Source organism: Euphorbia lathyris, chromosome 6 (assembly GCF_963576675.1).
Source record: "Euphorbia lathyris chromosome 6, ddEupLath1.1, whole genome shotgun sequence".
NCBI lineage: Eukaryota > Viridiplantae > Streptophyta > Magnoliopsida > Malpighiales > Euphorbiaceae > Euphorbia > Euphorbia lathyris.
This window is the reverse complement of record NC_088915.1, coordinates 33,680,161-33,752,249: the sequence shown is the minus strand read 5'-3', so window position 1 is coordinate 33,752,249 and position 72,089 is coordinate 33,680,161. Positions and strand designations below refer to the sequence as shown.

Below are 72,089 nucleotides of genomic sequence, written 5' to 3'. Positions count from 1 at the left end.
GTTCTGCAAGCAAGAAGCAAAGCAAATCTTACACTACATTTCCTATATTTGTGTAAAAGTCTAGAGTGATTATTCAATCATCTAAGGTGTCTTAGCAATCATTGTTTAGGACAAACACTTATCATTTCTAGAGATTAGAAAGGAGAGGCTGAGTACTCGGTTATAGTACTCAGCGAGAGATTAGGATTGAGTAGAGGTATAGAGGAAGGTACTCTTGTTATACTCAGTTGCTAAGATTGTAAAAGGTTTGAGGCTCTACCTTTAAAGAGCTCAGTAGAGGATTCGAAATCTCGGAACGTGTTCCGGGGACAGGACGTAGGCTTAGAAGAAGTCGAACCTGGATAAATCTGCTGAGTAACGTATTTCTTACCTTAAACTCCTTATATATATTGCTTGCTTAAATAACCAAAAACTGACCAAGTAAAGAGGTCAAGCTGAGTTGTGCGCATCGAACATCTGAGCTCAGGAATAGACTTTAAGTGCTATCTCCTGACTCAAGTCAAGAAACTGACCTAGTCACCAGTTGACTAAGCCAGTATCTTACTGATCACTCAGCGCCGCTGTTAAAACTTTTTCTCTTAAGAAAAGAAGTTTGCCCAAACTTAAGAAAAAGTTTAAATAGTTCCTAACCCCCCCCCCCCTTGGAACTATACTTGCAACGTTATAAGGGACCAACACCCAGGTCCGCCTGCCATGACATTGATGGTCCCTTTTCCTTTCTTCTTCGGGTCATCTCTGGATCTATCCCCATCTCCCTTCTTGCCATCATTTTGGATGAACCGATACAATTTGCCTCTCTCGATGAGACGCTCTATTTCCCGGGCTAACTCCCAGCATGCGTCTGTGTCATGGCCATTTTTCTTGTGATATTTACAATAATTTTTAGGATTTTTACCAGTGTTGGTGTACTCCCCCCCTTTTGGTTCGGGGTATGAAATGCTCCATTTGTGCTGGCTGTTCTCTATCCACATGAGCACTTCGCTCTTAGAGGCATTGAGAGGTGTGAAGGACGTGACAAACACCGATTTGTTCTTAGAACCCCTTCTTTGGCCTCTAGAGGAGGAGTCTTGGTGCTTCTCCTTTTCTCTATCTCGGTGGCGAGATTCGCCTTTGTCCTTTCTAGGCGGAGATAGTGATTCGCGGCGAATGTCATCCACCTCCATAAAGTCCTTGCAGCGTTCCATCAATTCTGCCATGCTGCTGGGCTTCTTTCGAATTAGATCCTCCTGTAAACTCTTACAAGTTGTGTTCTTTACCAGAGATTCCACTGCTATGGAGATATCCACATCAACAATTTGTATACACAATTTGTTGAAAGTGTTTACATACTCTCGAAGAGATTCGTTAGCCTTCTGTTTTAACTCAAAAAGCTTCCGTGACTTGACCACTGGAGGGATACAGCCGGCGAATTTAGCATAAAACTCTCTGCTTAGTTGTTCCCAACTGTCTATCGAGCCAGGAGGTAGAGATTGGAACCAATCATAAGCGGGACCTCCTAATATGGTGATAAACATTTTGCACAGCACTGGTTCCGTTGCACGGTTAAGGCGAAACAGTATTCGATATTTCCTGGCGTGGGCCTCTGGGTTGTCAGCACCCGTGTATATAGGGAGATTAGGTATTTTAAAATGCCTATCTGTTTCCTCTGCCTCGATCCAAACCGTGAAGGGCAAATCCCTATTGGCGAATGGGTTATGCCTGGCATTCTCCTCATTGATGCGGAGCACCGCAGCCCGAACTCTGTCGTCAAAATTCTCCGGACCCGCCCTTGGGCGTCCCCTCCGTGGAGATCTACTTAGAGAAGATGAAGAGCTGGATCCAGAAGACGGATCCGAGGGTGATCGTCCGCCTCCGCTTCGACATCTGCCGCCACCTCCACCTCCACCTCCTCCTCCCTGTCCACCCGGAGGAGCTGTACCGTCACCCCCTCCATGGCCTTCTGAAGGAAGGTGCCTATCATCCCCTTGGTGTGGCGGTGGTGGTGGCCTATCCGAACGCGGTATCTCTACGGGCCTTTTGCTCTGTCTCCGTCCAGTAGATGGGGGTGATCTACCCTTGCGGGAAGATCTCGGTCTCCGAGGCGAAGGTGATTCGGACCGCCTACTTTTCTCTTTTCTACGCTTTTTGTGCCTTCGCCCTTCTGATCCACCCAAGGAGAGAGTCGACCGTGGCCGCCTTGGGACACTTGATCCGCCTAGGTTTATCCTCTGGCTTACAGACCCGCCAGGAAGAGTTTGATCGTTCCTTTGACTTCCTCCTGCGCCAGCAGGGAATAGTTCCCGATTGAGCGGTAGATCCCCAAGCGCTACCGTGGAAGTTATCATGGATTCTGTATTATGAGCTTGGAGAAATGAAGAATTGAGGGCGTTTGATCCTATAGTCGCCTGGGGCCATGAAGATATCGTAGACGTGGGCGTCATGCTCCAGAACGGAGGAATGATCATGAATGATCGTAGGCGATTACCTACCTCAGGACCAAACTCCCTACCTATTGCCTCAAGACACATGTTGATGAATGCATCTGGTGGGACACTACCTTCAGCTTGCGTTGTGGGAGCACTTGAATCAGCGCGACCAGCACTAGTTACAGGTTGGCTTGATGGTGTTACTCATGGTGTTTCTTCCCCCGATGTGGGGTTCGGTTCTCCAGTTGCCATGTCTTTTTAAAATGAACAAAAAACCCTTTATTTGGTTAAGGATTCCACGCTCACCGCACCAATTGATGACTTGTGGAGAAGTTCTGATCAGCTTCCGTCCCTGTGGGGGTGTTGTTGGGTTCGACGGGGGGAAGCTCCGATGCCAAAGTCAGTAAGGATGAACAAGAGTGCAAACTGAATTGACAAAGGGTAAAGATGAATGTGTACCTTGATAGCCTGAGACACAGGCTATATATAGCTATGAAGTTGTAACTTCCAGTAACTAGAAAATCTCCATTAATGCCTCATTAATGGCGGTTACAAGTTACCCTTAAGTTGGCGGTTAGCTAATTGATAGCTCATTAAGGGTCTTTATTGTCGGATCGGCCCAGCCGTTCGAATGCCGGACTGAGAGCCTATGGAGATTCGCCTCACAGGTTCGTCCGCGGCTCTCTCTTGGCGAGTCTTAGGTGATCCGCCCGTCGGATCTCTTTACTCTGATACGCCGCGGAATTCTTGTATCAGGCGACCTACACGTGGCGTTCTTTAAGCGAATATCCTTTTTGATCCTTGGGATAATATCACAATGTTATCACAGATGGTGATATAATTTATGATCAAGGAAAATGAAAACCAATTGATAGCCATTTGCTTGAACTTAGAGATGAATTAAAGAAGTGTCGTTTGCTTGAACTTAGAAATGAATTAAAGAAGTGGTAAATAACGAAAGGTCTTTGTCAACCAAAAGGGCACACTTTTCTTCCAACTAAATTTTCTAGAATTCAAATTAATTTTCAAACACAATGGTTAGATAGTTATCAGTGTTTAAAGTACATTATATCCAAAAATGTTGAATCATGTTTATACTTATCCTGTTAGATGATCTTGTACTTTAATCTCAACTCCATATTATAACTTCCCTGAATTGTTCACATATTCCTTTGTCAAAATCCTTTCCTAGTCACATCATATTTTTCCATCTAATACATAAGATGCAAGCATATATGATTTTTTATATTGTGAAATTCAGGTGGGGGGCATCCTATCATCATTCATACAACAAAACATACATATATGGGGTGAAACAACTCAACAACACAAGTGAAGAACAAAATGCCATCTTTATTTTTTTTTTGGTAGAAACAAAATGCCATCTTTATTAATTTTGTTAAAAATTACGTGAACATTATAGAAATAAATAAAACATAAAAAATGTTCATGTCTCCTTAGCTGTGGGAGCAGAAGCGTCACCAACCGAAATTTAACGAAGAAGGGGCAATGTCTTCAACTTGAGCTTGGATACTCAGGCGAAGAGCGTCCTTCAAGGCCGCCCTCATAATGCTTTTCATATGGGTGGATATCCTTTCAATCGAATTTATCACCCACTCCAAGCTTTCATCCTCTTCCCGCCGAATGTTTGGAGGGCTTGAGGGATGACCAACAACACTTTCAACAAGTTCAATTGGTTGGAGAGGAGACAAGTTGAAAAGGAAGGAAAATCTAGAATGAGAATAGAAGCAACATAATAAGAAAACACGATAAAGACAAAAATTACCCTAGATGGCCCAATAAGGTCCTAGGCAGACGACTTGACAACGACCCCTATTGGGAGGAGAAGATACAAATAGCCGGCAAATGACATGGTCCATAGATCGCTTTTTTTTCCCACAACTCGATAGAAAGAAAAAATAAGAACCATCTTTCCTCTCTCTAGATTTGACACACCAAATGGAATTATAGAGATAAATATTAGGCAAGGGTCGGTGAAAGATAGGAATCTCAACTTGATAGATCATCTAAATAATTGACTTTTAGTGATTTAAAAGTGATTAATACATATAATCTCCAACAATACTCCTTATATTCACTCTCTATTTATTATTTTATCATTCAAGTTATTAAGTATTATTATATTAACCAATAGTGAAAGGAGAGACTCTTCAATAATAAATTATTAATAAAAAATAAAATAAGTAGGCACTAAGAGGTGGAGAGAGGCTCTGTATTAATAGAGAGGATGAGAAGGCTCTTAGTGATTTGAGGAGCCGCTAAGAGGCTGTTGGAGTTGATTTTTGACTCTCCCTCCTCAAATTTTGACTTAAAAGCCAAGTTAAGAGGTTGTTGGAGATGCTCTAAGCAACCAAGGAACAGTTGGAGAGGTAGGGTCTCAAGATCTGAAAGCAAGTCTAAAGACCTTTCGGCAACTCTGTCGGCCATATTACGCACCCTAATTCCTTAAGCGTGACAACGTCAGGTACTCGTCGAATATTTTTCCTGTCCCAAGTAATGGAAAGTCTAGAATAAAAATAGAGATTAACAGTAAGCACTTCTTCCAAGATTCGGGGGGAGAATGGCCATGATCTGATGACCAGAGATAAGAAAAAAGGCGGTATGACCCTCCCTAAAGTAGTAGAAGTGACGGTAAAAATGTTAAAAGATAATAGGAGTAAAAGAATATTTTATGCTTTTAAAAAATAATATAGACACACCAGATCTATCCAAGACATCAGATGTATTTAGGCTGACGACATCTGAATTTCCCTTTTAGTATCAAGGTTAGGGAACTTATGAGGGATAAGAAAACCCCATGCAGACATGGTCCACATAAATGGTAAACGAGTTAGAGAATACATCTCGCTCCTACAATGATTGAAGTTTATGACAAATAGCCAAGGAAATTGAGGGAGTAATTGAAAAAAAATATAATTAAAGAGAATAAAGACTAAGAGCAAATACATTAAGATGAGGAATTTCCCCCAAGAATAATCAAGGCTTTCCTTTGTCCAATTTCTTCTAGGGAAACAAAATCCCAATCAAAAGATTCTCCATGATGGAGGATGAGCCATGAATCTTCATTGAACTTTGAGCCTCCATTGTGAAAGTAGGAGAAATGATGGAATAAAAACGCAAGAGGAACAAGTAAGGAAAGCAAAAATGAAGAAATAAGCAAAGTAGATGAAAAGGTGCAACGACAGACATGGAATTAAGTTTTATAGGAAAGAAGAACAATTAGAAAGATACTTAAACATTCCTCATCATGAGCATACATTTGTCATGATGGTTTATGCAGTCGAGAACCACGCATATTTTTAAGACAAAACCACGATGAATCGGGCAAACAAACAATCTCTTAGCCTTAAAAGGCATTTTTACCTACAGAGGCTTGCTAGGTAGCCACGTCTCCCATTGTGAATGCAACAAAGGAGAGGTTTTTACACGTAATGACTTGCTATTAGAAGGTCGAGGTGCTCTAATAAAGGGTTGACACGTAAAAATATGCTAACAGAAAATGATTATATAGGAGGCCTAACAACCTATAAATAGAGGATTTTGCATAATCTTCAGGTATACCGAAAATCCTAGCCTCCATTTCTAATTTACTCTTTGTACTGACTTGAACGTTTATGTATTTTCGTCAGCGAGCTGACAACTTCTCTATTTTGCAGATTCTGTCAAAGCTTGAAAGGAGAGTTTGAGACTGTTTATATTCAAAATTTCCTCAATATATCACTTGGTTCCAAGTTTTTGCTTTAGTAACGCATACATACCATAATTTGACTCTTGATATTGTTCCAACTTCACAATTATCAATTATATATCCTAACTATTATTCCTCCAAATAGATATTAGAATGACAACAAGATTATTATATGTGTTCATTGATTAAAGCTATACTTCAACTTTATCCTAGAAAAAAGAAACATAATATATCTTCCATTCCATGAAAATGTAATTTTCGGATGACATACAAACAATTAATTAATTAATTACAAGAAAAAAACAAAGAAGAATAGAACATATAAATGTTGAACACGTGTGGAATTGTTTTATATTATTATATGATTGAAAGAATACAAACTCTCTTTTGCAAAATAAGATAATAATAAGAAGAATAAAAGAAAAGCAAAAAAGAAGAGCATTGTCAATTCCATTAATGAAGGGAAGAAAATATCAGCAATATTACGTATCTGCTGCAAGAACACATTTGTTTCGAAAAGCAGTTAAAAAGGAAGAAGGATCGATATTAAAAGGGTTAGGTTGAATAGGGTTTTTAAGGTTATCAAGAACAGGGAACCTGAAATCTTGATCAAGTGGCTGTGAAGTGATAGGTGAAAGAAGAGGGATTGGAATATGAGAATTAGAAGGAGGCCTCATCAATGGAAGTGAAGATGGTGCTTTTTTTTGCAGCCTTGTTGGTGGTTTACCTATTTTTGTTTTTTGCTTTGCTTCTTTTATTTGCACTCCTTCAAATATATTATCATCAATTTCCCCCATTCCTTTTTAAATATCAAACTTGTTTCTTTTTCTTTTTCTTTTTCTTTTTCTTACAACAGGAGGTGGGTGGATTAATTAATATGATTTTTGAATTTTTTCCCACAACAACAGATAAGAGCATTAGCAGTTAATTAACTGCAATTTACCATAAAAATACTTGGTGGTTTTTTCTTCTTGCTGTGTTTGTATATATAGAAAGTCAAACTATCTATTTTTTTGTTACAAATTTTTAGGCTATTTCTTATTTATTATTTCATTTTGTTTTAGAAATTTGGTAAATAATTCTATCCATTAACTGACTAAACACCTGTTTCTTTGGATTTTGTTTCATTTTTTTAGTCGAAACAAATATATTTTTATGTTCCAGGTTTTATGTGGATTTACTCAACGGAATTAGAATATTAAAATACCATATTATAATTAGCCAAATTTCACATGTGGTTGACATTAATAACAACTAACAGATAATTTTTTTTTTCTTAATATCATTTGCTACTTTTAGAGTAAATTGATACTCCTTCCATTCCATTATATAAGTCATTCTAGGGTATTTTACACAAATTAAGAAATATATTGGTTAACTAAAAAAAATTCTCTCTCATGTCACTATTGGGCAATAAGCATTGGAATATTAAAAAACACATGTACCAATACAAAAAATAATTCTCTCTCATGTCACTATTGGGCAATAAGCATTGGAATCCTAGAATGACTTATATTTAGGGAAAAAACTAATTTGCTAGAATGACCTATATAATGGAATGGAGGGAGTAAAATATTTCCATGTTGCTTTATCTCAACATGAATTTACATGACAGAAGTTATTTGAAAATTTGCAACTGCGGGTTTAAATTCCAAAACCATAATCTATAAATTATAAAAATATATAAATGGTTGTATTTAGTTTTTAAATTTGTGCATATTATGCTAGGTGGTCATTTGATTTCCAAAAGTATCATAGTTGTTAAAATCGAACTAGTCTGGCCGGATCAACCAGAATTGGTGATTATTCCTATGCGGTTGAGGTTAGAAATTTAGACATTTGAAAATCGACCAAACTTGCTCTACCGGCCAATTGCAAGCTATTTGACTCAGTTCTAGTTGGACCGCTTGATTTAGTCACCTCTTGTACTATTATATATATATATATCAATTATCCCACAATATAATTATATACTAATTACCCTTTATATAATTATATTCAATATAATTATAACTTCCATTTGAAATTTTATTTTAACAATTAAAATAAACTTTCTACATGTCCAACCTGTACTAACCGAGTTTTAATACACAAATTTTTTTCCGCTTAAAATTTGTATATAACTATTATGTACGTATTTCAAGCTTCCTTAATGATTTAGTTAAATGTGAATTAATCTAACCAAACTTTTTTTTTTTTTTTTGTGTGCGATCCTGTAGATTCATCTAATGTTGGCAATGAGCCCTAAACTAGCTTTCGGTCATAAACGGACTCTAGCAAGACATTGCGACTATCCAAATTAGATCAATGTGATGTATAAGTCAACATATGCCTATTGTAATCTTACATAATCCTTTACTTTCTAATATCTGGTCCAACATGAGGCATGGTACATTCACCCTTATTTAGTGCTCGGACCTTCATTGATCTCTCAGTGAACTGATTAGTTCAAATGAGTAATAACTCTTATTATCTTATTAAGTGTGGCCGCACATTCTTAGTCTCACTAATCAAGTGGCCGATGATATCTGTTATCCTTTAAGGAGTGTAGCAATTCCCTCCCCGACTTCACTTATAGTCCTCAACATGATTCATAGTATACCCAACTATACCCATACTTGGCACCCTTTTACGGGCTCTTTAGGCGTAGTAATTTCAGGTCTAAAGATTCACATATAAGCATTACATGAAATACACGTATGACCTATGACCATGTAGTGTCCTCATTAATGGATCGATCCAATACTCCATAACCTTTATGAGTTACATATGCCCTTGATTGACATCATATGTCCATGATCGGTAAAACACCATCATCTCCCAAGGCATATACTAGTGTTTAGTTCACCGTCATTGCCAAGACGATAATTGACTAAGGATGTTGAGAATAGTGTTTTCATACGCTCAAGGTTTTACTGCCGAAATCATGCATCCGACAAACATGAGCAAACACCTATTCTTGGAGAATCTACTAAGTTGATTTGCACAAGTAAATAACAGAATAACTTATTGCCTTTTATTAATTGATAAAATTTCAAAAACAATGTCTCGGGACTTGGAAATACACTAACACTCCGACCGTAAACTGGGCATTTCTCACTGAAACTTTGTAAGTACTTGATAAGATTCGAAGACACGAGTTGTAACCCTTATGAACATTAAAGACTTGTCACTAGAAGCAGATTGATGGTTCAAACTAGGGGTGCGACTCTTAGTCTTTAAAGAAGTAAATGATGCAAGATTCTCTGTAGAAGTATAAATACGTACTTACATGAAGAAACCAATTGGTACTTATTGTATGTGTGTAATTTTTTGTAAGCTTAATAAAGCATGCTACCCTTTATCTAAAATAAACTAGTTAGTTGGCCAAACACCAGATCGTCAAACCTTGTCTTTTTTTTTTATTGCATAGTATGGTATCATCAAATACCCATGCATCCAAATTAAAAAACAAAATTTGTTACACATGAAAAAACCTTTTGTTATAGAGTAATGCCTCTCAGGCTTAGGAATGATTAAGAAACATACCAACAAATGGTTGACAAAATGTCTGAGAAATATATAAGGACTTCATATTGATTATATGATGGTCAAATACTCAAGACAAAGACCATCATGAAAATATAAAAACGCTTTTTATATCTTTCAATCATATTGCATGAAGCTTATTCCCGAGAAATGTATCTTTGCGATTTTATCGGCTAAATTCTTGATTTTTGTAGTCTACAGTAAGGAATTGAACCCAATCTAGATAAAGTCGTTGCTACCTGAAAGGCATTTCACAAAGTTGAAAATCTTAATGGAAACTTTCAAAGACTTTAGTACTTATAGAGAAATTTGTTCATACTTTACATCATGCATGCTACAACACGACTTCGTCCTTAATTTTAAGCATATACTGTTATTATGCAAACCAAGCTTCCAACTAAAAAGGATCAATGCAAAGGTCAGAAGTCCGACATAAAGTTTTAACCTCGTTCAGTCGTTAAAACTCATATGCTCTCAAGTTTTATTATCGAGTTCATAACAACTGATGTGGAGTCCTCGAACAAAACTTATTATCACCGAAGTGGAATATAAGTATGGATATCATTAAGAGGGCCAAATTAGTTTCACCTCAACTACGCCATTCTACTTAATTTTTTACTACCAATAGTCAGATAGAATATGAGATTATGTTTGCAGTGCTATGACGAGCATTGGAAGTAATGTGAACCATCAATGATATATAATGACAATAAGTGAGTAGTCATTCATATGGATGGTGAATTGTTTGTACATCATGACGATACGCCATTTGTAAAGGAGCATTATACCACAAGTCCATTAGTCATCCAGGGTTAAAATGTGTTTCTAAAGAAGAAGAAGAACAATGCCTGCGAGAATTTCATGCTAACTCGTATAACATGGATGTAGAAATCTTAAAAGATATTATCTCCTCTTGGACTTTTGCTTTAGGGAGAATTGGTATCCTTATCCCTTTCCCTCGAGCTTCAAATCAAAGAAAATTGGTTATTGTGTCCATTCATTACTTTGCAAACGTGGATGGAGGTCGAGGTAGTTGCAACCATAAAGGCATGCAAACACTACAAGAAAATAATGGTTTACTGAAGGAAATTTCCGTCAGGAAACATCTAATTCTCGTCAGGAAATTTCCGTCTGGAAACATCTATTTCTCGTCACCCTTTAGAAAATTATCTGCAGATTGGAGAATTCAACAACGTTTCACATCTGTTGCAAATCCATAAACAAGTGGCCTCTCAAAGGTGAAAAACAGAACGATCTTCAGAGGGAATAAAAGTGTTTACAAGATACTCAAGGTGTGTGGGTTGAACAACATAACTCGGTATTATGGGTCTTATCAAACAACATCACCTTCAACTAAAGGTTAAAAACCATTTTGCAAATCTTATGGAGTTGAATCTATACCTCTATTGAAGGCCATCTTACAATCTCCTTGAGTGCTCCCATATAAATAGCATGAAAACATAAATTTTTTAAAAGATGCCAATAATCTCTTTGAGGAAACTCGTTCGCAGATGTTGATAACCATGTCACAACATTATAATAAGCAAGTTTGTCTTTAACAAACTCCATCAAGGAGATCTCATTCTTTGAGATGCGATGGCTCCCAATCTTTTTTAGGAAAAGGAAACCTTAACCAAAATTAGGAAGACCTTTATGATTATCGCAAAAATATTAGCAGGGACTTACAAAATTGGTTGGCATACCCCACTTTGATCCATGTAATATACAAAACCTATGAAAGTTTTATCAATAAAATAAGCATGAACAACTTGCTTTGAAAATCCATTTCTCTCGAAGGAGAATGGTATTTGGGTATGTCCTTGCGGATGTGAGCACCTACTTTAAAACCCACTTATTGAAGGAGTACTTGGAAATGTCCCGTGAAGGCGAGCAACTTTACGTTGAAATCCACTTCTTGAAGGATAATGATATTTGGACGTGTCCTCGTGAATGCGAGCACCTACTTAGAAACCCATTTCTTGAAGGAGAATGGTATTGTTGGTTTTTTTTTTTTTTTTTTTATGTGTATGGAGTAAATGAAAGAAACAAAAATTATATGGTGCACAAAACACACATATTATTCATATTCATGACTCTTTAAATAAAGATACACTAAAACACTAATTACTCTCCTTAATTTTAGGATACTAACCACATCCTAAAAGCTAGGTAAAATTTCTTCAAAAAAAAAATAAAAGCTAGGTAAAATAACGTAAAAATCAAATTCAAATAAAAACAGAAATATAAAAGAGATTTGCAGCCTAAGACACGTTTCAACAGGTACTTAGACGTGTTCCCACGAATTCGAGCACCTACTTCAAAATCCATTTCTCGAAGGAGAAGGATATCTTAATAAATTAATGTAAGTAAAATGATGTTGTACATGCTCTCTAAACACGAACTCATATGGTTTTGAGAGCACCCCCTTAGGTAACATCACTCGAAAATCAATGTTGCAACATCAGACTGGATAATCTATCTTTGTTGGAATGGGGGAGCATTTTGGCACGACCAATGAGCTCAGTTACGACTTGGAACATGGTCATTGGGAAGCATCCAACATGTCCTTAATTCCTCTAAAGCTATTTGTGCGTCTTCTCACCATTTCTGTCTTGTCTTTTTCTCTCTAATGAAATTGAGCTGCTTCTTGGCAAATTGGCATAACAATTGGATTTATTTCCAATAGCCGAGATATCAAATTTTGTAGGTAGTCAAATAATACAATTCGGTAAACTTGCATAATAATCTGATTCAGCCTCCAACTATGTCTTCCTTTGACAATTTATCATAGGCTTCAATAGCCTCCACAAGGTATCCTTAGCATTCTCGACTCCGTTTTCCTTGGCATCCTTCTCACTTTGAAGTTTGTTAGAGTCTTGTGACCTCTCAAAGTAGTAACTTCCAGCTCGATCTATGTCTTTTCCACTCTTCAAGAGCTGTATTCTTACCACTGCTGAGCTGGTTTCTCAAATTCTTTTTATCACGTTGCATCCTTTGATTCGATCCTTTTAACATAGTCTTCTTACGAGATTTTCTAAATCCTTGGTCGTGCCGTTGGACAAAAGTTTTTTAGCCTCCAACATGTTAAAACACCATCGTTTTAATGTCTTCGCTAACACATTAAAAAGTGACGTGAATTGAATCTAAGACCTCTTAAATATGAACATTCATTTTTAACCATATCATCTACTTTTAAATATTAAAATAATATTACATAAAATTTATATACATTAATATTAGAGGGGAGCTACAAATAAAAAATGACCGGTACTCAAGAGTGGAGCCAGTGGCCGGGAGGACTCCGGCCCCCTAGGCCCAAGGCTGGCTCCGCCCATGCCTATTTCTGTTTAGTTTCAAATTTAGAAACTCTATCTACTTTCTTGACATTTCTTCGAATCTTTTATTCTTCCACATCCGTCTACTTAAAATTCTTTAGCTTCTTCTTGATAGAATTACCATAGTTCTTGGGGCCTTTTTTTACATTTCTTTTGAGAAAGAGCGCCAGTACGCTAGTCTACCTATTCCTCATCATGAGCTATGTTATCAACCTCATCGAATCTTAAGGTCTCACTTAGGTGTCATCAACTTCTTCATCCCAAGTGATTGCATTACTAATATGATTGTCCAAATGGATAAATAGGTGGATCCATATGAGTTGACACAATTCAACCAATTTAATAAATGAGTTGGATGACCGATTTAATAAATAGATGGATATGACACAATCCATGCATTAAACGAGTTATACAGATTGACTCGTTTAACACGATTAATTAAATCTAAATAAAATCTGATTTTTAAATACAATTAAAATTAAAACTCAACATATTACATTAAAAATTCAACGTATTCATTAAATGGGTTGACTCATTTAACCGATTAACTAAATAATAAAAAATATAAAAACAGAAAAAACATTTAAAAATGGAAAATGTGAAAATATGAAAAAGGCGTAACCAATGGTATCATCTATGGTTCCTAATAACCGGGGGTGTTGGCATCCCGTACCTTCTGCCACTATCTCTAAACTCAAGTTCTTACAAATTTTTATGTTATAGATACATCTACATTTCAAAAAATTCATTAAATGCAAATTTAAACCTAATAAGTTATTGATATTAAAAAGGAAAAATTACAAAATTGGATCAAATGGGAGACTCATTTACATATTTAACCCATTTACTCAATCTACTGCATATCTAGACTATTTTTGTGTGACTTTCCCAGAATACCCTCAATATGTTTGTAATTTTACGGCACGACCATCTCCCTCCCGTCTGACTTCGCGAAACGATGATTTCGCGACGTATGCGAAGCTAATGTTTGGTTTAGTTGATGATTTTAATCCGCATATGCAAAATCTGGACGTGTTTTTAAGAGTATTCGTGAAGTGGTATATAACAAAAAAGGCCAAACAACAAGAGATTCTAACATTAAAATCATAACATTATCAAAATTTACAACAAGATTGCCACAATAATTCAACATTAAAATCATAAACATTATCAAAATGTACGACAAGATTGCCAACATAAACTCTTTACAAATCATTTCAAAGTAAACGTGACGAATCTAGATGGAAATTTCTCTCTTTATCGGAAGTCCAAACTTTTTGGGATGATAAATGGAAGTCCAGACTTTTTGGGACGTTTCCTATGGTGCACACCAAGATTGGCACAATCTCTCCTAACGAATCATTTTAAAGTGAATGTGCCAATCTTGAGGGAAATGTCTCCATATATAGGAAGGAAAGTCATCTCCCCTGCAGCCTAGTACGGCGCCTTCCAGAAAAGGATGTTATGTATTCAACCACCTTCAAAAAAAATTAATCGTGTTAGGCAGAAAAAGGACGGATTGGCTTCGCGAAATGAGGATTAGCGAAGCATGCGAATGTAAATGTGCAGGAAAGATGATGATTTTACTTAGCGAATCGATGATTTCGCGAAGTCTGCGAGGTCTGAAATGTGACGATCTACGTCGTATATCGATTCTTTCGCGAAGCCTGCGAGTGAAATCATGAACTTTTCTACTCGCAGACTTCGCAAAATAATCGATTCGCTAAGTAGATCGTCACATTTCAGACTCTTTCTCATCGCAGATCTTCGCGAAATCATCGACCACGCGAAGTGATTTTCTGGAAAAACGCATAGAAAACAGTAGATACTTACATTTTTCGCGCCTTTCACCCTTAAATTCGACAATAACAATATGATAAATTGGGAAAAATGATAAAAATAACGTAGAATAACCATTTCTTCGATGGTCACAAGAAGAAAGAAACCAAGGAACAAGCAGGAACATGAAGATGAAGAACTATGGCTTCGTTTTCTATGATTAGGAAGATGAAGAATCAAGAGATGAAGAGAGGAAGAAGAGAAATACACTGTGATGTGGAGAAATGGTGTAGATTTTGCGCAATTTAAAGGAAGAGAGGAAGATCAAAGGTCTGGAAATCATTTGAGGAAGAGCAGCGGGTTCGCGTAACCGGAAAGGAGAAGGGGGGGAAGATGAAAGGTTGTGGTATTTTGAGAAAGTCACACAAAAATAGTCTATATATGTAGTAGGTTGAGTAAATGGGTTAAATATGTAAATGAGTCTTCTATTTTGGCAAATTATTAGAAGCATCCGGTTCTTCACGTCAAATTGAGGACCTCCCAAATATATTTTGACACGTGTAACATGGACCCACATATATTATAAAAGACCCCATTATTTTAATTACTACGTAGGGTCACACTACACGTATCCAAATGTGAATTGGAGATCCTCCGAGTGACATTGAAAACCATGTGCTTAATATAAGAACTCCTCCCATTTAACTCAATTTTGTAATTTTCCATATTTTTAAATAAAAAAAATCATTAGAGGTACATCTACAATTCTGCGATTTGCTTTTAAATCTGAGTATAAGTTATTGAATTTTTTTAGTTTTATTATTGTTTTACTTTGGTTAATTCCAATTAATGGGTTTCTTGTTGTAATGTTAAATAAAATTTTATTATATTTCATTTGATTTAGTGAATTTTTATGTTGAATTAAATAGTGTACATTGTATGGTGCCTTCTATGGTACGGTGCTTTCTATGGTTTTTTTGACAAAGTAAAGCTTACTTTGTTTTTTTCACAATTGGATGATGATGGACTTTAACAAAGTAAGTCACCCAATTGTGGTAAAAACAAAGTAAGGCTTACTTTATCAAAAACAAAGTAAGCATAGCCTAATCCTGTATTTGTACAGTACCGTTGTTGTGTTATATATAGAATAAATTGTAATTAGTAATATAAATTACACAATTTCTATTCATTTTTGACATGACTGAACCGAATTAAACCGAATTAAATACATTAAGTTTTAACTAATTATTTTAGTTTTTTAGATTTTTTTTGTTTATTTTGCACGTTTTTCCATTTTTTCTTAATTTTCTATATTCTTTTTTCATTTTTCAAGATTTATTATTTTTCCACAAATTATTAAATGAGTTAATGGTTCAATCCAACAAACTCGTGACCCAACTCATTTATTATATGGATTAGGTGAGTCGACTCATTTATGAGTCAACTCATAATTGGGTCATCCCTGATTTATTTAATTGCGAGTTAGATGGATCGTTAAATGGATCATGACCCATCTTGACACCTCTAATTACTAACGAGATAACGATTTTGTTTAGAAAATTGTTTCTTGGGCTCAACATGTACAATTTGTCTTTCCACATCTAACTCCTTGAGCTCTACAGTGTCGACTACTGGCTCAACTCAATGATGTCACTAGTCTTCTTTTGCTTTTTTTTTTGTTTCTTAAGCTTTCCTGCACAAGTTAAAAGAATGCTAATAAGAAATACTGTTAGAACAGACTTAAAGTTAAATAATTAAAGATCCTCAAGGAAAATCCTTCTTCGAGTTCCTTTTATAAGGATTCCACAACTTCCGCAAGAAGAACTCCCATAGTAAAAGGCCTAAAATATCCTTCAATATCCTTAGGAACCTAATATGCTTCAGTAGAAGGTGGCACTATAAGGCTATTAGTACCCATAAAACCATAAGGCTATTAATACCCATAAACCCACTCAGACTGCTCGCAAAGACTTGATGGTTGTTACCATCATTCTCTTTAGGCAAGGTCAAATTTTGATTAAGTCGAGGTCCAAATACCAATCCTCTTTTCTTCCGAATTTATGGTATCTCTAAAAAGGTAAACACAAAAGAGGTTAAAAATGAGAACTAAATCAAATTTTCGAGAAAAACAACAAAAATAGCCGTACTCCACTGCTCGAGAGTAAATCTCTTAATAACCAATCTTGACTTGCTCTAGCAGTTTCACCCTCTCAAGAGAAAAACCACGCCTCTCAAGCACATCCTTCACATGTTTTCGGTTTAAGTTACGCACTTCAAGAAATCTTCACTCTCTCTATATCCATTAACATTCACTTTTGAACTTTTTTAACATTACTCTCACTAACTGTGTGGGAGGGCAAGGTTTCCTTATCATATCACTAGGAGAAAAATTCCCTTTACTGACGCTTTATTAGCGATGGTTCTATAAACAACCGATGTTAAAGGTCATTGGGGTCGATTGTTTCAAATAACCGACTCCAATAATGCCTTGTTGGCGAAGATTTTTACTAATCATCAACGCTAAAGACTATCATTTGGAGCACGTGTTGAATTGAGAGTCATTTTCGTTGGTTGATTCAAAAAAATCGACGCTAATGACACTACGCCATTTTTCTTTTCACATGACATAAACTATATGACAGACATTTGTTTTCTTGTCGTCTGAATCTTTTTTACGACACTATATTAAAGTTATGTCATATGAATGCTTATATGGAAAGAACCTCAAAGCACATGTGGTTTACAATGACACACGTTTGTCATCTAAGGAAAACACCCTTTTAATTGAAAAGTTACGTAACCATCAGATGACACTTGTTCTAGATGACTGTCATGGTTGTCTGAAAATAAAAAAAAAACAGCACATGAAATACATTACGTGGCCAACCAAAACGCATCTCAAATTTAAGGCGCTCAAAACGTTTGACTAATATTTCAGCTCATATATAAACCAAAACCTGGAGAGTAAATTAGGTTTCTTCTCCAGCTCGATGATTCAGGCTTCAGCTCTCCCATTCCTCTCTTTGGCTATCTTCGTGATAGTTTTCTACATGCAAATCTCTGTTTCTGAGATCGAAATACGAAAATCATTACGCAAACTGTCATCACAGTTATCAATATACCAATTTCTGATTCGAACCCACGAGGAACGGTGCCTCGAAAACCCAACAACTAGATTTGATCCCCAAGAAAGCTAACGAATCAGGGTCGAATAGAAAAAAACCTTTGTAAAACGGAGTTGCAAAGACCCAATCCCAATCTCCAACAACCAAGAATAAAATCCGAATGATAAATTGAGACGGAAGAAAACCCCTGCAAAACGGAGTTGCAAAGACCCAATTCCTAGTCTAACTAACAAGGATTCAATTCCGAATTGTTCAATTGTAGTGCCCCAAAGAACACAAGAGAAACCCTCACTTGAATCTCAAGAGAAGAAATTATCAATCTTTTATTGAAAAATTAACTGCCGCAAAATACAACCTAGAATAAACTTAAACTAATAAAATAAATCGAACTGATCATGTCCTTACAAGCCACCAATTACAATTAGAAGAATTAAGGACAAAAGAGTAAGTTTAGCTAATTAAAATAATTCTAAAAAAAAAACAAATGTTAAATGATGGCATAAGATGTAATTAAATATGCCAAATAAACAATGTTCCCGTGAATCCAAATTTGGTGTGCAAAAAGAAGCAGATGGCAAAGTTTGCTAAGCCGTGCCCACGTCAATTCCACGCCACTTTTTTTATAGAGAAACAGAAGCCAAAATCTGTTAAGCCGTGCCCACGCCTTAGGAAAACTTCTGAAATTGTTATTAAATCCTTGAGAAGAAAGCCAATCAATCTTAAACATTCTCATGTGAATCCGAATTGTAACATCCCCAAAACTTTAACATATTAGTCTTCCCACATTCATATATGTTTTCATGATTGAATACATACATTTTAGTTTCATCTCATTATCAGTAGAAGTTTTGTATGCATAATGCGATTATCGTGCGATTAGTAGGCGATTAGTGTGTCGTTAAGATGTAACGATTGGTTAATTGAGTTATGACTTAAATGAATGAATGAATTAATTCATATGTCCTAAATTGATTAACTTACACTTTAGGAGGGCTGAATTTGAGGTTTGTGAGTAAGCACGAGGTGTCACCCCAATATTAAGACAAAATACACCTCTTCATTTTACAAAGGATGTGCACAACTCAATCATTATGATATTCAGCCACAATTTCGACCAAAGCTTCAGCAAACCTTCCTTTTTCATGTCCTAACACCCTCCAAAGAAAACTCTTCCAATTTCTTCCATTTTCAAGCCAAACAAGTCAAGTTAGGAAGCATACTAGGTGATAGACACAAGTTGAAGGTTAGTATGTTGTTTTAGCTTGTTTTCTATGAGTTGAAGATTCTGAAATACCTAAGTATGATCATAGTATTTGTTGTGAATGAGTTGTGATTGAGTTTGTTGAGTTTTGGTTTTGTTTAAAGTGGTTATAGGCTGTCCAAATGAAAGATATGTATCAAGTGCCCTAAACAGAAATCTAGGGTACTGCTTTCAGTCATTTTGGAGCATGTTTTTCATATTGATATTGTTCGAATTTGAAGATACATAAAGAATAAACTATGTTCCTATATGTGTTATGAAACCCTCTGTAAAATATGGGACTTTAATTCCATATATAGAGGAAGAAAACCTAGATGGATCATGACTGCCTCGAAATTGAATGTCATATGAGGCAGCCATGTTGATGTAGAATTTTGAGGACCTTAGAGTCATAATTTAGGAAAGTTTATTTATAAAAACGTGTTCCTAACTACTTGAAGTATATGTCTGTAAAAGGATTTGATAATCCATTGTGTTTAGTGTGAGCTAGGTTGAGTGAATTATGGTAGATGCAAATCTGGGTAGTCTGTTTCTTGGCTGGAAACAGGACATAATCATTTTGCATGCCATATATTGTGTAGAAGTGATATTAATTTGAATTATGGATATGTTATACCCATATATGTCTAGTTTTAGTAGGTTCAAGAAACAGGACATTTGAATTCATATAGAGAAAGTTATGGCAGAATGTGTGCAAGTAGGTCATGTGATGATCTAAGACAAAAGGATTAGATTGCATGAACTTTGTGGAGTTAGTGTCTGGTAAATCATATAGCATTCATTAGTTTATATTTTCATTAAGTTTATGTTAAGGCTAATTGTACAAATGTTATGTGACATTAGGAGGACAAGGTGCAAGTGAACGCACACCCGATCGTGTTGAATAGATCGAACCAAGTGCGACGGTAAGCATATTGCTTATATATGTGTATGAATGTATGGTTCTTTGTGACTTGTTGAGTGTGAGATGTGGTTGAATCTGATGTGAATGATGTGGATAATGGTTGAGTGTTTGTGATACGTCATGATTGATAAGAAAGTGATATGATTGAGTATGTTGCAGTGTTATGAGTAAATACGGCATGTTGAGCCTTGTGCACATACTGGAACTGAATAATGGTTGGATTATAAATGAATATGAGCTTGCTTAGATGGATATGTGAAATGGTCCAAGTTGAGAGTGCTATCCGAATATTGTGAGCCGGAAGCACATGTGTTGAGATATATGAGTACGTGAGTTGAGTGTAACTCCTCCGTAGCACAGATGATTGTATTCCGAATTTAGTGAGCCGGAATACAGATTGGGCCCAAGGACCATTTTATATATATTGTCTAAGTACATGAAGGCCTTTCTAAAATAAGTATTACTATAATAAGTGAAACAAATGAATAAATTCTAACTTGGTACTGATGATATATTTTGATTTGTGCTCTTTACATTACTTTTGTATATACATATATGCGTTATATGTTTATTGAGTAGGTAGCTCACCCCTTGCCAACAAATTTTACAGGTTAGGTGGAGTTCTTCTTGCTTAAGGTCGCACCAGCAGTGTCAGTCCATTCTTATCTAGGCATTTTGGAGTCTTGTGATGTACTTTTGTTTTGTAAATCCTCTATGCAGGATAATGACTTAAACGTGTATTGTAAATTGTAAATGCTTTCTCTTATGTATAATATGTAAAGTTTATATGATTGAGAATTGAAAGCATGTCTATAACTGATATTGTGTGAGATATCATGTGATCCAAGTGAGGGGGTTACACGAATGCTCCAATTGACCTCCGTATTCACATCCCATGCAACTTGAAAGAGATACGACGATTAATGGACCATTAATTTCAGAAACTCCGTTTTTATCCGCGACGTCCATCACTTGGACCATATATGTTTGAAGCTCCTCTTCAAACTGCTTGGCTCTTGTTCGGGTAATGGGTCCATCGGGAAGCTTTAATTGAGTGTTGTGAGATTCCAAGTTTGAACTCTGATTTCCATTCTCATCATTCCCTCCCTCCTCAAGAGGATTTGTCCACGAATCACTATCTGCATCATAGAAGGATAGATCAGAAACATTAAAAGTAGCAGAAAGGTAGGTCTATTTTGTAGGCATTATCATTCACTCGCTCCAAAACTCGAAATGGTCCATCGCCTCGAGGTTGAAGCTTATTTTTATGGAGTCCAGGTAATCGCTCCTTTCGAAAATGCACCCACACTAAATCACCGGGAGCAAACACAACTCGTTTACGATGTCGATTCACTTTTGAAGCAACCCGTCGATTCTTCTCTTCAATATGCTTGCGAACCTTCTCATGAATGGATTTCACTAACTCAGCCTTTTCAACGCCATCGGTACTAGACCTTGCATCCACAGGTAAAGGTAACAAATCCATAGGAGTAAGAGGGTTAAGTCCGTAAACAATCTCAAATGGAGAAAACAAAGTAGATGAATGAATGCTATGATTATATGCAAATTCAACCATAGGCAAACACTCTTCCCAACTCTTAAGATTTTTACCGACTACCGTACGCAATATTTGACCAACGGTTCGATTAACGACCTCAGTCTATCCATCCGTTTGGGGATGAAAAGTAGTAGAGTATAAAAGCTTAGTACCCAGTCGACTCCATAAAACACGCCAAAAATGACTCAAAAACTTGGCATCTCGATCGGATACTATAGTCTTAGGGACTCCATGTAACTTAACAACCTCGCGAAAGAAAAGATCGGCAACATTAGTAGCATCATCGGTTTTATGACAAGGAATGAAATGTGCCATCTTACTAAACCTATCAACTACGACAAAGATAGAATCGTGACCTTTCTTTGTCCTAGGTAACCCTACAATAAAATCCATGGAAATATCTACCCAGGGTTCCTTGGGTATAGGTAATGGTGTGTAAAGACCTTGAGACAAAACCTTAGACTTGGCCCTTTTACAAGTGATGCACCTAGAATAAAACCTATTGACATCCCTGCGCATTTTTGGCCAAAAGAAATGTTCATGCAGAATATCTAAAGTTTTTCTAACCCAAAAATGCCCCATTAAACCACCACTGTGAGCTTCCCTAACAAGTAATTCTCTATATGAACATTGTGGGACACAAAGTCTATTCTCACGAAACAAAAATCCATCAAGTATATAGAACTTGTCCACAGCAGACTTACCACACAAAGAGTAAATGTCACCAAAATCAACATCACCATGATACAACTCTTTAAGATGTTCAAATCCTAAGACCTTGGTAGTTAATGAAGTTAAGAGAACATACCTACGTGATAGTGCATCAGCCACCACATTTTCCTTACCTTGCTTATACTGTATGGTATAAGGAAAAGTCTCAATGAATTCCATCCACCGGGCATGCTACCTGTTTAATTTCCCTTGCCCTTTGAGATGCTTCAGGGACTCATGGTCAGAATGAATGACAAAATCTTTGGGCCAGAGGTAGTGTTGCCATGTCTCCAATGCCCTCACTAGAGCATATAGCTCTTTGTCATATGTGGGGTAATTAAGTGCAGCCCCACTCAGCTTTTCACTAAAGAAAGCGATCGGTCGTTTATCCTGCATCAAAACAGCACCAATACCTATGCTAGAGGCATCACATTCAATCTCAAATGCTTTCTCAAAGTTAGGTAATGCAAGGACAGGAGCAGAACATAATTTATCTTTCAGAATACTAAAAGCATTCTCCTGTGCTACCCCCTATGAAAATCCAATTGTTTTTTTAATCACCTCTGTGAGGGGAGCAGCTAAAGTGCTAAAGTCCCTCACAAATCGTCTGTAAAATGATGCTAAGCCATGAAAACTTCAGACCTCAGACACATTACTAGGTGTAAGCCAATCACGAGTTGCCCTTACATTTTCCTCATCTACTTCAATTCCCTTAGCAGTCACAATATAACCAAGAAAAACAATTCGATCCGTGCAAAAAGAACACTTAGACATGTTAGCATACAATTTTTCCTTTCTAAGCACATCAAAGACACTTTTCAAGTGACCTATATGCTCTTCTAAAGACTTACTATACAATAATATGTCATCGAAGTAAACTACCACAAACTTCCCTATAAATGCACGCAACACATGATTCATTAAGCGCATAAAAGTTGATGGTGCATTAGTTAGACCAAAAGGCATAACGAGCCATTCATACAAACCGTGTTTAGTTTTAAAAGCAGTTTTCCATTCATCCCCTTCTCTCATTCTAATCTGATGGTATCCGCTTTTTAAATCTATCTTACTAAACACTACAGCTCCATGTAATTCATCCAATATATCATCTAACCTAGGGATAGGGTGACGATACTTTACCATTATGTTGTTGACAGCTCGACAATCAACACACATTCTCCAGCTCCCGTCTTTCTTAGGCACAAGAAGCACAGGAATAGCACATGGACTCATCGACTCTCTCACGTATCCCTTAGCAAGCAACTCTTCCACTTGGCGTTGTAATTCCTTAGTCTCCTCAGGGTTACACCGGTAAGCTGGACGGTTAGGGATAACTGCTCCAGGTACTAAGTCGATCTGGTGTTCGATGCCTCAAATGGGAGGTAACCCTTCAAACAAGTCTTTAGGCATCACATCTTGATACTCCTGCAAAAGAGAAACACAAGAACTAGGCAGGACATTGTCAGCTTGATTTACATACGCGTCTTTATAAATAAGTAATAACACAGGCTTATTTATAGAAAGAGCATACTTAACCTCACTGGATTTTGCAAAGAAATTGACCTTACTCTGCCCCACACTATTATTCTCTATTGACTCTCCTTTTGCATGTGGCCCCTCTCCTTTTATACTCTCAGAACTATTTTTACCTCGACTCTCTCGCTCCTTGGCCACATCAATATCAATTATCTCTTTTTTTTCAGATTTGGCTTTTCTCTCCCCAAGTCCCCCTTACCATCACTCTTCTGATCATGCTTTTCTCTCAAATCTCTCTGTTTATCAATGGACCCATGTGCATTGCTAGAAACAGCCCCACTGCGGTCTCTAAGCTTAATTTGGTCCTCATAGACCTCTTCTGGTGTCAAAGGAGCTAGAATAATTTTCCTTCCATCATGCATAAAACTATATTGATTTTTTCTCCCTAAATGCATAGCATTTTTATCAAACTGCCATGGTCTACCCAGCAAAATATGACCGTCTTGCATAGGAACGACATCACAAAGCAAATCATCTTGGTATTGTCCAATCTTGAGCGACACTAAAACTTGCTATTAACCCTTATTTCCCCACAATCATTTAACCATTGCAATTTATAAGGATGTGGATGCTTTGTTACTAGCAATCCTAATTTCTCTACCAAAGTAGTACTAGCTACATTAGCACAACTACCACTATCAATAATCACACTACATACCTTGCTTTGCACGAGACATCGAATGTGGAAAATATTTTCCCGTTGTTTCTTATCCTCGGCAATCTTCATTTGAGCACTCAATAGTCGTAAGATGACTAGTGATTCTCCCCTCTCGGCTTTAGTGTAGCTGTCTGCCTCATCAGAATCAAACTCCCCTTCATCTTCATCTACCTCACACTCACTCTCACTATCAGTGACCACTGCACCTCCTCTCATCACCATAGCTCTTCTATTCGTGCAATCAGAGGCTATGTGCCCGAAGCCTAAGCATTTGAAACATTGAATTTTACTTGCTCTCAGCTTTTCCTCTACCTTCTGCTTGTTCTTGTCAGTGGAGTTTGTCTTAGGTGTGGGTTTATCAAACTTGGATGGATTTCTGCTTCCCCTCTCTTGACTTCCCCATCGGTTCTTCCAATTAGAGTTGGTAGATGAGGAACGCCCATTGTAGGTTCTAGCTTCTTTCCTCTCCTTAAGTTGGCGTTCTGCTGTCTTTGATGCATGTACCATGTCTTCCAAATCCACACAATGCTGAAATTCGACAATATTGGCTATGTCCTGATTAAGGCCAGTAAAAAATCGAGACTTGGTAGCTCTCCGATCTTCCACTACATCGGCTCTCAACATTGCCATTTCCATCTCATTGTAGTAAGCATCTACGCTCTTAGAGCCTTGTCGAAGGGATTGCAATTTTCTGTATAAGCCATCATAGTAATCATTAGGAACAAAACGCTTCCTCATAAAGGCTTTCATCTCACCCCACGTGTCAATTTGTGGCTCCCTACTTCTATATCTAGAAGTGACAAGCTGATCCCACCAAACTAGTGCATAGTCTGTGAACTCAATCACTGCTGCCCTCACTTTCTTCTCCTTGAAATAATTATGACAGTCAAATAGGAGTTCAATTCTTTTCTCCCATTCTAGATAAGATTCAGGATCATCCTTACCATTGAATGAAGGAATCTTCAGCTTCACATTCCCAAGACCTCTGTCTTCTCTGCCTTGTCCCTCATGTTGCCAAACTCGTATATCCCGGTTATCACGTCGATTTTGTTCTTCGGCGTTGCGTGCTTCTACAACAACTCTATGATTCTCCTCAATCACATCCATACGCTCCATCAACCGGTTTAACAAGGTTAATACTTGTTCCTCCGCCATTTTTTTTTTCTCTACACAGAAAAAGAAACACAACCAAACAGATAACGTTGAACAAACACAAGAAAAATTAATCCAAGCTCACAATCCTCTCGGTGTTTCACTCAATTCTTTAGCTTTTCACTCTGATACGCTCACCACTCGTTGCCTTTTACCGCTTGTAGACACCGAGTCGGAGGACCTGTGACGAAAACCTGAAAATAAGACGGTGGAAGCGATTGATTTCGGAAGTTTCGAAAAAAAATAATAAAATAAATAAGTTACGGTGGGTCGTTGTTGTTGATTGGATGGCTCGCGAATGCTTAGCGGCATGGTGCGAGTACTTAGCGGCGGTCGGCGCGCGTTCGACGACAGTCGGACACGCGCTCGACGTCCGAGCAATGCACGGGCTTGGCAGCGCGAGGCGCGCGCTCGTTGGTCACGGGGCGTGTGCGCCCGGCAGCGCGGAACACACGTTCGGCGGTCACGACGCGTGGACGCCCGACGGCGCGGAACGTGAGCTCGACGGCCGCAGGGGGCGTGCACGCCCGGCGGCGCGAGATGCGCCCCGGCGGCCGTTGGGCGAGCGCCCAACCGCATCGGGCGGACGCCCAACCTCGCGTTGGGCGCTCGCCCAATGCTGTTGGGCGACCGCCCAACAATTGTTGGGCGGCCGCCCAAGGCGGTAGCCCAACGCAAGGTTGGGCGGCCGCCCAACATGCTTTGGGCGGCCGCCCAACCCCCTTGGGCGACGCCCGATTTTACTCAGGCGTCGCCCATTTGTCCGGGGACCCGTTTGCCTATAAAAGGCACGGATCCCCATGCATTTAAGAGGGGGATTCTTTGGAGCTTTCTCACTCTAAACATTTTTAGAGAGAGAAAGTCAATTTTTTAGAGAAAATATTTTTTTCCCAAGAAAATCCAAATTTTCCCAAAGTTAAATTTTTACTAAAAAAACACAAAAACCAGAAAATCACGACTCGTGGAATCAATCGGCTTCGACTGTCAGATACCGAATTTAAGGTATTATCCGAGGACTAGACTCTTTTATTTTATTTAATTTATTTCCTTCTTCTATTTATCTTTATGTTATAGTTTTTATTTATTTAGTTATTCATTTATTTTATCACGTTTTATTTAATTTAGCGTATTTATTTAATTTTTGTCTCGTGTTGAATAAAATTTGGTTTGGTTTTAAAATAAAAAACCTCGTTTTGATATCCCAATACGAACCGTGATCCGATAAAAAGGTAGTTCGGGTATTAAAGACGTTGTAATTATAAGTTTTTAATTTAAAGAAATCTCCAAATAATGTTTTAAAATAAAAACGTCGTTTTAGGAACTTCCATTATTGACTATGACCCATTTTGGGTAGTTCGGAAATCCAAAACGATTGAATTAGACTTAATTTAAAGTTTTTGAATAAATCTGGAAACAATTGGAGTGCTGCTGTAATTTTCCGTTTCTGTCACTAATTGCTGTTTACTGACGGATTTTCCGTCGGTAAATCTGCTGGAATGTAAAAAATACTGTTTTGGTCCCTGTTTCTTAACTTTTAAGCTTTTGGTCCTTGTATATATATGTATATTTATGTAATATATATTTTCAAACTATTTTTAGACATTTGGTATATATAATTATTTGGGATGTTTATATATCATTTTTTTTATTAAATATAAGTATTTGTATATATCTTTTCTTTTCTTTTTCCTTTACTTAAATGGTAAGGAATTTCATTTTAAAAGAATATTTACTTGGGTGTTTTGGGAGTGATTAATTAGTGGATGAATAGATATTATTTTGACATTTAAAATTACATTAGTTATGTATATATATAGTTTTGGGATATTTGGGTTATATTAGTTATTATTAAATAAAACTATTTTGGGGGATAAATGTTATTTTCTTATCTAGGAGTTTTATTTACTATTCTTACATATTTGAAGCAAAAATGTATTATATTTAGTATTTTCATATAAGTATAATATAATCTTTCTTCATTTATTTGCATTTTATGTTTCTTTTTTTTGGATTAAAATGTATATATATATGCTTATATTATTTTCTTTATTCTTTTGGGCCATTTAGGGGTCCATGTTTCAAATGGGCTTTATTTGGGAGTAAATTTTGGTTTAAATATGTTCATTATTGTAATTATGACAAGTAGAGAATCCATTAAGGAAGAAAGGGAAAATTAAATCACAAAAATAGTTTTTAATTTAATCATTTAAACTAATGGTTTTTTAGAAATTCCTAATGTAAATAAATAGTGTTTTCTTGACATTTCAACTCATTTCTCAAACCAACACATTTTAAAACCTTAGTCCGTTCCAACGACGGATTAAGCGAATCTTGTAATTAAAATCGCTTCCATTGTGAATAATGAAGTTTTTGAATCGTTTTCTTAAATGATTTATACAAAATAAATTGACTTGTATGTTTAACCATGCTTTCTTACTAAAGGTTTTTACCTTAACGTTTTCAAACACTTGAGTCGTTCCAACGGCGATTCGGGTGAACTTCATCAAGCGGGGTTTTGAAACGTACCAAAATCGTTCCAACGACGATTAAGGTACGAACCATGTAAATAAATTCGTTTTGGGGGGAATAAGTTAGTATAGAATTAACACGCAACACGACATGTAAATCACGTTGTAAATAAATCACTTCTTTCTCCCCCCTCTCTTTGTATGTATATCGAACTGATGTAAATGGGTGATTCTTTACTAAAGTGGCTTTTCCATAATATATGCTCAAAACGGTTTCCAAAACGAGAAAGAAAAGGTTTCAAATGAATTTTAAACTTAAAGAAGTATACGATTAGTCCGTTATCGCCTAACATGCTGAGTAGGAGGCCGGTGGTTCATAACCGGGCGATGTCGGGGTGCCTAGTAGCCTTTCTCCGGAAAGGAGCTAGCCTTCTCGGCTCGTACCTAAGTTTCCCGAACCCACACCGGTCTCCCGCAAGGGATCGGTGTTCATTTTCCCATTCGTGGGTGGCGACTCTTCCATATCTCCGAGCTCCGGTCCTACCGAGCAGCTTGATTCCACGATTGGTTGCTTTCGGCGCCAATCACCGCTTACGTCGCCATGAGGTGTCCACCCCCCGGTCCGTCCGGGAGATTAGGCCACGTCACCTCGTCTAACAAGTGGCGACTCTACTGGGGAAGCGAGAAATTTGATTCCGGAAGGCGTGTATTAAGCTCTTAACGGGGACGGATCGTATTATTTCTTTTCGTATGCATTCATGTGCATTATTGCAAACCTTTTGGGTAATTTCCGCGAAACCTCTAGCGAGAGTCCATTCGTCGCTCGAAAGAGGCTAGTGTAAGTTCCCCCTTATAGTAAGGCGCCAAAGGGTCCCCATCCATTCGTTAAGGGCGAATTTGTGCGGTCCTGTGAGGTCCCGCGATCAGCCGTGTCAACATATAGTAGCCTTAGAAGTTTCCGTAGGATTACCCGTTACTATTTTTGATGTGATAAATGAATCAGTTCGTGTTTTCAAATCGCCATGATACGTGTCTAAATCCTAAAGTATGTAAAGAAAATGAAATGATGCGTTAATATATACTCTTGAGTCGACATACTAATTACCCTAAAACATCGAAACGATTTAAACTAAAGACGACTTAGTCATCTCGTATGAATGAACATGTGCGGCCCGCCTTGTCCCTTTCAGGAAATGCGTTACGACGTAAGCACGTATTAGTATGAATCGGTTTGGTGTTGAGGATAGTTATACTTCGATTCAAAAGACTATATTAACAGTAGCCGTTATTCACATTCTTTAAATGAATTGGGATAAAACGAGATCATAACGAAATGAAAATGAAGAACATTTCTGTTTCGAACGACCCTATCGTAACGTGAAAAGTTTCGCACGAGTAGCCCGTCCCTTCCGAATAAAAGACGAGCTTTTACGTTATACCCCGTGTCGTTCTTAAAGAGAAATGGACGTGTCCGCAAAAATGACTAAGAAAAGAAAAGAGAAAAATGAACTAAACGACCAAAATCATTCCGAATTTACGATATATGTCAATCCCGAGCGTAGTTAAAGAAAATAAACCAATGCCGTTGAATACGTGCCTCGAACGAGTGTATACCCCGTTTAAAATCTCGAAGCCGAATTAAGCCAAACCAGATAATTGCGCCATATGGACGAGACTGCGGGCTTTGACTAACGACTCGATCATTTCGACCGTTACCAAAACTGCAAGAAATATGGCTCGATGTACGTGTTTGCTTAAGTCGTGCCTAAAGGAAAGAGAACGGTGATATCCTCTCTTTGAATAGCCATACGATTCAACGAAATGTCGATTTTCTATAACCACACTAAGATGATATATCCCGTGGATTGGGAAGAACGACGAACTGTTGCTAGCCGAAAGGTTACCGTGCGCTCAAAATAAGGCTCGCCATCTTTTCACGTAGCTAAAATGAGCAAACGGATCCTCAACGCTAAGAACAAACGCGTTACGCGATGAGTCCGTTCCCTAAAATAAAATCCAAAAGTGATTCCATCACTAAATAAACATGTGGTTACGTCTCTCGATAGATCCAAAAGATCCTGTTGTAATCCAAAAATCGAGATATGAACCCACGCGAACAAAAGGGAACGAGTCATTGACAATAACGAACGATTGGACTAGAAGAATAACTCGTACCACGTCTAAAAACTGAGATGCGCTCAAAGGGAGTCAAAACCCGAACTAATGCGTCTCACAGACGAGTTATTCCGAAAGGACAATCCAACTTGGTCGATTTCTTAGTCACTGAACGCTGATACGTCAAAACGAACTGTATTGTCTGATGAATGATCTACTTTTCCGCAATAATCGACGGCATCACGCGTCCCCTGGACCGCAATGTGAGCCCCAAACCAAAATCCTAGGAAAGAGACTTGGACCATCGATTGTGTGGAGGAATAAGGGTGGAAGAGAGATGTTGTGATACGTGTAATTAGACTAACGTTTGTTCTTCTTATCTTATATATCCGTAAATAAATAAACGCACACACCACGAATCATGCATATAAAATCATGCATACATACTAATGGATACCGTTCGCGCAGACGTCATCATTAAGCGATTATGGTACCGAGATAGCAGTCGGCTAGTTAGGCAGTTTGACCAGTTATAGATTGACAGTTCTGAATCGGCAGTTGTGGCTTCGGAATCATCTGCGACCGACGAAAAAGTGGCCGGATTGGAAAACTCTATGAACAACATTAATGAGCAGTTAGCGGTGATAGCGGCCCAGTTAGCTAAGCTGGCCATGAGAGATGATAAAAATGGCAGTAAACACGCTGAGAATGAGGTGAATGATGGACCTCGCTTTAGGAATGAGGATGACTATCAAGATTATATCCGGAAGCAGCTTGAGAAAGAGAAAGCTAAGGAAGAGGAGTGGAAACAACACATCACGCAGGAGGTGCAGGATCTACGTGGGGGAAGTTCTGGGAGTCAGGACTTTTATAACTTGAAGAATTGTTTATTGGCAACGGCTTTGCCTTTGAAATTCTGGCTCCCTGACATGAAAAAGTTCGATGGAACTGGGGATCCCACTGCCCACATGAATCAGTATGTCGCTGTAATGAAGCACACGATCCTGACTGAGGATCAAGTCCTGGGGCTGTTTAACACCTATCTTGAGGGGGCTTCCCTCACATGGTTTCATGCATTGCCTATGATGACGAAGAGGGATTGGAAGGAGTTAGCGAAGTCATTCATCGCTCAGTATAGCTTCAACACCATGCTTGAGGTCACTTTGAAGGAACTTGAGAGCACTAAGCAACAGGCTGGGGAATCTTTTTCCGATTTTGTGAAAAGATGGAGGGCTAAGGCCGCGGTCATGAAACAGAAGCTGCTTGAGCAAGATCAGATTCGAATGGTAGTCGGCAACACATTGCCGTATATTAAGAATGAGTTGCGGTATATGCCTTTTACCGATTTCAATCAGATGTATAGCTGTGCCTTGACCGTTGAGGGGGATGGAGAGCCGAAGAAAGCATATACCAAGTGGACGAAGTCTGGATATAGTGCCGGGGGGCCGAGTGCGAGTGCAGAATCTGCAGCAGTGAAAGTGCTTGATCTTAATGCTATCGAAAAGAGGCGGTTCGCCAAATTTGACCAGACTTACGCAAAGGTTTTCGAACGTTTGCAGAAGAAAGGACTATTGAAAGCCCTTACCCCTTATAACAAGACACCGCCTCCTCCGCAGATACAAGCTAGGGGGTATTGCGAGTTCCACAACAGTTATGGGCATACTATTGAGAACTGTGAGAGGTTGAAGCGTGAGATCCAAGATTTGATCGAGGAAAAGAAGATAGCTGATCCTTCGTCAGCGAACCCTTCCACTAGGTGTAATTCATTGCCTAATCATAGGGTGAGCATGATCGGATTCGGTCTGAAAGAAAATGTAGTGATGGAATCCTTCGAGGAAAATGAAGAGGAGTTGTTGGACTCCGATGAGAAAAGGAATGTGGGGAATGGTTCATACGTGTCTGTTTTGGAGGAAGAGCCAACGGAAGAGGTGTTGGACGATAGAACTAAAACTGAGGAAACCGAGGAAGTATCATCTCGGAGGATCATGCCTGTGTTGAAATTGTTTAGTGGGATAGAAGACCCCGAAGCTCATTTGTATGGATACGTGTGTGCTATGTTTGGGGAGCCATACAAAGTGGAAAAAGTCGCTCCATGGTTCTATCTTTCGCTGGTGGGCGAACCTTTGAGGTGGTTTTAATCGCTACCTGACTCGACTAAGCATGATTGGTCACTGATGTCAAGCTTGTTTTTGATGAAGTATCGAAGAGACAAAACACAGGCAGGGGAATATAGCGCGATGCAAATTGGGCCTATCAAATGTCCGTTTCCGACTGTCAGCAAGTATAATGAAGGGAAGGACCCCATGGAGCACTTGCATTTTTATCTGTCGGCTATGGGTCCACTAGGTTTCAAAGAGGGGGAGATCACGAGCTTGTTTTGCAACTCACTGGCAGGAGAGTCACTAGTGTGGTACATGTCTCTTCCAATGTGTTAGAAATAGGGCTAAGGTATAGCAGCGGAAATATAAAAATTTTAGCCTACTTCCTTTTAACCATAGGATCCGTTAATCGTTATTTCATATAAAGAGGGATAAGAAGATATACCTTTCGATGTCAATCTACCGTTGCAAACGATGTGCTCACAACTTCAAAGGAGATGTAAACTATTTACCAATCTGCCCCTATTCTAAATAGACCTTCCAGACCTCCGAACGACGATCCCTTCGGTGGAAACGTGGAAGCATGTGTCTAGAAGCTACTGTCCAAATATCGCGACGATCCGACGGTTCAATCTCCGGGAATCCTCGAAATAGTGAACTGACCTGATGTAGGCGAAGAAAAACGAATTTCTCCCTTTTGATTGTTTTTCTTCTTTCGTGAACACGGTGAGGTTAAATTAGAATCAACCCTTATGAGATGTAACCAAAATAGATTACCTCTAATTAACCAACACAAGATCAAGGAGAAAGAGGGATGAATTAGATTAATCAATCGATGGAATGCCGAATGAATTCTTGTCCACGAACTTGGGGATGAAATTCACTTTCTCTCTCTAGCTAGTAGATTTCGAAAATCACAAGGGGTGGGGCTAGAGTGTGTGTCGAAATTCACTAGGTAAGGGGTATATATATTATCTTGTCTCTAAACCCTAGTTAGATAGGATTAGGTTACTTAATAGCAATCCAATTCGGAATAGGATTTCTAATTATTATCTTACTATATATCTAATATAATTAGGATAATAATAAGTAACCTAGTTAGATAATAATAGGAGGATATTAATCCAATTAATAACTCCTAACTTGATTATCTCTTAATTAATTTAATTTCACAATCCTAATCCAATTAGGAAGAGTGGAATAAATTAATTCCCTTCCTTTAATACATATAATTTCGACCCCCCTTATCCATGGGCTTACTGGGCTCAACTGGGCTTCCATCTATTAATCAGATCCATCTCTCTTTTGTTTCCAAGTCTTATGTGTGATCCATTAGGTCCTTACTACTTCTGGCCGTATGCAACTATTAAATTAATTTCTCCAAGAATTATATTTAATCCTTGCATAACGGAATGATGAACAGAGCATGTTATCGGCATGTCCGTAATCATTCCCCCAGAGTCCGTTAAGAAGACAGGTTGATTCTGCCGTTAACCCTTCCGTATTAGTTACAGTATAATTCGATCCTTTATCAACTACATCCTTGAACTGAATCTTATGACTATGGATGATGTCAAGTCATATATAGCGAGACGTTCGTTTTACTTGTACAGGCCGAGTCAACTCAAATAGATAAGTTAAGTGAAATCTGTATTTCTACTCTTAAGCTATCACCTTGCAAGGATTTAGAGTCGAGTCTTCCACAAGCGATCCTTGGACGTATCTCCCATTCGTCGGGAGTGATAAATGCTCAATCCAATGTATAACTACCCTGACATTACCTCCTGTGACACCCAACCTTTGCAGTTCACACCCCAGAGTCATCTCCGTTAAGGATCGTGGGACCACGCGATCAAAGTCTCACATTCAGTAATTCAAGATGACCAATTAACATTCCTTTGATTCTGAGGATTATTTATACCTATTAATACCAATGAGATGAACAGGTGACAAGGACGAATCTACCCATCCTGTTATCTCAAATCGGATCCCCAATCCTAATGAACGACGTTTCATCGGATCTATGTAACTGTCCAGATATCTATATATGTGAAGCTTGTGAGATCAGCTTTCTGTCGGACAGAAGACATTGTTACATACAAGTCTCAACAATGATATGTCAATCCTAAACATCTCACTTGACTTGGGGTGGTTTTAAGTTTATTAGTTTATTATAAAGTCTTGTCTCACTTCATGCTTGTATGAACACTTTATAATCACTTTAAACAAACTTACGGATTTCCTTTTATTAGACTTTATTTAGTGCTGTAAAAGGGTTTGCCTTTATATAGTTATCAAACATATATCTTATTAAAACAAATGATATAAAGAACAATTCATTTACAATAAGTTTGCATCCTACAACCATTGTCTTTAGGACACTAAACCCCAACACAATGCACGTTAAAGCAGATTGGGCAAAAATGACTAAGCGATTCATCAAGAAATACGCCGCGCGGGAATGTCCAGAGGAAATGCCTGTATTACCCGAAGTGGAGACACCGGAAGTAGTAACAGCCATGTCTAAGTATAAGGGAAATGAGAATCCCATTGATCACATAAACTGTTTCCGTGCCTACATGTTTGACGCGGGACTCTACCGAAGTGAGTTAGTCCAGCATTTTCCAAAGACACTCATAGGAGAAGCTTTGATGTGGCACCGAATGCTCTCGGCAAAGACAAAAGGGGACTGGGGATCCCTCATGGAGGCCTTTGTGCAGAGGTATGAGATGTACATTCCGTGGACATGGTCGTTGGAAGATTTAGAAAGGATCAGGCAATTCCCCGAGGAACCATTTGTGGATTATGCTAGAAGATGGAGGTTCAAGTATGCCTCGTGTCGGGTCACCTTGAGTGATCAGGAGCAACTCATGTGCATCCGGAAGGGTGCTATTCCACTCGTGGCTAGAAGAATGAATGGAGTGTTCCTCGAAGAACTGATAGGCTGGGCTCGGTATGGATCGTCGGACCCTTCCTACATAAATCCGAATGTCCCTCACATAATGGATCTGATGGTCGTGGACGTTTGGGGAAGTCCCTCCGACGAGGAAGGTATCAATCAGAGGGTTCCGATCAACATCTGGGATGAGTCTGATGATGAGTCGGAAGTGGCTGTTAGCGCCGAAGGAAAGATTCTGCCAGGATTTGAGATCTTTGATGATGTTGCCGACTGGGGCAGTGGAAAAGCGAGCTGCTTTGTCGATGAGATCATGATGTTAGACTTGAATGCCGAGGAGCAAGTCATCACCATTGAAGCAACTGCGGGAGCGGTGGACAAGCCTAGTACCTCCAAAGTTTATGAGAAACCCGAGAACCTGGATGATGAAAATTGTATTACTACTTTATTTGAATCAGATGATGTACTCGCCAATACTATCAATGAAATGAATTCTGATTTTGCTTACTTGCTTAATGTTGATCGTGATCATTCCATGCATTCTCATTCATATAACATGCCTACATTTGAAATCAATACAATAGAAATGTCAACTTTCAATCTTGGCACGGATGAAAATCCTAAACTTATACAAATTGCTCAAGAATTAACTACTGAAGAGAGGAAAGAATTCGAGAGAATAATTAAAAAATACGAAATAGTGTTTGCTTGGACATACGAAGACATGACTGGAATTGATCAATCAATCGTAACTCACCGTATTCCAACATATCCCGAGGCGAGGCCCGTAAAGCAGAAGCTCCGATGCATGAGACCGGAATGGGCAGATAAGATCAGAGAGGAAGTGAAGAAGCAGTTAGAAGCAGGGTTCATCGAAGTAATCGACTATCCCCCTTGGGTCGCAAATGTGGTGCCCATCGCAAAGAAGGACGGCAAAGTAAGAATGTGCATCGATTATCGAGACCTTAACAAGGCATGCCCCAAGGATGAATTCGCGTTGCCTCATATTGACGTGTTGATCGACAGTGCAGCATCGAGCGTCTTACACACGAATGTGGACGGTTTCATGGGATACATGCAAGTTCAGATGGCCGAAAAACACAAAGCAAAAACCTCGTTCACAACTGAGTGGGGAACATACTGCTACAGGGTAATGCCGTTTGGTTTGAAGAATGCCGGGGCAACTTACCAGCGAATGGCTACAGCACTGTTCCATGATATGATACACAAGGAGGTGGAAGTTTATGTGGATGACATGATGGTCAAATCAGAGACGAGAGAGGGGCACTTTACTGCACTCGAGAAGTTTTTGGCCCGAATTGCAGAATTCAAACTAAGGTTAAACCCGAAGAAGTGCTTCTTCGGCGTTTCATCGGGGAAAATCTTAGGCTATATAATCGGAAACAAGGGAATTGAGGTAGATCCCGACAAAGTGAAGGCCATACGAGAAATGCCGGCACCAAAGAATGAGAAAGAAGTGAGAGGGTTTCTGGGGCAGGTTCAGTATATCAGCTGGTTCATAGCAAGACTCACCGCAATCTGCAAACCAATCTTTAAGTTGTTAAGGAAAGACCAACCCACAATCTGGAATGATAAGTGTCAGCAAGCTTTGGAGAGCGTCCGGAACTATTTGTCTAATCCGCCAGTGCTGAGACCGCCTAAACTAGGAAAGCCGCTTCTCCTCTACGTAGCGATTGAAGAGCGATCTATTGGGGCAATGCTGGCCCAAGAGGGGGGACACCGGTGTGGAGCATGCGGTGTATTATCTGAGTAAGAAGTTCCTGGAGTACGAGCTCAAGTACAATATGATCGAAAAGACGTGTGTGGCAGTAGTATGGCTAACGAAGAAACTACGGCACTATTTTCAATCATATAAAGTGATTATTATTTCTCGGATGGACCCCGTAAAGTATCTGTACCGAACTCCGTCTTTGACAGGGAAACTAGCCCGATGGTTACTACTTCTATCCGAGTTTGACATTGAATATGTAACGAAGAAGGTTATCAAAGGGAGGGCCGTGGCAGAGTTCCTGGCCAACCAACCTCTGAATATAGAAGAGGAAGAGATAAGCTATGATTTCCCCGATGAACACTTGAACGCAATAGAAGTTATACCTTGGAAAATGTTCTTTGATGGAGCAGTTAATTCGAATGGAGCCGGAGTAGGGGTATTACTTATCTCACCAGAGGGAGAAAGGATCCCGATGGCCAAGAAGTTGTCATTCCCTCTTACCAATAATATGGCCGAATATGAAGCGTGCATTTATGGTTTAGAGTCTTTAGCGGCACTAGGAGCATCGTACGTCGAAATTTGGGGTGACTCAAAGTTGATCATCGAACAGGAACAAGGAAACTGGGAAGTAAGGGAAGAAAGGCTACGTCCATATCTAGATCAGCTAGAAGGGTTGGCACAAAGATTCAAGGAGTGTCGTTTCTATCACATTCCTCGAGCGCAGAACCAGGCGGCGGATGCTTTGGCCACTTTGGTGTCAGTTTGGGACAACCCCCGGAACCTTACCTCGAAACCGTTGGTATTGAGGAGATATCACAAACCATGCTACGAAGACGTAATGCTGTTAGGGGCAGATGAAAAACCGTGGTATTTCGACATCATGAACTTCATGAAGAGTAGAACATATCCGGCAGAATCAGAACCTATGGATCAAGCTGTGATTAGAAGGTTAGCCCGACAGTTCGTCATCCACAACGATTTGCTTGGATGCGGAAGAAGCCCGCGAAGCAATGGAATCAGTACACTCGGGAATTTGCGGGGCCCATATGGGAGGAGCAGTGTTAGCCAAGAAAATCATCAGACAAGGCTTCTATTGGCTCACCATGGAAAGAGATTGTAGCGAGTATGCGAAGAAATGCCATGATTGTCAAATCCACGGCGATTGTAGTCATCTTCCAGCCATGGAATTACATGTGTTAGCACCTATTTGGCCATTCGCGGCTTGGGGCATTGACATCATTGGTGAGGTAAGGCCTAATGCTTCAAACGGGCACAAGTTTATTGCAGTCACCATCGATTACTTCACCAAATGGGTAGAGGCAGAGTCGTTTAGCAAATTGGGATCCAAGCAGATGAGAAAGTTCATTGAGAAACACTTGATCACCAGGTTCGGAGTGCCTCATCACATGATCACGGATAATGGGGTCCAGTTTCAGGGGGAAGTAAGAAGTCTCTTCCGAGAATACGGCATTGAACATCATAGATCTTCTCCGTACCGTCCATAAGCTAATGGGGCAGTAGAAGCAGCTAATAAGAATCTTAAGAGGATTCTCGTAAAAACGGTGGAATCACATCAGAATTGGCATGAGCAGCTCCCACTCGCATTATGGGCTTATCGCACGACAGTCAGAACCTCGACTGGGGCAACGCCATTCTTCTTGGTATACGGAACAGAAGCAGTCCTGCCGATTGAGATCGAAAAGCGATCATTGAGAATCGCAATGGAAGCAGAAATCCCCGAGACGGAATGGGTGAAGAAGCGATATGAGCAGTTGGCTTTGGTTGACGAGAAAAGGATGGAAGCCCTTTACCATGTACAGTTATATCAAAGAAGGATGGCTCGAGCTTTCAATAAAAAGGTCAAGACCAGTCCTATCAAAGAAGGAGATTTGGTGCTGAAACAGATTCGTGTGACGCACACCGACCCTAGGGGCAAGTTTAAACCTAACTGGGAAGGGCCATTCGTCGTGAAGAAGATACTAAGCAAAGGAGCGGTGAAGTTAACTACCATGGACGGCATGGAATTCTCGGAACCTACCAATCTGGATAGGCTTAAGAAATACTTTTCGTAAAAAAAAAGAGAAAAAGAAAGAAAAATCCCCGATAGGTTGAAAACCCGCAAGGGCGACCTATGCAACAATAAGGGAAATCCCAATGGGTGAAAACCCGAAAGGGCACTCATTTAAAAATTCCGAGATAGTAAAAGGAGAGGAGAAAAATCGCCGGGATCCGAAAACCGAAAGGCGGGTCCTGGTAACAATAGTTATAACTTGAGCAGTTACAAAAACAATGTATAAGAGGCTAAGTATTTCTGTTGTTTGTAAATAAATAAAGGCATGAATATATTTGACGAGAATGATTGGAATCATCACAATCTACTGAATGTATGGTAATATGAATCATGAGTTATACATTTCCTATCTTACTGTTCACAAAAAAAACCTACCTACTATCCACCCCACTCCCTATACATCAGTTATACATCGGGGTAACTCTAATGAAAACTACAAAGCAATACATAATAAGCCTAATATGGAGGGAAGTCCCAGTAGGCCTCAAACCCCCTCAAATGCGATGCCCGCTCCGCAGATAAGGTCTCCTCGGTAACTCGGAGCCTCTCCTCAGCAACTCGTGCTCTCTCCTCGGCAGCGAGGCGTCCTGTGGTCTCAACATGCACCCTCTCCTCGGCAGCGAGGCGTCCAATCGTCTCATCACGCGCCCTCTCCTCAACGACAAGACGTCCAGCAGTCTCCCTCCGCATCACCTCCGACCAGTGGTCGTTCCGCTCTTGGTACACCTGGCCAACCCTGGCATCGGCCTCCCGCACCGACTCACTCCGTCTCCGCTCATGGGCATGAAGATCGCTCTAAAAAAAAGAAAAACAAATGGAAAAATAAATAAGAAGCAGCATAGGCAAGAACAGAAATCATACATACATGCATGCATTCCACTACACTGAAATAAAATAAAGATACATACCAGGTGATCGGCGCAACGCAAGCTGAGGTGGTCTCGGAGGTAACCGGACAGTCCCACATAATCTGTACAGGTCTCTCTCGTAGTCAGAGAAGCGTCTGAAGGATCAAATGGGACCCTCGAGGTAAAGATAGAAGGAGCCGCCTCGACCCCCGCATAAGCTGCCCCGGACTCATCGTAACAAACCGTGGCAAAGTCTCTCCCGTAGTCCGGTACGGGCACGCCTAGGGAAGACCTCTCCGGTCGGGCGACACTGGAGGACTCGCCGGCATAATAGGGTGGCTCGTCTACGGATGTCTGAGCTCGAGTACCATCAAAGAAGTCCGACAAATGAGCACTCCTCCAGGACCCCTCCTGCAAATAAAAACACAATAAATACCGCTAACCATCTCATGAATAAAAGGTAAAAAGCGGAATCACTTACCGGGACCTCCTCCTGACCAAAGACTACCGCGACAGCCTCCCTCGAAAATACGTCTGCCACCGGATCCACCTCCATCGCTACCGCCGGGGCATCCCTCGCGCTCAACAGAGTCGATAGGTAGGGATCACGGCCCCCGGCATGAACCCACACCTCTCTACCGATAAACCGACGGGTCAAGTCCTGACGGATGACCGACAGGGGCATGGTCCGCACCGCGAACATGGAAATGGGAATCTCGCCCGGTGTCCAGTGTGCGTCACTAACCCCGGTGATGCCTCGGTCCCCTAAATACCATGCCCGCACGCAGGGGCCGGTGAGCACGCACTGCTGCTCCTGGATCACAGATACATACATGTAATCGGGACCGAAGTCGAGGTCGTCCCACCTGAACTTAATCTAAAAAAAAACACAAAGAGAAAGTCAGAACAGTTCAAACAAGAATCTAGCACGACTAGACGTCATCTACCTGTCCCAGGGTCCGCGAGTCAATCCAATCTAGGAGCTGCGCCACCGTCCGTCTCCTCTCAGCGCCTAGGTCAAAATCTCTCCATCAGGTCATGAGAGGGAGCCTCGGTACTCGTGGCCGAGGCCGAGACTGACTGGGAAGAATCCGCCTTTCATACGCCCAAACCTGCGGTAAAAACAAAGATTATAAGTGTGAAAAGCGCGAAGAAGATAAAATGGGCGAGTCAAGGGCGCGTCACGTACCAGCAGGGCAAAGGTGTAACCACCGAAGTCCTTGCGCTTCCAGCAAGTCAGATCCAAAAATTTATATAGAAAGGCTAGACCTGCCCCCGCCCAATCATAGGAAGCCGCCGTATCCAAATCACTGAGTGCCTGAATAAGACCCGCGTGTACCTTTCTGCCCTTGGTACGGAAAATCGTCTCGCTCAGAGTATACACTAAGAAACTACGAACTGCCAAGTCAGTATCGTCCGTCTCGCAAAAATCCTGGCGACTCAAAAGGCTCGCAGTAGAAACAAACTTCGCCGGGGTAGATCTGGCGCCTGGACAAACTCCCGGCCCAATCAAAGCAGCAAGCCTAGCGAGGTCAACCCGCGGTCGCATCAGGTCAAAATGAAAGGGAACTGGAGTGCTGCTCCCCTGCAGCCCCGTCAACAAAGAGAAATCTCTGGGCGAGATGGTCATCTCCCCAAAGGAAAGATGGAAGGTGTGGGTCGAGTGAACCCACCGCTCACATAAGGCACGTAGGCCAAAACGATCACACACCCCGTTGGTGCGGGGCAGCGCTGAAATAAAGGGCTCGAAGCCCAACTCGCGCACACGGGCTCTCGCCGCGGCGCCTAGCCTAGCATACCACGAATGAATCTCGGCCGTAGTCCCAGAAATCTCGATGAACTAGAAAGAACAAGACAGGAAAATTTCAATACGATTCCTAAAGCGTACGATTGATGAAAACGCGTTAAGACTAGGTATTCTTTCATTATCTAACCTAGAGACATCTGGTCAATTAGGGCCAACTTTCTATAAAAGTCTCTCCTTTAGGGTCGCTCATGTAAGGTTTAGTTAATTCTTTAATCCACTCCCGTCCGCATTGACAAGGAGCATAGGTTAAGTTTACTATTCACGTGCATTAGTTAAGTTTTCACTATTCACGTTTTTTACTATTCACATGCATTAGTTAAGTTTTCACTATTCACGTGCATTAGTTAAGTTGTCACTATTCACGTTTTTACTATTCACGTGCACTATTCACGTTTTTTTCTATTCACATTATTTTTACTGTTAGCATGCAGGAATTCGCAGGGTTACTACTCACATGCATATAACGCGCGTTCGTACACAGAAACAAACAAGTGTTACTTGTAAGTGAAGAAATTCATGTTTTCTAGCTAAAGTCCTCTAAGGCAATCTAAAAGTTAGCATGCAAATCATGTTCGGATAGGAATACTAAAGCCTAGCATTTGAATCAAACAAAAGTGAGAAATCACTTACCTCGTTGCAGCGTGTCCGGCTCAGATGCGTCTCAGGGTCGTGGAAAGGGTCCACTCTATCCAGGTTCACGTAAACCTCATCCATGCCTCTCGTGCCATCGCATTCATCCAAATCCATCCCGAGGATAATCCAAATCAAAGTCTAGAGAGAGAAAGAAGAGAGAGAAGGTGTGGGGTTGAAATGAAACCCCACCACCTTATATAGGAAGAGGGAATGGCATTCCCGTAAATACCGAAAAGGTACGATGTGACATAAAGGTAAAAAGTAAATAATTATTTACCAGGTGCACAGACCTCCGATTTGCAGTCCGTTTCAGCCCGCATTTCTCCCAGACAGCAACCAATACTGTCAAGATATGAACTCCAGATGACAACCAATTTTTACAGAACAGTGACACCAGTCAAAATACAGACAACAGTCAACAGAAAAATAATCATTAGTCTATATCATTCCAGACCAAAACACGTTCCCATTAAACCTCCGAAACACTAGCTCCAGACAATGGTGTTTTAAAAGAATTCAGAATCGTTAGAAAGAACTTTTCTGCCCTTGAGCCATCTTACCTACGGTTCACGACCGAGGTAGCTTTTTAGCCATCTTACCTACGGTTCACGACCGAGGTAGCTCTTTAGCCATCTTACCTACGGTTCACGACTAAGGTAGCTTTTTAGCCATCTTACTTACGGTTCACAACCGAGGTAGCTTTTTAGCCATCTTACCTACGGTTCACAACCGAGGTAGCTTTTTAGCCATCTTACCTACGGTTCACGACTGAGGTAGCTCTTTAGCCATCTTACCTACGGTTCACGACCGAGGTAGCTTTTTAGCCATCTTACCTACGGTTCACGACCGAGGTAGCTTTTTAGCCATCTTACCTACGGTCCACGACCGAGGTTGCTTTTGAGCCATTCTTACCCATAGTCAACGTACGCTAGATTTCGAGAGAAAAACATCCACCGACGGCCGATTCAGAGGCAAGGCTGGAAAGAATCGACAAACAACACCGGAGCGCGCAGCGCGAAGGTCAGGTATTCTCCCTCCTACTCTTTACGTGTCTTTTACTTTTTATATGTTTTACATTGCATGTGTGCGTTAGCAAAAAAACGTTTTCAAAACACACACATCACTGTCAAAATAGCAAAGTAGGGGCAACTGTAGACACCGAGTCGGAGGACCTGTGACGAAAACCTGAAAACAAGACGGTGGAAGCGATTGATTCCGGAAGTTTCGAAAAAAAATAATAAAATAAATAAGTTACGGTGGGTCGCTGTTGTTGATTGGATGGCTCGCGAATGCTTAGCGGTATGGTGCGAGTACTTAGCGGCGGCCGGCGCGCGTTCGACGACAGTCGGAAACGCGCTCGACGTCCGAGCAATGCACGAGCTTGGCAGCGCGAGGCGCGCGCTCGTTGGCCACGGGGCGTGTGCGCCCGGCAGCGTGGAACACACGTTCGGCGGTCACGACGCGTGGACGCCCGACGGCGCGGAACGTGAGCTCGACAGCCGCAGGGGGTGTGCACGCCCGGCGGCGCGAGACGCGCCCCGGCGGCCGTTGGGCGAGCGCCCAACCGCGTTGGGCGCTCGCCCAACGCTGTTGGGCGATCGCTTAACTATTATTGGGCGGCCGCCCAACAATGTTGGGCGGTAGCCCAACGCAAGGTTGGGCGGCCGCGCAACATGCTTTGGGCGGCCGCCCAACCCCCTTGGGCGACGCCCGATTTTACTCGGGCGTCGCCCATTTGTCCGGGGACCCGTTTGCCTATAAAAGGCACAGATCCCCATGCATTTAAGAGGGGGATTCTTTGGAGCTTTCTCACTCTAAACATTTTTAGAGAGAGAAAGTCAATTTTTTGGAGAAAATATTTTTTTTCCCAAAAAAATCTAAATTTTCCCAAAGTTAAATCTTTACTAAAAAAACATAAAAACCGGAAAATCACGACTCGTGGAATCAATCGGCTTCGACTGTCAGATACCGAATTTAAGGTATTATCCGAGGACTAGACTCTTTTATTTTATTTAATTTATTTCCTTCTTCTATTTATTTTTATGTTATAGTTTTTATTTATTTAGTTATTCATTTATTTTATCACGTTTTATTTAATTTAGCGTATTTATTTAATTTTTGTCTCGTGTTGAATAAAATTTGGTTTGGTTTTAAAATAAAAAACCTCGTTTTGATATCCCAATACGAACCGTGATCCGATAAAAAGGTAGTTCGGGTATTAAAGACGTTGTAATTATAAGTTTTTAATTTAAAGAAATCTCCAAATAATGTTTTAAAATAAAAACGTCATTTTAGGAACTTCCGTTATTGACTATGACCCATTTTGGGTAGTTCGAAAATCCAAAACGATTGAATTAGACTTAATTTAAAGTTTTTGAATAAATCTGGAAACAATTGGAGTGCTGCTGTAATTTTCCGTTTCTGTCACTAATTGCTGTTTACTGACGGATTTTCCGTCGGTAAATCTGCTGGAATGTAAAAAATGCTGTTTTGGTCCCTGTTTCTTTACTTTTAAGCTTTTGGTCCTTTGTATATATATGTATATTTATGTAATATATATTTTCAAACTATTTTTAGACATTTGGTATATATAATTATTTGGGATGTTTATATATCATTTTTTATTAAATATAAGTATATGTATATATATCTTTTCTTTTCTTTTTCTTTTACTTAAATGGTAAGGAATTTCATTTTAAAAGAATATTTACTTGGGTGTTTTGGGAGTGATTAATTAGTGGATGAATAGATATTATTTTGACATTTAAAATTACATTAGTTATGTATATATATAGTTTTGGGATATTTGGGCTATATTAGTTATTATTAAATAAAACTATTTTGGGGGATAAATGTTATTTTCTTATCTAGGAGTTTTATTTACTATTCTTACATATTTGAAGCAAAAATGTATTATATTTAGTATTTTCATATAAGTATAATATAATCTCTCTTCATTTATTTGCATTTTATGTTTCTTTTTTTGGATTAAAATGTATATATATATATGCTTATATTATTTTCTTTATTCTTTTGGGCCATTTAGGGGTCCATGTTTCAAATGGGCTTTATTTGGGAGTAAATTTTGGTTTAAATATGTCCATTATTGTAATTATGACAAGTAGAGAATCCATTAAGGAAGAAAGGGAAAATTAAATCACAAAAAGAGTTTTTAATTTAATCATTTAAACTAATGGTTTTTTAGAAATTCCTAATGTAAATAAATAGTGTTTTCTTGACATTTCAACTCATTTCTCAAACCAACACGTTTTAAAACCTTAGTCCGTTCCAACGACGGATTAAGCGAATCTTGTAATTAAAATCGCTTCCATTGTGAATAATGAAGTTTTTGAATCGTTTTCTTAAATGATTTATACAAAATAAATTGACTTGTATGTTTAACCATGCTTTCTTACTAAAGGTTTTTACCTTAACGTTTTCAAACACTTGAGTCGTTCCAACGGCGATTCGGGTGAACTTCATCAAGCGGGGTTTTGAAACGTACCAAAATCGTTCCAACGACGATTAAGGTACGAACCATGTAAATAAATTCGTTTTGGGGGGAATAAGTTAGTATAGAATTAACACGCAACACGACATGTAAATCACGTTGTAAATAAATCACTTCTTTCTCCCCCCTCTCTTTGTATGTATATCGAACTGATGTAAATGGGTGATTCTTTACTAAAGTGGCTTTTCCATAATATATGCTCAAAACGGTTTCCAAAACGAGAAAGAAAAGGTTTCAAATGAATTTTAAACTTAAAGAAGTATACGATTAGTCCGTTATCGCCTAACATGCTGAGTAGGAGGCCGGTGGTTCATAACCGGACGATGTCGGGGTGCCTAGTAGCCTTTTTCCGGAAAGGAGCTAGCCTTCTCGGCTCGTACCTAAGTTTCCCGAACCCACCCCGGTCTCCCGCAAGGGATCGGTGTTCATTTTCCCATTCGTGGGTGGCGACTCTTCCATATCTCCGAGCTCCGGTCCTGCCGAGCAGCTTGATTCCACGATTGGTTGCTTTCGGCGCCAATCACCGCTTACGTCGCCATGAGGTGTCCACCCCCCGGTCCGCCCGGGAGATTAGGCCGCGGCACCTCGTCTAACACCGCTCGATTTCTCTTATTGTGCTCTTTAAAGCACTCAATAGAATAAAATTCAGTTTCAAAACCCTGAAAGTCCAAACCGGAATTAAATCCTACAACCTAAGAAGCAAAACGGTAAACAAGAACGGATCGCAGAATAGCAAGTCGATGACCAAAAATAATGTGACGATATGGAAGTATAACACGAGACAATGATAATCAAAATACGAATGACACTGTTCAAAATTTATTATGCAATGTCTTCTTTTCACTCTAATGTTGAAAGCACCTAAATTTGTGCTGTAATTTGAATTGAAAATATCTTTCTTTCTTCTTGACATTTTTTTTCGATTTTTTTTTTATAATTCTTAAATTGAATTGAATAGGATATCAATTTTGGGAAGGGTTCTGTGAAGAATAATGGATTACAAACAAAACAAGGACACTACCATGTGTATTCATGAACCTTTTTTATTAGGTTGTAACCTACTTTCCAATTTGACAATTCGAAAGAAGAAGAAAAATAAAGAATAATAAAAAAAAACAGAATAAGAATAATCAAAGAAAACTACGGATAGAATAAACTTGAAGAGTTAGAGCTCGGTTCTGATACCAAACTGATGCGAACCCACGAGGAACGGTGCCTTGAAAACCCAACAACTAGATTTGATCCCCGAGAAAGCTAACGAATCAGGGTCGGATAGAAAAGAACCTTTGTAAAACGGAGTTGCAAAGACCCAATCCCAATCTTCAACAACCAAGAATAAAATCCGAATGATAAATTGAGACGGAAGAAAACCCCTGCAAAACGGAGTTGCAAACAATTCCTAGTCTAACTAATAAGGATTCGATTTCGAATTGTTCAATTGTAGTGCTCCAAAGAACACAAAGAGAAACCCTCACTTGAATCTCAAGAGAAGAAATTATCAAACTTTTATTGAAAAATTAACTGCCGCAAAATACAACCTAGAATAAAGTTTAAATACTTAAACTAATAAAATAAATCGAACTGATCATGTCCTTACAAGCCACCAATTACAATTAGAAGAATTAAGGACAAAAGAGTAAGTTTAGCTAATTAAAATAATTCTAAAAAAAAAACAAATGTTAAATGATGGCATAAGATGTAATTAAATATGCCAAATAAACAATGTTCCCGTGAATCCAAATTTGGTGCAAAAAGAAGCAGATGGCAAAGTCTACTAAATCGTGCCCACGTCAATTCCACGCCACTTTTGTTATAGAGAAACAGAAGCCAAAATCTGTTAAGCCATGCCCACGCCTTAGGAAAACTTCTGAAATTGTTATTAAATTCTTGAGAAGAAAGCCAATCAATCTTAAACATTCTCATGTGAATCTGAATGCTCCAATTGACCTCCGTATTCACATCCCATGCAACTTGAAAGAGATATGATGATTAATGGACCATTAATATCAGAAACTCCGTTTTTATCCGCGACGACCATCACTTGGACCATATATGTTTGAAGCTCCTCTTCAAACTGCTTGGCTCTTGCTCGGGTAATGGGTCCATCGGGAAGCTTTAATTGAGTGTTGTGAGATTCCAAGTTTGAACTCTGATTTCCATTCTCATCATTCCTATAAATTTCTTGACATTTTTAATTATTAGGCTGTCATTCAAGGGTAATATAGGTGACGGTAATAATAAATAAGCCGTCATCGAAATACGCATAAGATGACATCCTACTACTAGACTGATGTCATGTGAGGTTGATTCAAATGACAGAACACAACCGTCTTCTGAAGGACCATCAGACGGCAGCGAGTCCCGTGACAGTTTTATTTTCTTCCGAACGACGGTTTCAAACCGTCATCTGAAGGGCTTATCGGCGTACTCAAGAGCCCAATAATTAGGGTCGGTTAAAGAAAAACCGACGCTAATAAGTAACCATTGACCTTGGTCATTCACGAACCGACCCTAAAGACCTAAATTAGGGTCTTTAGCGTTGGTTAGTTAAGTGACCGAACCCAATACCTAACACCTAAACACTCTCTTCTTTCGTCTTTCTACTCCAGTTGTGCGATCATTAAACCTAACACCTAAACACTCTCTTCTTTCCTCTTCCTATAATTCGTGACGTTAACATATTTAGACTCATTACAACAACTCTTACCAAACTAGACGCTTTCAAAGTTAACTTGATGATGGCATCCGTTCCCCAAAGGCGAACCCGGAGCTAAAGGACGAGACCCGTGGAAAGCCAACCGAAGAACATGAGGGAAAGGGCGAACAGGGGAGCACGCGGGGCGTACCTGTTAGGACGCAGGGCGTGAAGAGTATAAATTCGGTAGGACAGCCTAACAAGTCACACACGCGGGGCGTGTCCTCCAAGGCACGGGGCGTGGAACCTGCCTTCGACGAGAATACGGTTCAAGAGGTAAAGAACGCGGGGCGTGCTGCTGGAGACGCCACGCGTGTGAATACCCAACGAGAGCCACCAGACCCAGAGACACAACCACGCTGGGCGTGAGAAGGGGACGCAGGGCGTACCTGGGCTGAGGAATACTTCCTCCCCAAGTTCTTCTTGTTAGGGACAATATCTGCCACCTCTTATTTACTGTTTTGCCACTCAACTAATTACCACTTTGCCATTTACATTATTTACTCTTTTATTTATCTTTATGTAATGTCTACTTTACCCCTATGGTTCCTTAGTTGTTGGAAACCCTAAGGGGGGCCTTTTAGTCTTTCTTTGTTATTTGGGAGGAGTATATAATCTCCTTATTTTGTAATGTTAGCAACTTTTTGATGAATATTATATTTTGAAGCCTCCATTGAAGCAAGGATTCAGTCCTTTGGGTTTATTCAACCTTCAAGTTAAGCTTGAGAAGTTTGTAATCTTTGTTGGTTTAAGATTAAAACCTTCAGATCGATTTAATCTACATCATAACTTTCCTGAAATACCCTTAGTATATATTTTATCACTTAACATATTTTATGCGGAACATAATTTGTGCGAAGACAACTAAAGAGCGATTTTGTGGGATTTTGGGGTTTTATTTTTCTAGTGATTTAAGACCTTATTGGGGTTAAAGATACGTTAAAACGTATTAGAAACTTATTAGAAACTTATTTGTGATGTATGTTTGAATGTTAGAAATCATCTTATTTCACTAGAAATATAATTTTGCAGTCATGAAAGCCTTCGTAGTTTTGTCATCTGTTTCACAGTTGTTTCAACTGTAATGTATTTTAAGCTTATTTTATTTCGCAGTACGAAGTAGTTTTGTTTTTATTTTTTCTCTTATACCTTTTTTCCGACATTTGCCATTAAATCACCGCAAAAATCTTGAGATTATCTAAAAAAACTATTAACTATAAGACGGATGTTGATTCCTATAAGACCTCGATCTAGGAAAGAGCAAATGTTTGAATCCCACTTATTGTTCCAGCCCCTCATCCATTAAACTTATAGAGTTTCACTTGAATCTCTCCTAAGAGGCCATTTGTGGCATAAAAGATGAAGAGCTATCTTTTTTCTAGGATAATGCACGAGAAGGTGGTAGTTACATAAAAAAAACGTAGCAAAAATCGCCTCAAAATCATTTCGCAGTTGTCTCTGTACAAATTATGTTTCGTAGAAAATATGTTAAGTAATAATATATATACTAATAGTATTTAGGAAATGTTAACTTTGAAAATATCTAACTTAATAAGAAGTGTTTTCACAGTTGAGCAGGATTTGTAATTTATCCGATTAATAATGATGAAACTTGAGTGAAATTCATGTATCTATCAAAATTAGTATATATGGAACTCGTACGAAACTCTATCAAAATTAGTAGGAATGAAACTTGAGTGAAAGTCGATCAAAATTAGTAGTGAAATGATTGTTTATATATGATTATTTTAGTTAGTAAATTGCAGAATTTGAAGATGCGTGTTAGTTTAATTTATTGAGAAAGGTTGTATCTTCAATTCATGGTTCAAAAATGATAAGGGTGGAGATTATTCATTCCGACATAAAAGAAACAAAGCATTTAAAAAAGTAAACGGGTGAATTGCAATGAACCACACAAACAAAATAGTACAATAGAAGAGGATAATGGAAGGCGGGAACACTTACAACTGATCAATCCATGGCTGTGATTGCCATCACTTGTGCTCCTTCTTTCAGAGTCTCTCAATCTCACCCTCTTCCATTTCAACGACTCAATTGCTCTCCTTTCTTCTGTACCCTCAATCACCCGAATGTGGTATCATCACCATCTTCTTCTCATTTCAGCCCCGTCTTTCCTTTGTCGTCAAAGCAGACATCCATCACCCGCCGTCATCTGAGATTCAATGTAATTCTCACCAAACCACACTTTTATTTTATTTTATTTTATTTCTTACTTTTAAGGCCAAATAAAGCTATTGTCTTGATTCTGGATTTTCTACTGGTTAGATTGAGTATTCTGCTGGAAAGGAAGCAGAGCCGCCAGTACCTGACACCACACAGCAGGAGGCCTTTGCTTGGTCTTCTGTGATCTTGCCGTGAGTTTTTATAATGATTGTTTTTTCTGCTACTTTTGCTGTTTGTTAGTTTTAAATTTGAATTGGGTGTGGGGATGGATGGTTGGTTTTAAATTAATTAGAAAATCTAATTAATGAATGTGATCTCCAATTTCCCATATTGTGGTTTATGCTTCTGAAACAAGTTTGCTCCGTGGGATCTTCTTAGGTTTCTCTTCCCAGCTTTGGGGGGATTGCTATTTGGATATGACATTGGTGCAACATCTGGTGCTACCTTATCATTGCAGGTGCTTCCATATTTTAGTGCTAATTTCAGCAAATCATTTGAGCTTACCTGCCATCAATAAATTTGATATATTTGTTAAATCTAATTTCTTTCTTCATGAATTTACTATTAGTCACCTGAGCTCAGTGGAACAACATGGTTTAACCTTTCATCAGTTCAGCTTGGCCTTGTGGTATGGTTCATATGTACTAGTGCCAACATTCTAACTTTTTCTCTGCTTTTACTTAATGCATCAGAATTTTCTTATGTTATTATGCCTTGGATGCAGGTTAGTGGATCTCTATATGGAGCTCTTTTTGGTTCTCTCCTTGTCTATCCAATTGCTGATTTTCTAGGTATTTGCAATTAGGATCACCATAATGCTTAAAACTCTGGAAGTTCTTACCTAATTGTTTGAATTTGTATATCAAGGAAGGAGACGGGAACTTATCATAGCAGCTTTTCTATATCTTTTCGGTGGTTCAGTCACTGCTTTTGCTCCAGATCTTGGTGTTCTTTTAGTCGGACGTCTTCTGTATGGTCTAGGCATTGGCTTGGTTATCTTCTTAAACTTAATATGGATTGTGTTTGGTGGAGTTCGTTGACATTATGCTTTCCATGACCTATTCTAATCTTCTCATGCGACAGGCTATGCATGGTGCTCCTCTCTATATTGCAGAAACTTGTCCTTCAAAGATTCGAGGAACTCTAATATCTCTAAAGGAACTCTTTATAGTTTTGGGAATTTTGGTACTTCAACTTTTAATTGATAATCTTATTCATCTTCTCCGGGAAAGTAGTTATGACACCCATTAATTTTTTTGGGAGGGCAGTTGGGGTATTTGGTAGGAAGCTTCCAAATTGATGCAGTTGGGGGATGGCGATACATGTATGGACTTAGTGTCCCTGTTGCTATACTTATGGGACTAGGCATGTGGAGTCTCCCACCCTCTCCACGTTGGTTGCTTCTCAGGGCAGTTCAAGGTAAAGGAGCTTTACAAGACTACAAAGAGAAAGCCATTTATGCCTTGAGCAAACTACGGGGCCGGCCTTCTGGTGATAAAGAATCTGAGAACCAGATAGAAGATGCCCTTGTTTCACTGAAGTCTACCTATTTAGAGGAGAAATCTGAAGGTAGCATCTTAGAGGTTTTTCAAGGAGCAAGTTTGAAAGCCTTCATTATTGGTGGAGGTTTGGTCCTTTTCCAGCAGGTTCTTCTTCCTTCCTTTCCACTCTATATGAGCTTCTTAAAGAGAGATAATGTTATAAACTATCATGTTTTTTAGCTGATTTTTTCTTCTTCCTGATTATGGCAGATAACTGGCCAACCAAGTGTTCTATATTATGCAGGCCCAATTCTTCAGGTACTTCATAATTTAAGCCAAGCCTTTTTGTTTGTGTAATGGATGTTTCCCATTACATTGCTTTACCCCAGCATAATTTGATTGTTATGTTACTGAAGAGTGCTGGCTTCTCTGCGGCTGCTGATGCCACCCGGGTTTCTGTTGTTATTGGTTTTTTCAAGGTATCTTTCCTATTTGAAAGTCCTTAAATTTTTTTATAGAGATTGCTCAGACTCTCTCTATCTCTCCTCCCCCTACCAAGTTTAATCCTATTGCTTATTGCTGTTTTGCTTTTTTGTCCATTGGTTCACTGCAGTTGGCTATGACATCCATAGCTGTCCTTAAAGTTGATGATCTTGGAAGAAGGCCTTTGCTGATTGGAGGTGTTTCTGGAATTGTATGTATTCCTTTTGCTCTCTTGAATATTCAATTATAATCCTTTTTTTAAGAGCTAAAGATGTGTTCTGCTTTTCCTGTATGTCACAGGCTCTTTCCTTATTTTTGCTTTCTGCTTATTACAAATTCCTTGGAGGCTTTCCTTTTGTTGCTGTTGCTGCTCTGCTTCTCTACGTTGGTTGTTATCAGGCAAGTGTATTGTCTTGTCCTGCATAACTATTCTTTTTTCTAATCAATTATGGGCTAATCATGTGTGTAATTCTTTTTATTCAAAAACACTAAAATGCATACTGGGCTAGCTGTAGGCATCATAAATGAGTTGCTGAAAAAATATAATATTTTCCCTTCTCCCCAAGTGCAACTGACTTTGGGTGAAAAGGTATCTCTTCTAACATTCATCGTCTAAATAGCAAGATCCGTTCTTTACATGAAATTTCAGATATCATTTGGGCCTATTAGCTGGCTCATGGTGTCAGAGATTTTCCCACTTCGTACTAGAGGAAAGGGAATAAGTCTTGCAGTTCTTACCAACTTTGGTTCCAATGCCATTGTTACCTTTGCATTCTATCCATTAAAGGTATTAGTTTTAGTCCAAACACTCCTTTTGAAATATATTTGGCCCCAATATTTTTTAATAGAATGGCATCATCTGTTCATTCTGCAGGAGTTTCTTGGAGCTGAAAACCTTTTCCTTCTTTTTGGAGCTATAGCTTTGTTGTCACTGTTGTTCACTATATTTGTTGTCCCAGAAACTAAGGGGCTGAGCTTGGAAGAAATTGAATCTAAAATCTTGAAGTGAAAGCTCAAAATTGGCAGAACTCTTTCTTTTGTCTTCAGTAGAGAAATTTATGGTTAGTCTGTCTGCATACCTTGGTCATTTAATGAAGATGATATCATTGCAACCTCAACAGAGCATGTGTGAATAATGTCAGGAAATTATGTATCCTGTGAGCTGGTTAGCAATTTTTTTCTGTGGTGTAGTTTGGATACTATGGATCCTTTGTAAGTCAATACATATTGGTCACAACAATATTATCTGGAGCTCCTTCTGTGTGTGTATGTCTGTCTTATGAGTAGAATAAAGTTAGGCAACTATAACATCTTGATCATGACAATGATGAATTTATATTGCTATCACATCTCTTTCGCATGGACAGAATAAATTGAAAGAAGAGAGGTAGGTCTATGGCTCTGAGATTATAAAAATCAAATTACTCTTTAGAGCTTATTTCTATATGGCAATGTTTGCTTTTCTGCTTGAGAAAATCATCCATTGGTATTTTCAACCAAGATTGATTGTCAGAAATTCGGTCCGTTTAAGTGTAGTGTTCAAAAGAACACTACAGTTTATTTTATTGTTTTAGAAAGCAGCTTCATCCAGCTTCCTCATGTCGTGGAGAAGCACATTATGACATGCCTGTCCAGGAACAAGGTGGATGTGAAGCGAGTTCAAGTGGAAGACATGAACTTCAGCAGATCCTGCTATTGGAGATGCAATGCCATTGAATCAGGAACTTTCTTGATTATCATCCCTATCCTTTAAAATTATGATCAGAGATATCAAGTTGGTGGGACTTGCATGATCTCTTAGGCTTACAGGCTGCAGAAAAAGCGACCAATGAGTGGGTGTGTATTCCCAAGTGGGCTTTTGACCACTCTCCATGACAAACTTACTCACTATATCTGGCCTGGTAGGTAATATGCTTATTATACACTTCCTGGATGTGAGAAAATTATGGATATTGATGTTTACTATTATAAGTTTTCTTGATGATGTATCCTAATCAATCATACATAATGTTATAAGTTTTCTTTGGGATGACCACTAATTTTTTCTTAATTGACAGTTTTATTATTTGATGCTGTCAATTGTTACCTTATATTTTCCTGAGGTTGGTTCTGCATTGTCTTTATAATTAGTTATACATTTGAAAGTTGCTATGCTTGTACCCTGTAAAATGGTCTGCCTTTTAGTATGTGTCAACTATCTAAGTAAACAGGGTACATGTCGGAATCTTCTTCACCTACAGAAGTAACATGCAAATAGATTACTCAAGCTGCTATATGAGGATACGCTGCATCTTGATTCTGACGACAGGTGTAATCAAGGTGAAACTAATATCTTCAGTTTGCCACTCAAACTTGTTGACTAAAAACTGTATGCTTATAAATTGATTGAGCTTTGCAAAACTTTCATTTTTTATGCTCAGATTCAACTTTATTGCGCTCTATATACTTGAGTTTGAATTAGTGCTGTTTTCATATATTGAGTGCAAAATGGCAAGTGTTTACATGTTAGGTACTCGTATTGCGTAATTCTAGAATCGACCAATTATGGACAATCTAAACGGTGATCCTGTGATTTTCGACATTCTTAAGCTTACAAAAGGACATTCTTTTTGTACACCAGAACTGTTCAATAGATGTGTTTTAGAAACTTAGGTAACAGGGACTGTGTACATTACATTTCTTCAAAAGATTCTTCCGCACTTCTCTCCATAATGATTTAGCTTGAAGTTTTTGCATGCTAGTGTGGTGATCTTTTTGAAAAGTTTGAGGATATATTGCACCCATTTTATGATATATTACTGATTCACCAACCGCTGGTGAGGATTGAGTCTACACTAGAGAAGGAACAGCCAGATCCATTCCCAACAGAGGAAGGAGATGACATTGCAAAATCAGGAGCTTCATTACTTGTCGTGAATGTAACAATTGCAGAACTTTCTACTGGTATTTCTGGCAAAGTTGCATCACCATCCAATTACTGCATCACTTGCTTCATACAAGGCGTCATAGTTGGTACAGAGTGAGAACAGAATACACCTAGTTTTAGGACCAATTCCATTTCCTCCCAAATTAGGATCACTGGCATCAAGAATAGCTCCTATTTTCCAGTGTTCAATGACCCAGTCCACCAAAATTAACTCTTCAGGAAGTCCTAGAAGGTTTATAGGCCTCCTTCCGCAAGCCATCTCGAGCAGAAAAGCCCCGAAAGAAAACATATCTGTGCAAGTGATTGCCTTTCTGTGTCTAGCAAGATCTGGAGCTACATAACCCACCTTCCTGACCACATGCGTGGTTTGTGGATTCGAACCGTGATTGCATAGTCTAGCAAGGCCAAAGTCTCCAAGTCTTCCATTTAAGTCGACATCTAATATAACGTTACTAGCTTTTAAATCTCTATGCAGAACTACTTGTTCTCACTCCTCAGTGGAGTTAAAGAAGGCCTCATGCTACTCCTTTGAGGATTCTAAATCTTTGGGACCATTTAAGAAGAGGTTTTTCGTTTGTAAATAGGAACTTGTCTAGACTTCCATTAGGCATGTAATCGTAGATCAAGAGGAGCTTTCCCTGTCGTCTGCAGTAGCCAAGAAGCTGAACTAAGTTCCTATGTCTCCGCCTTCCCATGCTGACAATCTCAGCCACAAATTCTTTCATTCCTTGTTTTGAATCATGTGTGTCGTTGAACCAATTGAACTAAAAGCTTAAGCTCATAGTTAAAGGTCCACTTCATATTTATATCTGACACAGCCCCAAGTGAATGCCCACTGGGCTTGAAGTGTGCACAACACATGCCCATATTACCATGTCCTACGATTTAATCAATAAATGGGGTTTCCAGGAATCGAACCCTTGACTACTTGGTCAAAGAGGCTCTGTTGATACCATGTTATGGAATCAATTGAATTGAAAGTTTAAGCTCATAGTTAAAGGTCCACTTCATATTAATATCTGACAATAACAAACTTTCTTCACTGCAACTTGAAGATTGGAAGAAGGGAGTACACCTTTATAAACCTTGCCGAAGCCTCCTGCTCCAAGAAGCTCTCTATCTTCGAAGCCTTTGGTGGCTTTGTAGAGAATCTTATAGGAGAATCTATGAGGACCGTATTCCCTTTCCCAATCTTCGTGTATTTCTTCATATTTCTTCTTCTTTATACTGTAAGTTCCTACACCTATTGTTATTAGTAAAGCTATTACTACTGCAATTATAATTATGAATATCACAAGTGCTGGTTTCTTTCCTTTCATATGCAGTGGAAGTGAAGGAAGTTTTGAAATATCAAGATTTTGTGCATTTCCTACTTTGAAGGTGTTGGTTACACAAATTAAGATTACAACATATGAGTTAGCAGAAGCTAGTAAAAAATCAAAAGTTCAACGACAAGGCAGAGTTTTGAGCATACCTGTAAGATTCCCTTAAACCCTCTATTTATAGGTTGTTGTGGCTCATGCTAGAGTTTCTATTTCCAAAGATTCATTAGTTGCCATAGGGTTGAGAGAGAAGACAGATTCAGCTTCATTCGAAGAGACCGGAAGTAACAGCGGTGGTGGCGAAAGAAGCCAAAATAGAAGGATTGCCTAGCTTGAGTGTTTGGAATAAATAATTCTGTCTTATCAATTCTTAAACATAGATACAAGTATATAAAAGAGGCTAAGTAGAGTCCTGGTAAAGTAAGGAGGATAAAAAGTGTTATCCAACTAAGAGAAGTATAATCACATAGATTAGAATTGAAATAATTTGAGTCCTAGAGAAACCGAACTATAGAAGTTCAGCTATTGCGGTAACAATTCTTTCTTGTGGCGGCCCATCCCAACGACTCACTATTTTAAGCGGATTGCTCTCTTTAGTAGCTTTTATTCCTCCCTCTCTCTACAATCATTAGAGTTGGCTCTAATTCATGCCAAAATACCAATAAATGAGTTGTGTTTACTTGGAACAAGTTTGATATTTTTTTTCCAGTAAACAACCTTTGTTAACTGAATTGAACCCTTTAATTCGTTGTGTTTACTTGGAACAAGTTTGATAATTTTGTCCAGTAAACAACCTTTGTTAACTGAATTTAACCCTTTAATTCGTTTTTCAGCCGGTTGTTCATGTCAGTTTAGTAAGATCTATACTTCCCTGATTTCCCTGTTAAGAACTAAGAATGTCAAACCAAAATAAAAAAGGTATTTGAAACACTAAAGAATTATAAAATCAAATATTACTATCATCATATATACAAGCAAAGGAACAAAGCAAAATTATGTGAAATAACACATATACACAAATTAAGATTACAACATATGAGTTAGCAGAAGCTAGTAAAAAAGCAAAAGTTCAACGACCGCAGCTGAGGATAGAATCGGTGATCGACAAGGCAGAGTAGTCAGTAATTGTAGTAAGTGACAAGTTATATTCAACTCTGTCTCTCACCAAATCAACACTTGGTATTTCTGGTAACACAGCTTTTCTATCTAGATATTGCACAACCTGCCTCATATTAGGCCTGCATGCCGGTGTACTCTGAGTACACAACAAACCTAATTTCAACACCAATTCCATTTCCTCCACCATAAATTTACCCTCCAATCTTGGGTCACTTATCTCAAGTATTGCACCTTTTTTCCAGCAATCAAGCACCCAGTCCACCAATATCATCTCCTGTGGTGTCCTTCCAGGCTCTACAGGCCTCCGTCCGCACGCCACTTCAAGCATCAATACACCAAAAGCAAACACATCACTGCTTGTTGTCACTCGTCCTGTTCTTGACACCTCTGGTGCTAAATATCCTACTGTTCCAACTACACAAGTTGTTTGAGGTATTGATCCGTGATCGTGGACTTTCGCTAGCCCGAAATCGCCTAATCTTGCATTAAGTTCTGCGTCCAGCATAACATTGCTTGCTTTCACATCTCTATGAAGAACAACTTGTTCCCATTCTTCATGAAGGTAAAGTAGAGCAGATGCAACTCCTTTCAGGATCTTAAATCGCCGAAACCAATTCATTTTTACCTCATTGTTGAATAGAAACTTGTCAAGACTTCCATTAGGCATGTAATCATATACTAAAAGAAGCTCTCCTTTTCTCCTGCAATAGCCTAACAGTTGAACTAAGTTTCTGTGCCTAAGCCTTCCCATACTCGCGATTTCTGCCACGAATTCCTTCATTCCTTGTTGTGATTCATGAGAGAATTTCTTGACTGCTATTTGTGTGTTAGAAGAAGGTATTACTCCTCTGTAAACCTTTCCAAACCCTCCAAATCCGAGCAACTCTTTTTCTTTGAATCCCTTGGTTGCTTTGTAAAGATCCTTGTAAGAAAATCTATGAGGACCGTATTCTGTTTCCCAATCTTCCCGCAACTCGTCAAATTTCTTTCTTCTGAATATATAGAAAGCTCCTGATACTAATAACAACACAACACTTGCTGTTATCAATGTGAACTTAATTGTGAAATCCGGTTTCTTTTCTGATTTTCTTGGAGATGAAACTGAAGGAAGATTTGAAATGTCAAGATTTTCTGCTGGACCACTTGTGTTGAAGCTCCATCCGAGGACATAATGGTGGCTTGCCATTGATCCTGTAGATGAAGAGAAACCAACATACATGGAATCCAAAAATACTGAAGAAAGATCTATCGTCGTCGAAAGAAGAGGCCTTTCGGGTTTCTTGCTAGTTAAAGGAGCTATTGTTACATTCAGAAACTTGTCTTGATCATCGTAATCTATCCAGGCCTGCATTGGTTTTCCACTTATGAGCTCTAAGCTCTTATTTTCCATCCCTGAAAAGTATTCTGCTGGAGCTGAAACTTTCGAAATCAAGCTATTTACATCAATCCCAACATGATTGTTATTGATGTCCTGAAAGCCAACAGTTTTGATTGTATCAAATTCGACGGCGAAAACATGATCCGCATCCAATCCATTGGTATTTTCATTGAAAATGCCAAGCCATTCTACTGCTAATGCCCCTGGAAAATTGAAAGAAGGAGCAATAACGAAGGCGAAGCCATGGCCACCAAGATTAGGCATCTCAGGAACAATTGCAAACACAAATGTTGTAGAAAATGAAGTGGATTTATTGAATTTGAAAGGAGTTGGGAAGAAAGCTCGGCCAATTTGTTGATATGAAATGTTTGTTAACTCTAATAGGCCTTTGCTGTCGATTTTCGCACTCTCACCGAGCTGCAGGCTAGTTTTATTGAATCCATGGTAGATGAAATGATTTACATCTTCGGCTAAGGCTATGTTTTCTATGAAAACACAAGCGTATAACACGAATTTCAGCAAGCTAAACACTGAAAACATTGAATTTGAGAGGCAACGGCTATTACTCAGAAAAATATTGTGGTATGATCAGTGTTTTGTGAAAGACATCTCCTTTTTTAGGCTGCAATATTCATGGTCAACTCCAAATACTTTTCAATGCTAACTAGTGCACTAGAAAACAATTACTATCTTTAAATTCAATCTTTCAGTTTAATAAATAAATCAATTATTATTCAAGCTATGATCTAATAAAGTTGACTTTTTCTCTCATAGAATAAAGTTGACTTTAATAAATAGGTAAAAATCATTTTGAAGCCCTTGATTTTGGTGTATTGAATTTATGATCTTTCATTTTAATATATTAAGCTTTTGATATTTTGTTTTTTATTGCCTTAAGTATTGATAACCAGAAACCATAAAACTCGGTTTAATAAAATGTTATTTATTTGATAGATGTTTGAAATTTGCATTTTTAACAGTTTAAAAATAAATTTTTTATACATATGATGTGATTATAGAGAAACGGGTAAAACTTTATTTGAAATTATAAAACATAGAATTTCAGACACCGATGAAGCGAATAACACTATGTTAATCGCTTTTTATGTTAATGTGACCAACAATAAAGACCAAAAGTTTAATGCATTGGAATAAAAGATAAGAGTTTAATGCACTACAATCTACAATCGGAACGATAAGGGTCTCAGGATGTTTTTTTTTTACCAATAATTCATTATCCTGACTAAAATGGGTACATGAAAGCTATTAATATATGAGTATGGTAGCAAAGTTGACCATAATGTAGGAAGAATAATGGCAGATTAGGAAATTAATAAAAAAGAATAGATGATTGAGAATATATTTTAGGAGATTCTATTCTACGTTGTTATATTGATATTGATCCAATTAAATATGTTATTGCAAAGATGATAACTTTTCAAAGACTATATTTGATAATTTCCTTGCACATGTCACCAAATGTAAGCTCTTGAAGTCTTGTCTTATTGTTTTAATATTTGACATGCTTGTTATCTCTTCTTCTACCTACCACATTTTTTTTTCTATAGCAGCTTAGTTAATTATAGTCAAATAAATTTTAGCTTGAATTCCAAGAAATTAATAGAGTTTGAGTTTTCGAAATCCATTTAGATTTTAGAAAATAGGAAAAAAATATCTTCAACTCCCTCATCTTTTAGATTTTTTATTGATTAAATCCCTCATTTTTCAATTTGACAGATACACATTAAGTTAATTAGCTGTGAATATCTACTTTCAAATTAGAAAAAAAAAATTAAATGTTAGATGAAATGAATAATATTTTACTAATTGATTTATATACGTAGCTGATTTTATTAGTAAATTGTAATTGATTAAATCCTCCAATGTATTAAATTGACAGATCACTTTCAGCGTAACTCAAAATGTTATTTTCCAAAAACAAATAATGATAAATATGATATAATAACAGCAAGTGGTTATAGCACCTTGGATAAGCTTGATATTCACAATGTTATCAGCAGGAATTAAAAAAACAAATTAGTTAGATAAAAGAAGCTGAATAATTAGAGAGAGATGATAATTAATAAATAAATAAATAAACATTGAGGCATGAAGTAGAACAGAATGATCGCATATGTAGGCAAAGGATGAGCTGTATAAACTAGTGACTCACCTTATAATTATCGTGTTCGAGTCGTATTCATGTCGTGTCATTTCGGGTAAGAGTAAACATGGTTACTTAGGAAGAGCAGTTGGGAACAACCTTGCTTTACAGTTATAGAACTTTTTTACTGAAACGTGGAACTTTCTTGCTGGGTAGCTTCCTGTATATTTTTTACATGCATGACATCATCACTATCCTCATTGCGGTCCAAGCCCAAAATGTGATAAGGGCCCAAACGCATCCAAGATGGCCACAGCCTCACTTCAACAGGTCTAAAATGATCAATGCGGTCCAAGCCCAATGAACGGCGGCCCATCATGACCCACAAGGTTCTAACCTCAACGCTTCAAAGGATATTCTAGAATTCTATGAGACAAAGGATTCCTCTCAGGGGAATACTAGCTCCATAAGGATTTCCAAAGAAGATGGCAACCTTAAACCTAATCAAACACTATAAATACACATGTATTGGCACAATGTTCGGTACGTTAACTACTATCTCTAAACTAGTCCATGCCCTTCCATTCGGTCCTAAATCAGAAACTGACTTACCCATCAGAACGAGTTTACTGGACTATGGCCCCGTCTGACCTGCATACTGTTTTGTAGGCTCAAACAGGATGTCGGATCAACATTACAGTTTGGACACATAACCAAGATCAGGTAATAAGTTATCACACATTATCTGAAAATAATAATATAAAAAGATTAGTATAGAAAACCATGTATATTTGTAACATATGTTCTTAAAATGTGTTAACATCAATATTTCAAAAATAATATCACTGAAATAACTCAAACAAATAAAATATAATGTTTAAAAGTAATATAATTTACCAAAACCTATGAAATAATATCTTTGAATTGTGAAATAGTGTCACGAAAACAAGTAGAGAACGCAATAAACAAAAATATTTGAAAATCATAAACATAGTTTACCAACAACCATGCAACAATGTTAAAAGTGAATTATAATAAAGCAAATAATAGTAATAATAATAATAATAATAATAATAAAAAGTTATTTTTTGTTTCAATCAACGCAATGCGGTGACCATGCGGTTCATATATGGAAAAAACATCCAGGGAGCTAAAAAATGCATAAAAGGATTAATCGAGGAAAATAGGAATGAATTCTCGATTTCGAGCATCTAGACGATCCATGTGGCCTTTTCTCAAACAGTGTCAGGTACTGATATGGTAGTTATCAGAGCCGCTGTTTCAGAGCAAAAAATTAATCCTTCATCATTCCTCCACCATCTTTAACTCCTTATACTCTTGTGGCAAGTACTTTTGTCCCTCCTACTAGGGAGACCGATGAACAGCTTATCAACAAAATTATGGGTTCCCAATCTCAGAAGACTCAAGTGCTTTTTCAAGCATCCTAAAGAATGACCTCGTGTTGCGGTGGAACGGAGAACATTGGTTCTACCATTAGAATTGGAGCTAGGTCTGAACATTTCTACCGGATCCCAAAAGGACAGTGAGTGTCATCTGGAATTCCCAGCATGAATAGAAGAATGTTCACTACTCCAGGAACATAATTTTTCTTACCTTTATCCATATGCCATGTTCTCCTCGGAGCCATAGCAAGAAGTGTATCTTAGGTTGGTCCATTTACGATGGTGACGACTGTTGGGCTTGGCCCAATTTTAATTTGTGAAAAGAGCCCATACACTTATTTTTTAAGATGGAAAGTATCCCACATTGTTTTCAAAACACTTAGTGGAGATACTTATTAAGGAGGTCCTCACATGCTTGGGGTGTGCCCCAAAGGATACCCACTTTTGTGAAAGGGTGAGGACCTACCTCCTTGGTTGACCATCACACACGCACGCGCGCTCCGCCGCCGTCCGTCCGACCTATTATTATTTTATTAAATTCGTTCTTTATTTTTTATTAATTTAATTGCCTCTGATTTAGTCTTTGTGAACGTTATGAATAATGTCTATTATATTTTGAACGTGTCTTCTCCAAAACCCAGTCTTTCTCCACCTTCTTGTTTTTCCTCCCACCTTCTTCTCATGTAAATCAGAGCTCAACAGCTCTATTTTCTATATAAATTAATAGGTGGTATGAGACTGCCATTCGACACACAATTAATTTCATTCATTATGTACTTTTCGAAACTGAGCAAAAAAATTGAGATTGTAGACAGAAACGATTTTTGTATGGTGCAATACAAAATCGTATTTACAGAGGGCTGTTTTATCCTGGAGGCGATCAGAGTTCATACTGTTTGCAATTTTTCGGCAGTTTCGCGAACGTCTTAAAGAAAGCGACATTGTCCGCGACTCTGCCCATTTATTTTTGTTCGGTCTGTTCCTGTTTTCTGAGTTCCAGTTCCAACAATTTTAAGACGATTCAATTACTGCTGATGGCTACCGAATAATCAAATGGTATTGTTGAAATCAACAAACCATTCCGGTTTGAAGGAGCTCACTTCCGAAGGTGGAGACAGAAGATGCTTTTCTACCTCACAACGAAAAAAGTTTCTTCTGTTCTGACTTCGGAGAAGCCTGTTGTTCCTGAAGATGGTGATGAGGCAAATATTCGTGCTAATGTTCGTGCTGCTGAAAAATGGACATAAACTGACTTTCTGTGCAAAAACTACATCCTCAATGGGATGACAGATGACTTGTATGACTACTACACTGCTGAAGAAAAAACTGCCAAAGAAATTTGGGAAGCTCTGCAGAGGAAGTATGACACTGGGGAGGCTGGATCGAAAAAATATGATGTCAGCCGCTACCTCAAATTCCAGATGACTGATGACAAATCAAATGAGTTTCAATCCCATGAATTGCAAAAAAATAGCACATGAAATTATTTCAGAAGGAATGCCTCTAAATGACCAATTTCAAATTGCTGTAATTATTGACAAATTGCCTCCTTCGTGGAAAGATTTAAAAAATGTTTTGAGGCACAAAACAAAAGAATTTTCGATGGAAAGTCTAATTACACGCCTCCGAATTGAGGAGGAAGCTCGAAAACAAGATTTAAAAGAAGAAGTGCTTATTGTTTCTAATAACACTAAAAGGTCCACTGCGGTTCTGAAACCCACTCAAAAGAATTTTAAGAATCAGAACCGCAAACCAATCCAAAACCACAACACCCGAGTTAATTTGAATTGGAACCTTCAAAGGAACCAAAATAGGTGATGCGCCTTCGGTGAAGAAGACTCACTAAGGGATAAGTGTACCCCGTCATTATCAAGTAATAAATCTGGAAAGTCCAGGTATCGAATCCACAGGACTTATTTACCACAAGTATTGAATTACTTGGTCTCAGGTGTTATCTAGGCTTTGTGGGTTTTGAATTTGTTTGTTTAAGTTAATCTACTCCTAGGTTGAATTACGCTACTCCTAGCTAAGTTATACTAGTTCTAACTAAGTTATTCTATGCCTAATTAAGTTAAACTACTCCTAATTGATCTTTCACTAATGCAATTACCCGAAGGAACATGGTATGAACGATAATAATGAAGTTAGGTTATTAGGTCTATTGATTAAAAACCTAATCTAAGTCACTTGTATTCAACGCGATTAACCCTACTTACCCTCCTGAAGTTCCTAGTGCGTGATTCCCTTGTAAGGCCGAAACTAGGTCTAAGGCTCAGCAATTTGGGCTTAATCAACTAAGAGGTCGTCAATCTCCTAGGCTCTGATTAGGTCAGATTCAGCTCACAATATGTGCCTACTCGATTTTGGGGCTTTTGAATGAGTTAAACCAATTGAATAAAGTGTAAGACAAAGATTAAACAAATAAACATAGAACAAAATAATAGCTAAAATATTATTAAAGATGAAGAATAATGTCACAGGATACAATTAGCTTAGGATTCATAGATTGTATCAAAGAGTACAAACAAAGTAAGGTAAAAGGAGATACGAAAATCCCTATCAAGGAACCTGTCTACTCTACAATCGGCTTCCTAGGTCTTAAGGACGGACCTTGAATATTCCTCAAGAACAGCTTTGAAGGAGCTTCAATGGAGGTCGAAGAAGATGGAGGAGATGGAGAGGAAATTCAAGGGGAAAGCTAGAGTAATTTACAAATAATGAAAGATATCTAATTACATTGGAAAAATCCTATTTATAGGCGTGGCTCGGGCCTTTTCTTGACCTATTTCGTGTCCTTATGCAGGTAGGAAGTCGTGGGGCCGATCGTGAAGTCGTGGGGGCGGAATTGGTCTTTTTGACCAATTCCCGCAGGTCTGCTCGCCGTGAGCTGGTCGCGCCAGCTCGGTGAGCTGGCCTAAAATAGGCCAGTTCGTCGAGCAGTCTTGCCCGATACGCCCCCGCGCGGTTGCCGAATGCCAACAATGTGTTTTTCGCCCGAACTTATCCCTGCGCATGCACAAAAACTCCAGATAACATTAGTCCAAAGGCTAAATTGACCCGCCAATCGCTTATTTGAGCAAACGCTTCGTTTGGTGCGACTTTTGACGGATCAATTAGCTTCAAAAGATAACGAAATTATAATATACATGCCATTTTGGTCGTATTTGCCTAAATTGATCATAAAACGAGCCTAAACAACGAAAAGTAAATAAAACATTTCCAAATTCTAACTAACTCACACAAAAGCATTTAAATGCGAGAATTGCTCGCTTATTAACTAAATAACGCTAAAACCCGTCCTAAAACCGTACCCAAAGATAGGGGTTTTGACCCCTATCAAACCTCCTCGCACTTAAAATGTAACATCCCTAAAACCCTAACATATACATCTTCCCACATTCATATATGGTTTCATGATTGAATACATACATTTTAGATTCATCGCATTGTCATTAGAAGTTTCATATGCATAATGCGATTACCGTGCGATTAGTAGACGATTAGTGTATCGTTAAGATGTAACGATTGGTTAATTGAGTTAGGACTTAAATGAATGAATGAATGAATTCATATGTCCTAAATTGATTAAGTTACACTTTAGGAGGGCTGAATTTGAGGTTTGTGAGCAAGCACGAGGTGTCACCCCAATATTAAGACAAAATACACCTCTTCATTTGGCAAATGATGTGCACAACTCATTCTTTATCTATTCCAGCCACAATTTCGACCAAAGCTTCAGCAAAACCTTCCTTGTTCATACCCTAAACCTCTCCAAAGAAAACTCTTCCAATTTCTTCCATTTTCGAGTCAAACAAGTCAAGTTAGGAAGCATACTAGGTGATAGACACGAGTTGAAGGTTAGTATGTTGTTTTAGCTTGTTTTCTATGAGTTTGAGATTCTGAAATACCTAGGTATGATCATAGGATTTGTTGTGGATGAGTTGTGATGGATTTTTTTGAGTTTTGGTGTTGTTTAAAGTGGTTATAGGCTGTCCAAATGAAAGATATGTATCAAGTGCCCTAAACAGAAATCTAGGGTACTGCTTTCAGTCATTTTGGAGCATGTTTTTCATATTGATATTCTTCGAATTTGAAGATACAAAAAGAATAACATATGTTTCTATATGTGTTATGAAACCCTCTGTAAAATATGGGACTTTAATTCCATATATATATGAAGAACACCTAGATGGAACATGATTGCCTCGAAATTGAATGTCATGTGAGGCAGCCATGTTGATGTAGCATTTTGAGGACCTTAGATTCATAATTTGAGAAAGGTTATTTATACAAAAGTGTTCCTAACTACTTGAAGTATATGTCTGTAAAAGTTTTTTGCAATCCATTGTGTTTAGTGTGAGATAGGTTGAGTGCATTATGGTAGATGCAAATCTGGATAGTCTGTTTCTTGGCTGGAAATAGGACAGAATCATTTTGCATGCCATATATTATGTAGAAGTGATATTAAAGTGAATTTTGGATATGTTATACCCATATATGTCTAGTTTCAGTAGGTTCAAGAATCAGGGCATTTGGATTCATATAGAGAAAGTTATGGCAGAATGTGTGCAAGTAGGTCATGTGATGATCTAAGACAAAAGGATTAGATTGCATGAACTTTGTGGAGTTAGTGTCTTGTAAATCATATAGCATTCATTAGTTTATATTTTTATTAAGTTTATGTTAAGGCTAATTGTATAAATGTTATGTGACATTAGGAGGGCAAGGTGCAACTGAACGCACACCCGATCGTGTTAAATAGATCGAACCAAGTGCGACGGTAAGCATATTGCTTATATATGTGTATGACTGTATTGTTCCATGTGACTTGCTGAGTGTGAGATGTGGTTGAATCTGATGTGAATGATGTGGATAATGTTTGAGTGTTTGTGATACATCATGATTTATGTATAATATGTCAAGTTTATATGAGATTGAAGTTTATATGATTGAGAATTAAAAGCATGTCTATAACTGATATTGTGTGAGATATCATGTGATCCAAGTGAGGGGGTTACATAAAACTTTACTTGTCCCCAAGTAAACTAAAAAACTAAACCCGCAATCACAAGCAAGCTAGAAAACCTCCCGGTTTGACTAGGTGCTTGACACAATTTCGAGCATCTGTAATTACATGCATTCGGAAATACAAAGTAGAGACACGATATCCAAAAGCCGCATTTCAATTATCATAGGTCATATGTTTTAAGAAAAAGGATACATGTTCAATTAAACGAGCTTGAGGGGATCGCTAAGTAAAACACCTCACCATAGGTAGTTCACTCATTTCGCACAATTTTGGTGGCTAAAATGTTTACTCTCGGCTTATGTTCTTGCTTAGGATTACGTTGATTTTGCGCGTTCATCCGAGTTCCTCTCATATGCTATATGACTCCGATGATATCAAAAACAGCCTCGAGTTGGGGTTGTAATGTGGTTAGAGGGTTAAAGGTACAACAAGGGTTAATAGTTCTAGCGCTAGAAAAACAAAGTTCAAATGGCTTTAGCAAATATGAAGTGACTGAGCTTTTTATTTATTCATTATTCTCTTTTTAGGACGTTTTCTTGAGACGTTTTGATTTTAAGAACTGGGGAATGAAGTTCTCCCCTTTTTATTCGTCTCTTTTCTTTTCTTTTTCTGTTTTTCTGTTTTTCTTTTTTTTTCCTTTTTCTTTTTCTTTTTGGGATAGTGATGATCATTCACTTTTTAGCCTTTTGGCTTGCTACTATGATGCCATAAACAAAGATAAAGCGCCGGAACGACAAAGGCTCGATGTGAGCTTTGCAAAAACTTAGGGTTAAGTAGCAAACCAAATGATGGTTTGCAAAAATTGGGTTAGAACGAAAGAAAAATCTATAAACTACAAGAATGTAGGCTCAAAGGGGCTTCCTAGAGTGGATGAAAAAGAGAAAATAAGGTAAAGAAAAGGGTTAATTCTAATGAGGCTGATTCATCATTTATCATCTCAAATCATTGCATGTAGGTTCAACACAGCATTAGGTGCAAAATCTGTGATCTTTCCACAAGTCAAAGCATTCACACAAAAATGTCAAGAAAAAGAGCTTTTTGATGTTCGCTCTTAGGCTCAAATTCAACTCACAATTCTTTGGGTTTCAATTTTGTGTTTACTAGTTCTCCCCAAACTCAAGTTTAACATCACATGCCTTCAATTCTTAAGTTATCTACCTAAGTAATGATTTTAGCATTTCTTCAAAAGTAGGGTCTAAATGCAAACTTTAGCTCATGCTTTTACAGATACAAGGGTTGTGTCCTACACCTAAACTAGTTATCATGCAATCTTAGATTCGGTTCTCAGCCCTCAAGGACAAATAACGAAGTTTAGATTCGAAGGAGGTTCACGGTTTTAGGTCCTAAACATGCAAAACATAAATAAAACCCGAAAAACGCAAAACTAAACTAGACACGACGCAACAAAAATTTTAAAAATTATACAATTTTTTGTAAGTTTGTCTACCCCTCCTCCTCACACTAAAAATATGCAATAAGTTCCAACATTGCATCACAAATCGTAAAGAACAAGTGTAAAAAGTTAGGGTGGAGAAGACAACTTACTGATCGGTCGGGGGAGGTGGCCACTGCATGTTGTAGCGCTCACATTAGTCTGTCGCTACATATTCAAGGCCCGTGAGCATTCGGTCCATGTTCTGTTCGAAGGTAGTGAACCGTTGGTCCATTTGTTGAATAGTATTGAAGGTCCGAAGGTTAAGGTCTCTTATTTCTGCCATCATGGTGTTAATGGTGTGGAATTGGGCCTCCGTCCCCGGCCCTTGGTGTTCCGTTTGGTCATCTACTGCTGCAGCTTCTTCTTCCTCAGGTTCGTCGTGCTCTCCCTCTCTTAGTTGTGGTAGGTTTCTTGTCCGTTTTCTTGCTCTCCCACTTGAGCTTGCCCCTCCAGATGAGTTCCTGTTCAAAACTGAATGGAAAGTAGATTTTCCCAGAAATGTGGAGTTAAGCAAGGTGGGGTGGAAACCATCTTCATGAATGTCCAAATCTTTGAATTGGTTATCAAGGAAGTTGGTAACCAAATGTCCAAGGCCAATGGACCCACGTTTTTTACTTGTTTGGCTTGAAAAGCCTTCAAAGATGGCTTTGATACTATCAACGGGTTTATGGTTAGCCACACACCATAGTATGAGCAATTCTGTCTTTGAGATCTTATTGCTCTCATTTTTGCCTAACAAGTTGTGAGCCACAAACTTGTGTACAAGGTTTAGCACAGGGTCTAAGAGGTGGATTGGGCTAGCAGTGCGGGAGTCAAATTCTGATAAGCCTGTTAATTGTTCCCAAGCTTTATCTTTTGTCATGGGTTCCTCAAAACCCGAGACTGCCTCTGGATGGTTATAGACTCCCATCAAGGCCGCTAACATAGTGTCACTGAGACGATAGGGTACACCGTTCAGTCTGAAAGAATGCTTACCACACCCCACAGGCAACTCCTTTTTCAAGGTGGTCAGAAATTCTACAGTGAAATTGTAATACACTAGGGTCCTTTTTGTGGCTAGTCTATGCCAACCGTGGAATTTCAGGATTTCATTGAAATCCTTTTCCAGACATATAAATGCTAGATATTTCTGGTCAACAATGATTAGAGTGGCAAGTTCTTGCCTAGAAAACCAATGATACAATAGCCCCTCTCTCTCATCGACTAGCCCAAAAGGTGGGTTATACTTAGCTTGCAGAGCGTCACTGAATTCGATGTCAGAGTCGGCTTCATTGTCAACTGTGATCTTGGCCTTGCCTTTCCTTCCCATAGTGCCTGAGAGATAGACCAAACGGACTAGTTAGAATTTCTTCACAAACATAAACATAAACCTCCAAATAACCAATCAAATAGGTAAAACCATAGTTTAGAAACTTAGGGACCAAAACCATAAGCTTTCAGTCCCTAAGTAATTTACCCGTAATTCTTAAATTCATGCAAAATTAGAGATGCCCAGTGACTAAAATGTGTTAAGAATGTGATATAGAATTCTATTGGCAAGTTGTCAACTATAAACTGAATAGTTGAACTTTGAGCTAAAATGGAGATTTTACCCAAATTGAGCAATTTCTCCAAATATTCACAAATCAAGAACAAAAATCATACCCAAACCACATATTGATCACAATGTAACTATATATTGCAAGAATATCAAGAATTAAAAGCAAGTAAAAGGTTATTTGAGAAAAAGATAAAAAACCCAAAACTTAGGTTTTGTCTCAAATCTCAAAAATTAACACCCTAAACTAAAATCTAAACCTAGAAACGTGTTAGAAATCAAAAATAGGTAAGAATACATACCTTAGTTGTTGAATTCGGGTTAGTATGGAGGATTTGGGGTTTAGGTTTTGTGAAACTTGAAAAAAAAAGAGGAAAAAAGAAAGAAAGAAAGAAGAAAGAAGAAAGAAGTAAATAAAAGGAAAGAAAGAAAGAAAGAAGGTAAGGAAGGGGATGATGAGTCATCCCCTATCCTTATCTTTTTATTATTTTTTTTATATATATTTTTTTTAGAGAGAGAGAGTATGGGGTGCAAAGCTTGACAATATAATGAAAATACGAATTAAAAAAAAAACTAACAACCAAATTTAACCAAAACAAAAGAAAAGAAAAATGCAGAAATAATTGTTCAAGCTTTGAATTTAAACCGAGGAGAACTCGATTTCTCCCCCTTACTCAATCCTTTCTCAGGATCTTTGGATTCTTCTCCGTTGTACTTGGGAGAGAACCCTGTGGCCTTTCCTGCCTGTCCCTATTGATCTGGGCTACCTGATTGCTCAGATCCTTGCAGAAAGCTTCATTGTTGGCAAGCCTAGCCGAGATCTCTTTTAAGAGAGTAACCACCTCGTCAGACTCCTTAGGAGGTTGCATTGGCCCTTGGTTCTGCTGTTGATATGAGGGCATGCCAAGCCCCTGCTCTCTATGTTCCTGAACAAAACCGCTGGAAGGTCGAAGCACATTCTGATTTGAATTCCCGTAAGATAGGTTCGGGTGTTGAGGCCTCCTATAGTTGTTGTTGTTGTTGTAGGAGTTGTGGTTGTTGGGGTTGTAGTTGTTATAGTTCTGGTTGTACCTCGGCTGCCCCCCAACATAATTGACCATCTCCACCCCATCTCCAGCGAAAGGGCTCCCTGCCTGACAGTCCTTTCCATGG

The 72,089-nt window shown here is 38.7% G+C and overlaps 3 protein-coding genes across 3 annotated transcripts; 1 reads left to right on the top strand and 2 right to left on the bottom strand.

Annotated features, from left to right (window-relative positions):
* Positions 1-50,256: 50,256 nt before the first annotated feature.
* On the top strand, positions 50,257-53,953 carry LOC136232839 (D-xylose-proton symporter-like 3, chloroplastic). Its single transcript, XM_066022278.1, has 14 exons — positions 50,257-50,721; positions 50,823-50,911; positions 51,099-51,177; positions 51,289-51,348; positions 51,445-51,511; positions 51,588-51,712; positions 51,804-51,905; positions 51,989-52,366; positions 52,472-52,519; positions 52,618-52,680; positions 52,815-52,895; positions 52,985-53,083; positions 53,334-53,471; positions 53,559-53,953. The coding sequence occupies exons 1-14, from the start codon at positions 50,515-50,517 to the stop codon at positions 53,691-53,693; spliced, it is 1,671 nt and encodes a 556-aa protein (XP_065878350.1). The 5' UTR covers positions 50,257-50,514; the 3' UTR covers positions 53,694-53,953.
* A 1,202-nt stretch (positions 53,954-55,155) lies between these two features.
* LOC136233645 (L-type lectin-domain containing receptor kinase SIT2) lies at positions 55,156-57,777 on the bottom strand. Its single transcript, XM_066023368.1, is given in 5 exon segments — positions 55,156-55,749; positions 55,751-56,106; positions 56,108-56,355; positions 56,641-57,036; positions 57,747-57,777. Coding segments are annotated over 5 exon segments (1,293 nt in total). The 3' UTR covers positions 55,156-55,487.
* Positions 57,778-57,918: 141 nt separating this feature from the next.
* Positions 57,919-60,070, bottom strand: LOC136233034 (L-type lectin-domain containing receptor kinase IV.2-like). The gene has a single exon (XM_066022564.1). It carries the CDS (start codon positions 59,967-59,969, stop codon positions 58,002-58,004), a length of 1,968 nt encoding a protein of 655 aa, XP_065878636.1. The 5' UTR covers positions 59,970-60,070; the 3' UTR covers positions 57,919-58,001.
* Positions 60,071-72,089: the final 12,019 nt, after the last annotated feature.

Bases quoted from the DNA above. Each gene is read 5' to 3' on its own strand.
- LOC136232839 (XM_066022278.1), top strand. From the start codon at position 50,515: ATGGCTGTGATTGCCATCACTTGTGCTCCTTCTTTCAGAGTCTCTCAA. The intron at 51,713-51,803 runs GTTATCTTCTTA...CTCATGCGACAG, and splicing joins ATGGTCTAGGCATTGGCTTG to GCTATGCATGGTGCTCCTCT. The intron at 52,896-52,984 runs GTATGTATTCCT...TGTATGTCACAG, and splicing joins TTGGAGGTGTTTCTGGAATT to GCTCTTTCCTTATTTTTGCT.
- LOC136233034 (XM_066022564.1), bottom strand. From the start codon at position 59,969: ATGTTTTCAGTGTTTAGCTTGCTGAAATTCGTGTTATACGCTTGTGTT.